Source organism: Strix uralensis, chromosome 16, assembly GCF_047716275.1.
Source record: "Strix uralensis isolate ZFMK-TIS-50842 chromosome 16, bStrUra1, whole genome shotgun sequence".
Taxonomy (NCBI): Eukaryota; Metazoa; Chordata; class Aves; order Strigiformes; family Strigidae; genus Strix; species Strix uralensis.
In genome coordinates, this window is record NC_133987.1 from 5,750,267 (window position 1) to 5,822,355 (window position 72,089).

Here is a 72,089-nt window from a genome sequence, read left to right on the forward strand (position 1 = left end):
AATAATTACTATAATCTGAAAAATTGCGTCTGTCTTCCTGAGAATTAAATATTTAAACTCTCAGACAAATGGACCTTGCTTATTTCTGTTAAAGGTTCATGTTCTCAAATGTCACAGTGAGTTAAACGTATCTTGAAAAATAATCTCATTTCTGGTTACTTTACTTTTCATTCCATTTTACCTCCATATACATTACCCACATTAATTCAATCAGAGGGTTTGACACTGCAGCTCCCTGGGTGGACAGCTGGGAAAACAACTGTCACTTCCGATAGGGAAAGAATGAAAATGGTTTGGTGAGAAAAACTGAAGGGGGTGAACACCTCCCTTTGGGTCACACACCGACCTCGTGAGGCTTCTCAGGCTTCCTCACATCATTGCTGTTTTGTTATGAGCATCTTCTCTGCTGGGGAGTTAACCTCTTGCTGCCAATGGACTTGGGGAAATGTCAGTGCATTACAGTGTTCCAGAAGACAGAATAGTTATGTATATGCTCTTTGGGTTTCGTTTTTAGAATTTAATGAGGAAAATCGAAGGTCACAAGTTGTAACAGCAGTTAGGTTGTGCCCACTGCAGCAGCTTGGTGGGTTTTTGCAGTTGCACGATGATGAGGGCTGGCTGGAAGCTGCCAAGCCCCAGCTGCGAGCTTGCTCAGGGCTGGGAGAAACCTCCGAGTGAGAAAGTCACTGCAGTCACTGCCAGAGGGTGTGACTTCACAGCCCTGAAACAGCTAAAGGGGTACTGGCACAGCCTGAAAGTGTGTGAGGTTTGACTTCTGAATCATTTCATAAAGCACAGTTGGAAAGTCTCTAGTTCAGTGAAAATTGGCACATGGCTAGAATAGAATACAATAGAGTAGAGTAGAATAGAATAGAATAGAATAGAATAGAATAGAATAGAATAGAATAGAATAGAATAGAATAGAATAGAATAGAATAGAATAGAATAGAATAGAATAGAATAGAATAGAATAATTTCAGCTGGAAGAGACCTACAACAATCATCTAGTCCAACAGCCTGACCACTTCAGGGCTGACCTAAAAGTTAAAGCATATTATTAATGGCATTGTCCAAATGCCTCTTAAACTGACAGGCTTGGGGCATTGACCACCTCTCCAGGAAGCCTGTTCCAGTGTTTGGCAACCCCCTTGGTAAAGTCAAGTCTAAAACATAGACTCTGTTACTCTGGATACTTTGAAGACACCTGTCTTGAAGCAGAAAGCGTGCCACTGAGGCCTGCTATGTACATTTAGTGTATCTCAGTGTACAAAGTCTCATTACCAACGGTACCTGCTGGATCTGGCTATTTATTTTGTTTCTGGGAGGAAGGATGCTGCCATTCAGCCTCGGCTCCTGGAAGCTCCTGTGGCTGGATTCAGTGAGGCAGGATTTGACCCATCAGTCACTGGCACTGCCACCTGCAAGAGGTGTCCAGGCTGGTGGTCTGTAGCACATCAGATATCATCATTGATTTGAACATAATTTGCTGGCAAAGAGCCCCTGGGAAATGCTTTCATTGTGCTGCCACACGATGCTCGAGGTTTGCTGATAACAGACATGTCACTGCTTTGATGCTTCGGCTGGTGATGTGCTCTGCTCCAGCTCGAAATGCCACAAAATGGTACAAGAAGCTCAGTTTTTAGTGACAGGGGGAATGGCCCTCAATGGAAATCGCTGAAAAAGCACAGGAATCCTTAAAAAGAGGGTTTTGCAATCCTTACTCCAGCAGACCTGCCAGCTCCAAAGTCCTCCACAGGTTTTTCCCTTCTGGCAGTGCACAGCTTGGCACCTTCAACCTGCCAGTCCTCCAGCTCGGCAGCAGTGGGGAAAACTGATCCCTCCTGCTACCCAGATCAGGCAGGATGACAAATTACCCATCGCTGCATCGCCTGCTTTCCCAGTCCGGCACGGAGCAAGGAGCCGCAGCTAATTTTAGTCTCACCTTCCCCAAACTGCCTGGGGAAAGGGTAAAGAGGATAAAAGTTCATTTCTGCAGGATGAGAAATCAGGTTGCAGGCGGCTCCCCGACTTGAGGGACCTTGGGGATGGGTTTTAAGCAATGACCATGTTGGGTCCCTGCACAAAGCCTCTGGGTCCTCTACGTGGCTCCTGCTCTCCGGCCATGTGACTCCAGGGATTGATGCCCGAGGTAGGAATGGCCCTGAGAAAAATCTTCATAGAAACCCTGTGCTCAGGAGCTGCTCGTGTGTGAACAGGAGTGGAAGAGGAAAGAAACTCTGGTGGGAGTTTGTAGACAGAAAACCTCGTGAGAACCAAAACTTAAGCAAAAAACATCCATGATTAAAAGAGATTTTGAAAGTGGTAACGCTGTGCTATTTCCATCAATTCATTTGACACCCACTCATTTTGAAGTAATTTATCACAATTAAGATAGGCATTGTAACACAGCATTGAAAACTCTGGCAAATTACATATCATTATGACATTCAGGGATGTTTGCAAGCCTACTTTTTTTTCCCCTGTTTTTAATGAAAGCACCACATTTACATAAATCATTATTTTTGAGTGCTGGGAGCCAGAGCTCATCTTCAGTTGGGGACGTGGGCTCTGGGGAGGGGGCAAAGCCCTTCGGCTGCTGCTGGTCCTTCCCACGGCGTGAAACTGGGATCTGAGGTCAGCAACAGGGTGGTGGGGAGTCAACTCCCCACTCTCATCTTCACCCATAACCACTTCATTGCTGCTAAAGCCCTCTGAAAGCCCAAACCCAAGCCCTGAGGGTCCAATCCAGCACTGGAGGATGTGCTCAAACCAATTCCCATCAAGGTCCAGTGACTGACATAATTTGATCCATTCCAGGGCTGCTGCTAGACACAGAAAAGCCAGAGGGGAAACAACCTGATGCATCCCCCAATGTTATTCCTCTACTAATATGCCCAGGAGCCTTTCATTTTAACCAGTGATAAGAAAAACCACTTGTTTCTTGAATGAAATTATATTCTGGGAAGCTGAGATGGGGAAGTTTAATAATTTCTGCTAAATTAAACAAAGCTGCAGTTCCCCTGGCAGCCAGAATTATCTGTGAGTGAGCGATTGCAGAGAAAGAAGTCAGGACATTTCATTCTGGATTTTTCCAGAGGAAATATTTCCTTCTTGAAAATTACCAAGAGTTATTTTTTAAGTGGGGGGGAAGGGGGGGTGGTCAAAAAGTGTCAGGGTCAGTAAACAAACCAAGCCATTTCAGTGCAGTTCACACAATATGTTTCACTTGACTTGTAAAACTGCTCTTCTCCCCCCAACTTTCATTTCACTAAGGCAAACGTGTGAAAAAAAAAAATCTCATCAGAGGATGACAAATGTGCTTTGATGTTTGGTTTGTTTTTTTTTTTTTTTTTCCCCAGTCTATTTTTCCATCTTCCTTCACTTACTATTAATTAAAGGCAGTGGTTTCCAGCTTCCACACACTGGTGGCTGGAGGCATGGGCAGCACCGACACTGCTGATTGCAGCCACCAGAGAGGTGGGACAAATTCTCGTGCAATGTTTTCCCTGTCCTACCCACAACAGTTTGGAAAATCTTTGTAGAAAAAACAAGTGAACGTGCCCTGGAGTCTTCAAACTGTGAATTTGCTCCTTTCTTTAAGTATAAAAAGTACGCAGGAGGGAAAAACATAGCTGGACTTACAAGTTGTTTCAGTTCTTGGGTTCGTTTGGCTTTAATTTAATTCCTCTTCATCCACTACGATTGTAAGCAATGAGAGCAGATAAACCAGGACAGCAGGATCTCAGTTGCTCCATTTCTCTTAAGTGCTCCTCGGCTCAGCACTCAGTTCATGATGAGCTGTCAGGGAGAAAAATGTAACTCTTGTTCAGCATCATAACCAGACAAACAATTTGTAAAAAATAATCTTTTTGACAGATCATGTTCCTTTTCCTGCATGAAAACAGCTTGTGGGCTTTTCTTTCCCCTTCATCAATTTTTTTTTTTTTTTTTTCCTGAACGCTGTAGGTGAGTGGATTTCGGTGCAGTGATTCAGAGATTAAAGTAGCAAACTGGAGCTGTTTCGACAGGACACGTTGATGGGTGCTGGTGTCTCTGTTCCCAACCACACCAGTGCTTGGCCATTGCTAAACACAGCGGTGGTCAGATCTGAGCACAAACCTCCCCTTCCCCAAATACCATCCAGCACTGCCCAGCCCTGCACCGTTGCTGTGAAGGCACCATCGGGAGAGTGTAATTAAGGAAAGCTGATACAGGAGCAGTTTTGGCCCAGGCAGGCTAAACATGCTGCATCTCTGAGCTCTCCCATTGCGGCTGGAGATGGGCACACGGTGGTGGCCCTCCTGCATCCCCTGGGGATGGGCAGAGGGACCAGGGGGCCAGGACATCACTGGGGTTTGACTGTGAACAGTGCAGGTTGTAGGTTTGTGCTTTATATATGGTGTTTTGCCCCGGGGAGGGTTTGAGAGCACTTTCTTTGAGGGCAAACAGAGTAAAGAGCCTCCTCCATGCTAGCTGGGGTCCATGCAAGGCTGGGGAGCAGGGCTGAGTGTGCATGGGGTGCATCCCCCCTTGCTGGGCCCAGCCCTGCAGGAAACACTGGTGAGGCTGAAGGTGGAGAGATGCCTCTGATCCTGGTAATAAAAGATGAGCGGAGTTGAAAGGAAGAGGCTGAGGAGACAACTCTGGCTTTAAACAGAATAACCAATAAGTTGTTTCAGCACACCTCCAGCTGCCTCTGGAACAGCAGGTTAGAAAGCAGGGGGAAAGGCTTTGCACACTGAGAGTTTGCTCATTAATAACTCAGAAATGGGCATGTTGGTCAAGCTGGGTGCTCCCTGTTGCTGTACAGAGCTGCAGCCCTCCACCAAAGTCCAGGGAAAATGCCCACGACTTGCTCTGCTGGCTGCTTCTCTGCAAAGCTCTGAAAAGCAAAACTTGGGGTCTGTCCCCGATGCGCCACGAGGCTCCTGCCAGGGCTGGGGGCAAGCACTGGCTGTGGGGAACCAAAAACCAGAATCACACAACAGACATCTTGCTCCCAGAGGAATAGTTTTAGGCCAATCTCAGCACAGAAGTGGGAATAAGAGAGAGATTTTTGTGATCTTTTGTTTACCTCTTGTCTACACAGAAGTGTCAGCTGGAGCTGATGGTGCCCAAAAGTCCCAGAGCAGGCCCAGGCAGCCTCAAACCTCAGAAATACTCTCAAAAATCTTCTGCCAGAGACCACAAATACAGAGCAGCGTCCTGTGGTACCTGTGTACTGAAAGGTGTTTGGTGGGAAGGCAAAGTGACAGGGAAAAGGCCACATCTCTGCTACTGCTGGAGGATGACAGAGGCAGCGCTGGGTGCCCTCACCCAGTGCCAGGTGCCTCAGGGGAACTGCCACTCTCCCTGATTTAAGAAAGCTTTTATTTTTCAGTTACAAGTGGAGCTGAGCATTCATCAGCATGAAAAATAATAGCTGAATCGATCATTTGAGCCAGCCTTTAGGCACAGGGTAATGAGCCGGGGTCAAGCACTTAGGGAAGCGTTGCATCCATTTTGGTGTAATGCTGCTTAAACTTCTCAGAGCAAGAGGAATGATTTCGTTCAAACTTAGGACAAAACTCCAGCTCCATCTTTCTTCCTTTCCCTTGAAGTCATTTGCCAAAGAAAAATATTGTTTATCTAAACCCCACTTTCATTTGCAAGATGATTTTTAGCTTTTTGCAGTTACCACATCAGTCTATGAAAAGCGTTAGCAGCAAATTTCACTTAAAGAAATATTTCTTTTTCCTGCCAAATGGAGTGTTTTGAACCTGAAAGAAAAAAATGGCTGTGAGCACTCAGAAGTCTCCCTCCCCTACAATAAAACCTGAAGAGCAGTGCAGAGGGATGGAAAGATAGCTGGTAAATCAGAACGGGTAAGTAATGAGGATTTCAAGACAGTCTCTACAAAACTCCTATTGTGGACAATCCCAAAGCTGACATTTATTTACATAAAACATATAATTGAAGTGTCAGAAGAGAACAATTAAAGGCATCCACTGACATGAATGTCAATGGAAGCAGTACCGTGACTCTCTGCTTTCTGTGGAAAGGGAAAGATGGGTTTGGGCTGGTTTTCCCTTTTCATTCATTTCCTTAATCTCTTTTCAATGCACGGAACATCGGGATCTAGTAAATACAACGTGTGGCAGAAGAAAAAAGGTTTTAGCCTCCAACACCTCAATAGATCTTCCTCCAGCAGCGTAGCTAAGATCTCATACTTATTAGGCAGTGATGGCTTTTTTAGAGTGTAAATGACATTTTCCTACGTGTGTGCAGAGGACAGGAGGCATCGGGGTGATGGTCCACAGGACACCCCATCCTCTGCAGCCCCATGGATGTCCAGGGCAGGGTCTTGCTCAGCAGCAGTAGTTAACCATTCATTAAAAAATATTTGCAAAGCGTTAATGCCAGAGCTGGGACCCTCTGGGCAGGATTTCTGCAGCCAGTGCAAGGGCAGCTCCAGCCCAGCCTGGGGCTGCTCACGCAGAGGAGGTCTGAGGGGTGTCAGACAAGCAGAAAGGGCTGCAAGCAGCGGGGCTGCACATTCCCTGCAGGATTTTAACCTGGTAGAGGTGTTTTCTGGTCTCTCCTTGATTTTTGTGGTTCACCCTCAACTTATTCCATCCTCTGTAGCTGGAAGATCCCCAGCTGGTCTCACAGCAGCTGGTCAGACACGGTCATGTGAAATAATTGCAGCCTGTACGCAGTCCCGGTCTCCAACCTGTTTTGTTGCTGTAGAACATCCTTTTATTGTACCTGACCTTCAGGCCGCAGTTGCAATTCCATGGCAATGATAACAATATTCAAGAGATGAACCTTTTGGCATTTCTGGCTGATTTTTCACACATATCAGGAGAAAAAAAAAGAAGCCATTCTTACAACCAGCATCCCATTTTTTCCAGAGAGAGACCTAATGAGACCATTAGCACAAGTGGTCTGTTTGTTTGCTCTGTCACGTAACTCCGCACCAGAGCCCTCCCGTTGTTATTCTGGTTTCCCTTATTGTCACACGGAGATTTGCACCAGGCTGATCATCAGAGGGCTGTAAATAGGGCCAAAAGTGGATGTTTCCCACAAAACTCTTAGTTCATCGCAGCGTGCGATGAGCAGCAAGGAGAACATGACAGTAATCAGAGCTGGCAGCAAGCAGTGGAAAATGTATTTGTAAGAGCTTTGATTAAACTGTCAGCTGGAATTTTGGAGCAGATGCAAAGCATTTAAACATAGGCTGTTTAGTGGTGGGAGGCCTAATTCTTTTAATTTAAATGTTGGTTTAGGGGAGAAGCTATGGAATGTATTTACCCCTCAGTGCGTACACACATCTTGTGCTGTGACACAAACTGGGAATTAGGAGGCTGTGTGTATAATCACAAAGGCTTGATGCTCGTGTTTCTGAAGGATGCTCTCTTACATGCATTGAAGTTTCCCTTTCTCCAGCACCGGAGCACAGCCATGGAGAAGCGTTAGGGTAACAGGAGGAGGTGACATTTGTGACAAACCCAGGCGGTGGCTCAGCCCAGGCTCACCCCCATCCTATGGACCAGCCTGGTTCAGGGTTGGAGCAAGGTGTGAACTAAGCTCTGGAGAAACTTGCACCAAGCAAGTAGGAAGGTAATTAGAAATCATAAATGATTTTAGAAGAGTTTAGCCAGGTGTTGTCCCAGGAAAAAGCCAAAATTAGAGATGATGCTTCCAAACACCGGTGCTTGCAATAGGAGTGAGGCTGGGGTCTCTGCAGGGCGGTCTCTGGGCTGCACGTGGCCAGCGTGGCTGGGTATCCCCAGGGCCTTTTTGCACCCAAAAAAGAATGTTTGGGTGTCAATTTAAAGAGTTATACTAACGGCAATGAACAGTAATGATTACCAACATGTCGGCACATAAGGCTGTAAATAACTGTCCTGTTTCAATCACCCTTGGAACAAAAATCCTCCCCTCCTCCCCCTGCACAGATGTGCCCCATGCACCCCGGGCTGGGCACACATACAGTCTGGCCACTTCTTTATAAATAAAAAGAGAAATGGGAAAAGTAATCTCCCTGCTAAACAAGGTTACTTCCAAACTTTTCTGCTTTCTCAGTGCACGTGGGTTTTTGTCGCAGGTTTCACCTTGCAGGGAAGTCATTCGAAGAAAGACACTGAAATCATCCCGCGCTGCTGCAGCACGTGACAGGAGGTGCCGTGCTGCTGCCAGTCCTCCTGCTCTCCTCCCTCGGCTGAGCACCTCGGCTGGGCTGTGCCTCCCGTGCATCCCACTGGATGGGATATTCAAAATTCAGGAAAGCACTTAATTCCCAGCGATTTCAGTGTGACAGTGCATAGTAAGAACTAAGCCCATGTTAAAGGACACTCCAGATAAGGCCACGTAATGCAGTAAATTAGAGGGATCCAGCCTAGAAGGGGATGCTGATGCGGGTGGGAGACGTTTGCTGGGTGAAGGTGAGGAGGCAGCGGCGCGACGCACACGGGAGATCGGGATATGGCACTGGCAGAGTCCATTTGAGCTGCATTTGCCCGGTGCCTGCCTGCTCTGTCATAGGCTTCAGCTTGGAAACGTATCAGACTTGCCTGCCTTTAATTCTTTATTATATTGAAAGAGACAGCTGGATACAGTTTTGCATCATCAGCTCCAGAGACACAGAGACCTTGTAAAAACCATTCTTGCCTGTAAAGCAAACTGAGCGTGTAATAACTACAGTGACCAACTAGTATTGTCACAGCTGGGAGGAGGACAGAGAAAGGGGTGCGGGAGGAGGGTGGGTTTGATCCATCTCAGGGCAGGGAGCACAGACCCTGGGGAAGTTTCTGACCCATGAGGTAGGAAGCAATAATCTGAAGTTAATTAAAGATAAGAGCTTGCTTGCTCAGCTTTACCACCTCTCAGAGCTGAGCTGCACAGGGAAATCTCTGCCCTCCTCTTCTTTGGAAGCCAGTAGAGACTTAACACAAGTTTTTATAGCTCCTCACTTGTTTTTATATGAAGCTTTCCACATTTGTTTGGCCAGGGGCGTTGAATGAGGCTGGTCTCCTGGGAGGACAAGGCCTGTTTGTGTTATGTGAGCAATGAGGGAGTTTGTTTTCTCCCCCGCATGCTGCCTGCAGATCATTCCCGAGCAGAGCTGCCACTGAGCTGCTCCGTAGCGATGGCCCACGGAAGGCAAAATTGCCCCTCCTGTGCTTTGGGCAGCTCTTGTTAAGTTGCTCTGAGAATATCTTCAGCCTCGGTGCCTCGGTCCATCTTCTGCTGTGAAGCCTCCGCAGCTCTGTAAACTCCACTGTAACTCAGCACTGTTCCCCGTGCCAGAAACGGCGTGAGGATGCTGTCCTGCGACTGAGAAATCCTCTGCTGAAAGTGTAAAAAAGCTGTTTGCTGTGTTCGTCGGTTGTGTAGACACTACAGCAAACCTGCCAGCTCTCTGATTTTTGGCAATAGACTTTGGTCGGCTTTTCATGGTAACCTACCGCCGGGTTTCCAGACAAGTGACCACTGTGCATGGGCAGAGAGAGTCTCCCAGACTTCCACAGAAAGCACGGAGCAGTTTTACAACCAAAGTGGCCTTCACAAAAATAAATTGTAATTTACAGACTGAGATAGATAAATGCAACCCCGCATTAATCTCTTGCATGCTTGAACCCATTCGGATTTTAAAAGCCTCTCCTATGAAGAGCTCATACACTGCAGCAATCATAAAAATGATCTTCTATTTACAAGGCCTGAAGGCAATCCTTAATCATGAGCCCACATCTGAACAAGGCACTCCATCATTATGGGATAAGTGTATGAAATGGAAATACAGCCAAGAACTTTGGTGGATTCCAATTTATTCGAGGCGTAATCCCGCTCCGCAGTTCTCAGCGCAGGGAATGCTTCCACACCTACACACCAAGAGCTGCAACAGGCAGCTCGGTGCATTGCCCACAGCCAGGACCGTGTGTGCCAGCACCCAGGGTGGGCTGTCCCCAGGGCTCAGGGACCACTGCTGGGTGCTCCACCACCGCCAGACATGCCCCACTGGGGACCGAGGACACCCAGTCACTTGTAAGTGGGTGAAAAAGGACTTGGAGCTGCTTTGGTGGGCTCATGCTGCAGCAGGTAATTTCACTGCCTGGCAGAAGAAACGGTCCCAACATGAACAGATCGCTCCATATTCCTGTGTCACCAATGTCTCTGACCAGCTTTCTCCTTTGGGAAGAGCAGCTACAGATTAAATTTGCAACCTCCCCCTTTTGCTCTCCGCATCTCACCTCCCCTGAGCCTTGGCTCAGTTCTGGCTGATTTAATTCCCTCCAGTAATGATTCACCCAGTTAATAGGTTCTCAAAAGGATCTGGTTAAGGAAGGAGAAACTGCAAACATTTGCAAATAAAGAAAAACTTTTACATTTAATCTCAGTGGTTTTGTCACTTTCTTCTGTCATTCCATGTCTGGGACAAACCCTGTGTTTTTGCTCAATCTGTGAACACAGTTCAAATGAGCTATGTGATATCTGGAAAAAAACCAAAACCATCCTGTTGTCCCCCTTTCCATTTTCTCTCCTAAACAAACATAAAATGAAAAACTTGAGTGGTAATTCATGGTCTAGACACTGTGTTGCCACAACACACGGCTAATGCTGAGCCCCACAAGAGTCCTGCTGGCTCAAAGCTTGATTGTGCTGTTTCCTCTGTGACTCCTAACGGGTTTTGGAAAATGTCTACACAATGAGAAGAGCTCAGCTAAGTGCAGCTTCAGCTAAGTAAGAGCTGATTACAGCCCCACGATGGTCAGGGTCCATGTCTTTTTTCCTGGGATGCCAGTAAGCCCTCCGTCCTGGCAGTACGGATGGGCAGGAGTGATCACAGTCCCTCCTGGAGGAAAGTCCCTGCCTTGGAGGAAACTTCTTCCAAATATCCTGGAAACTCAAAAAGAAAGATGGGAAGTTTGTTAAGCCTGCGGGAGGAGAAAGCTCAGCATCTCAGCAGGCATCCACCTGGTGTGCAAGGGGAAATGGGGAGGTTTGAAAGAAAGGTTGAGAGAGAGACCAAGAGGCCACAATCCTGGCTCCTCGCAGCTCCATTTTGCCTCACACCATCCAAGAAGCAAATTCTGCACCTCACAGCTGGGGAGTGTCTGCAGATGCCCCTCCTGGGAAGGACGTGTTGGCCAAGTCCTCCTCAGAGTCCTTTGGGTGCCCAAGGGGCACGGTGGTGGTTCCCCACCTCCTCGTCCCAAACTGAACACAGTACTCTGCTTGGCCTTCACTCCCTCTGCCAGTCTGTCCTCTCCCCAACAGCAACTGGTGGATCAGGAGTTTTCACCATGTGCATTGATGCCTTCCAGCCCTCTGGAGAGGGCCTGGCTTTGATCCAGAAAGCTTTACGGTAACAATTTTACAGCTCTTGGCTGCTCTCTGCTCCATCCACCTCCTGCCTGTCCTTTGGCGGTGAAGCCAAAAACATATGCGATATGCAGGTTGGGTTTATTTTGCTGGTACAATGTGTTTTGTTTACAGCTCTTGAAATACATATACAGAGACCTAAGAGCTCTTTCATGATTGCAGCCTGTGATGGATTCATATGGATGGGAGTTACAAGGCTTCACGATCCCTCCCTCAGTTTTACAATTTACCCTTGCGCAAAAGCTGGTGTCATAAAATGCCAGGAATCTTGGCTCAGGAGAGCCCGCGTCCTGTACCCTCTTCTCATCCTGCAATTACTGGGCAGATAATGTTCTCAGCCAGGGAACGTCCATGGGAGTGCAACGTGGCTTGACTAAATGCCAGCAGAGCTGATGTAATCGTTCACATGCTGGGGCTGCGCGAGTAAAATGTGCTACAGTCTTGTGCACGTTGTATCTATAAAATCCCAAACCAAGGGGCAGGAGGGAATGACAGCTGACATGTCTCCTGGAGTCTGGCGACCCATCTCCTGGCTCTCTGTGTTTCCTCATATGTCGGCTGGTGGAAAAAATGTGAAATATTGAAGAGATAAGAGTGAAAGGATTGTTAAAGCTTGTGGAGAGGAAAGCTCCCTGTGCTGGGAAGGACAGCAGCATCAGCGCTGATTTCAGCCTGCAAAACCCAGACATCTTCTGTCTGTGGGGTGCTCAGAAGTGATGGTCTTGCTTCGCTTTGTGTTGTTGGCGTGAGGCGAGCTGAGCTGGGAAGGTGATGGATTCCCACAGCCCCGGCTTCTCAGGGCCTCAAGTCTGAATCCGAGCTGTTTGCTGCCGTCTGTGCTCCTCCGGCTGTCCGTGAGGCACCAGAGGCAGCTGCCAGCTCCTGCCCGTGCCCGCAAGAAAGCCACGAGGAATTAGCAGGAACTGGGGATATTTAATAATTAGTAAAATTGTGGTTGTCTTTTTCTAGTAGCAAGTATTGTTCCCTTCCAGGCTACCTCAGTTTCAGCCTTCGCTATTCTGCAGTTTCCTGTTTCCCTGACCACTGAGCAACAGCAACGGGGTGACATATCTCAGACGGTTTGGTGCTGCTTTGGTTTAAAGAAATTAAAAGCCATTGATCTGAAAGACAGCCCTGTTCCTTTGCATGGAAGGTCACTGGCAACATTATAAATTTTTAAAGCATGAAACAAGCAATATTTTAAAGAAATAAGTGAAATTTCTCTGAGTCTTCAGAGTTATTTCCTTTCTGGAAGCTTCTTTTAAAATCTCCCAAATTACCCTATGATTGACATTTTATTCTTCATTAGCTGTGCATGACTGTGTGAAGAGGTCATTCAATTTTTCTTCCCTGTCATTACATTTATATAAATGCTCTAAAAATCAGCAATAAAATACTTCATCTTCTTATTTCTTTTAAAAATAAATCTTTTTTTTTTACCCTCCATGGCCCTTTCCCTGAAGATTTCACACTTTCCTACTGCTGTTTTACTTTCAGAGTGGCCAGGCCTGTTGAAACTGCAGTCACACTTGAAGCAGATCCTAGTGCTGCATTTGAGAGGAGCATCGATGTTTTTCCACAGTGGCTTCTTTTTTTCATTCTCCAAATAAAAAATAAAAGGCATTTAAAGAGAAAAGATAAAGTTTCTCCCCATAGATGAAGCAGCATTACAAGCAGAGTCATGGCATGTTCGATATGACTGAATTGCCAGACATAAGGGAAAAGGAGCAAATGGGGGAAATGGAGTAATTCTCCATCGAATTGCCATGCTTCTGCATTTCCAAACAACAGGCTACGTGTGAACATGCTAACTCCTGCAACTGTGTCCAAAACAAAGTGTCTCCCAGCATGGGCTGCACGTCAGGCAAACTGAGGCACCCTTCCATAACCCCAGCTTGGAGCTGTCACCATTTTAAGTGGGGGGTAAAACTCATCTCTGCAGGAGAGGGTATTACTGCAGCAGCTGATTCTGCTCACAGCACAACAGTACTATGGATGATGCAAAAGTATAATTTTCCTAATTCCTATCCAAATCCATGGGATTGAAATATTATTTTAGGAGCCAGGTGTCTAAAAATGTTTGTCAACATGGGCTTCCTTCAAACAGGAATTTGCTTACTGTCTAGGCCTCCTAAATGCTCAACTTGCTTACTCTTCCCTTTAATCTTTATTTTTTTAATCTTTATTTTTCCTTCTAAGGAAAGCTTAAGAGGAACTTGTAGGACTAAAGTGCATGTGCCTGGCACATGTAACAAGTCGTAGTAATCAGAATATCCCCCTATACGCATGACTTTTTGAAATAAGGATGCGGTAGTGAGGTTGTCATAGAAACAACTGCATTCCTCACCCACAGAGTGGTAAGAACAGGCTGTTGTTCCTCATTCAGAGAGGAACGGAGCCGGGATGTGATCCTGGGGGACTGGTCATTCCTCCTGAGACAAAAGGCAGCAGTGGGAAGTAAAGGCACTCAGCATCTCCAAGGATGAGCTCTCATTCCGGTGCTTCGTGAGTGTCTCAGTCTTGATAAAGATATTTGAGGAGTGATGCCCGTTCCTCTGAGCAGACTAAATGTAGGAGTCCCACTGGAGCCTTTCTTCAGGCAAACTCTCTTTGAAGGAACTGGATGCAAAACACTTTTGATGAAATAAACTAGTTCTCACCCATTTGGTGATGGGCATGTTCCCAGGGAAGGGAAATCACAAAGCCTCTAGTAACAAGGAGCTTGGAGTGAGCAGATATACTGTAAGGTGGTGTGCTGACCGTCCTTGCAGGCTTTCATAACCCCTTTGGTTAATTGTGGTTTAATGGCTTGAACAACAACAGATCAAAGTACAGTTTGATCACAGCGTGGATTGGTCAGAGTCTGCTTGGGTACCTGGGCACATGAAATATTTTGTATCTATTAACTTCACGTATATAAACTCTGAACAGGAGGGCAAATGACAAATAGCCAATAGTTATTTTTAAAACAAACTTTAAGAAATTTTCAAGATGAATACGTTTATCAAATGCTATTTAGTTACTAAATAATATCCAGTGATATTATTAATGGCAAGCCCAGCTCGGGTTGTTTGCTCATGGACATTTTAGTCACATTGATCTTTCACTATTCAGCCAGTTCTCCTCGTTCCTGTTTGGCTGGGATTTGTTTCTCAATGCTATGAAGACCATCGTGCCACTTTGGACAAGGAAAGGGGGATCTAATATACAGAAACAAGCCTTGCAAACAACCTTGCAATGGCCCTGCAAACAACCCTTGTATGAGGAATTTTTGGATCTCATTTAAAGGGTCTTCACTGCTCCTGTTCTTAGCCTGCCGTGGAGCCAATGTTCGACCTAGCTACCAGAGGAATATCTTAGGAATAAAACAGGCCACTAATGAGCACTGTACATGGCCATAAAGTTGTTACTGTGACTTTTATTACTGCTAAGACTGATGTTGGGATGCAATTTACTTAGAGAGGCCAGCAGAACTTAGACACTACCCAGAAATTACTTGGAAAAATTGCTCAGGAAAAGATTTTAAAATAATTTCCACTTCTCTGCGGGTTATTTTGTAATTACACTGCAAATTACCCCAAACAGAATCTTGAAAAACAATAGAAAATACTGCCCATGTTCTTTAAGATACAGTTGGTGTTACTGGCTGTCCTTGTGGCTATTGACCATGTAGATTTAATTAAAGATCAATATTTTAAGCAGGTATTGTTTGTAGCATGTGTCAGGGGTCCAAAAGCAGAGACAGAGTCTTCTGAAAAATCTCACCTGGGCACCTCGGTGCTGGTGTCTGCCACTTTGGTACTAAATTTTTTAGTGACCTGTGACACTGTACAAAGCTGAAATTATTAGACAGTTGTTCTAAGCTTCAGTCTTAGAGAAAATCAATTATTCATGATAAAAAAACTACACAAATATTATCTCCCAATTCTCCGTAACCTTCTTTGCTCCCCTTGCAGAATGTCATCTGCTCTTAAGTAACAAGTTTTTAATGGGTCTTCACTCCTGTTTTTTCCTGAAGTCCCTGTACCTGACACTATAGGTATCATTTATCACACCATTATTTCCTTCCTCTACCTGTAATCATATGAGAAAACTCTCAGACTTTCCAGAAATTAAACCTTGTCTTCATAACCAGAAATCTCTCAGGATAATAAACAAAAAAATCCTAATGAAGTCAAAAAAGTCCACACTTTTCATACAGCTTAGCAAGTAGTAGAGTTCAAGAAATTGGAAGCTATTGCTCACCTGTGACCTTAGCTCACATGAGAGCCAGCTAAAACATCTTTTAAATATTTCCTGGTAAATCCTCAGCTTAAGAATGAATTATGAAAAAAAAATATTTACATGTTAGAGTAGTGGCTTTAATTACTATTTTTTAAAAATCAATAATTAAAGAAAAAAGAATTACTGAAACTTGAAGCTATTTCACCTGATTCTCACTCTTTCCACTTGCTCTTATTCATCTATTACCATGTGAATAGGGCAGTGATTACTCTCCTGCCAATGTATGAGGTTTACCAGAGCAGGATTTTCCTTGATTGGCCTAAAGCAAGGGCAGACTAATTTAGTTCACAAAGTTAAATTAAACTGATAGGCTTTAATTAGGGAAAGCTCCATTTACAACCCAATATGGGGCATAAGGTTATTTGTGCTCAGCGCAGTCTCAGAGAAGATGACAGCACTTTTTTCCTCTCTCTGATGCAAAACTGTTGAATCAAAATAATAGTTTTGGGTTCTGGACTGCATATTCTCTTCATCCCATCTGCCATAATCATAACCCAAATTCCACTTTGATTCCACTTTTTGTCTTCTTCAGTGGGTGAGTAAGGTCGATTCGAACATATTGCTCCTTTCTGTACTTTCTGAAAGTTTTCTGTGAATATTCCCATTAGTCTAAAGCCTGGTTCACTGTCTTATTTTTCCCTCTATTTTACATGTACACCTAGAGATGTTCATGCAACCAAAGAAGCAGCACTGTCTAGAGAATGGGACTAAATGACCAAAAATCTTTTAACACCACAGCTCTGAATACTGGAACATCTTCTAAAGTGTTTTATTCTTCCGGTGCAGCTAAAGTCAGTTTTATACACAACTGTGCAGTGATACAGCTGCATACAAGGTGTGTGGTCCACCAGGCTGTAAGATTTGAGCATGAAGAATAGGCTAGACCATGAAGAAAGGTGCTGAAGGTGTTTTAAGAAAGGCAGAATGAAGGAGAATGTTTTCAGTCTACAACAATCATCTTTAGGAACCTTTTTAAGTTCTGTGTGTAGAAAAGCATAGTAGAGCCACATTTATTTTTTTTAATCTACATGCTGTTTCTTTCTAATAAGGAGTCAACATCTGGACTATAAAAATATAATAATGAAGAGGAAATCTGTTAAAAAAGCTAAACAAAACTCTTGAACACAAAGCCTGTAAAATAGAGGCTTGGGTCAAAAACCCTCACTGACGCAGCTGGTTTTCAAAGAAACGGTAGTAGCTTTTAGCAGGAGGGCAATTGCTGAATAGTGCTCTGCACATCCTGAGTTAAGATAATACAAATAGCTGTCTGGGAGAAAAACAGATAGGCTAATGGCCTCTCCTCTCTGGTTAACAGAGCAGGGCTGTTCACAAATGGATGCTGGCTAGGGGGTTTTTTGTGTGTTTTGCTTTTTGAGTTTTGGGGGGTTTTTTTCTCTCTCTTTGATCTGCTGCTTTTAAAAGTAAAAAACTGTAATAGAGGAAACCATAATGGAATTGTTCTGTGTCTTCTTTTCCTCTTTTTTGCCACATGTCACATATTTAACCAAGTGGCCTGCTAAGCGAATGGATGAATGACATTTGGTACATTGTCTGCTGGAGTAGATGAATCTGATGTGTTCTCCATTACGGGTAATAGCTCAAACACATGCCTTGCTTCCAGGGAATAGCAGGAACAGATCAAAAGCTCAATTCAACACCCAAGTGCTTAAGTTGAAAGTCACGATTGCTATTCACAAGCTGTTTAGGGTTTTTTTTCCCTGAAAAAACCCTAAATTTATTGACTTGAAGGTTAAAAATCCTTGGACTCATTTTCAGATTACATAAGCAGGTGTCACAGACTGGGAGCGGTTTTGCCAATAGGCAGATTGTCATCTAACCTGTGCAAACTTGTTTTTTTTACTAATAATGTTTGAGCAGCTTAAAAGTCTATCATCTGTTTCCTTGCTGCTCATGTGATCGTCTGTCAGGCAGGCAGTTTTATTGCTGTCATTTCAGGCTGCCTGACAATGCTAGCAAGCTATAAATGTTATATCTACATCTGTGTATATTATTATTATTCACAATAAATATTCACTCAACATATTCACTTACTAGGGTGAAAACCCCAAATATCACATACTGTGCAAATTATGCATATGTGATATAGATTATGCATATATGATATAGATATGTTCTAGATGTAATGAAACTATCTTTTAAACTCACTATACTTTTACAGGCAAGGTTTTATAGAACTTTTAAAGGCAAGACTCAAAGCCCACCAAGATACTATACTAACGCATTTTAACCCAAATAGAAGAAAATACAGTGAATACACTATAGTATAGTATTATCCGTATATTTTATACGAAAGAGTCTAGACCACCTTTTTCTTCCAGACTTTGCATACTTAGTACAGAGATTACTACTGGTAACCTTCTAATTTAAGAATAACGGGGTAGTGTATGCGGTGGGCCATGCACTTTTGCCTATCAATAAAAATACTGTTTGTTTTCACAGCTATTTCTTTTTCTAAATTCATCCGTGTGTCTTCCAGGTTTGCCAGAGACTGTTCAGATTCCAGCAGTTTTTTCTTCAGGGATTCAATGGGCTCTGTTAGTGCTTCAACTTCACTGGTCAACCTAAACAGAATTACATTAAGTAATAAAATAAAAAGCAGAAGCCAGCTGGTGTTCAAAAAGACATATGAACTGTAATGGGAATAAAGATCAACAGCTATAGAATCATAATACTCAACAACAAAGGAACTCAGAGAGGTCCCACATACTTGGTCAAAAGCAGAGTTTACTTTCACAGCTTCTGTACAGAGTCTCCCATGTTTTAGATACTACCAAGAATGTCCTTTGCCACTAAGCACAGTGGAACTATCCATCCTCATCTTCTCACACTTGTACTAAGAATTATAGGACAAAAATTGTTAGGTAAGTCACCTGGTTTGACTGGATCAGCATTTCGTTCAGCCTGGTTTTTGGTATCTGTTCACTGGTATAAAACTCAATTATTAAAGATGGTACTTGCACCAGAGATCAGAAAACAATCTTTACTTTAAAAGCATAAAGCTTTTAAAGAAGCAGCAGCAAACCATTTTTAAAGCAGCACATCATTTCCACTGAAAGTCAGTGGGGGTTAGGCACTTTACTGCAATCTGCCTACAGAGAAGACACATATTTACTTCCTGGGAAAACAAGATCCCTGGGTGCTATGCAAACTGAATAACTACAAACAGTGTAAGCGTGGCAATTAAACACATGCCCATTCAGCAAAGGACTTGTAGGTGTCCTTAAATCCTGTTAAAGGCAATGTACATACTGAAAAGCTTGCACACAGATTGGTTGCTGACTCGGGACCTTAAACGAGCATGCCTGAGATGGTATAAAGCACCTGGATTAACTGTAACTTCTTCCTCACTGTGCAAAGAACAGCATATTGGCTTTGAATGGTACCTTTGCTACGAGGATATTGTAACCCTGCAAAAGCTGATTCCCCACTTTTCCTAAGCGTAGGAAAATATGAAGGAGGAGAATCAATTACAAAGCTTATAATGAGATCAAAACTGACAAAGGTGACATTCAGACCTTTAATTTGAAAGGATTTGTTGACCTCTAGTTTTAAAACAGATTATTACTGAAAATCAAATGCCACCAGCCTGATGTTTCGTAGTACTGAGGGCTTGTCGCAGACTATGAGTATGTGCAGCCCATTTACATTCTCAGCACTGGAAGCACAGAAATTCATTCGGCACATAGTCCACCTTGTGGTGAGCTTTTGCTAACAGCAAAAGGGCTGCAAGTGATCCACATGCTGTCAGATTTTTTTGGAAACCACACAGTTCAGAGAAGAAAGCGTAGAGACAAAAGGCAGAGTGGAGTCTACAGATTTTCTATTTGTCAATACATTATGTTAAAATATTTTCCCTAGTGATTTCAGCCAGTTGAATTATTTCTGATTTATATGAGAATCAAACCTAGTAAAAAAAGCTAAAGGCTATGTGTTGCCAATAAAAAGCGCAAAAACTGTCTAACATCACTTCTGGACAGAATGGACACCTTGAAGGACTTGTTTAATAGAGTTTACCTAAATTGTGCTTCATCTCTGCAGAGCTCTACATTGGGCCTGAAAGACCTGTCATACAGCCTTGTTTGAGCAACTTTCATCGGGGCTTCTTTGTCTTTGATAGCTTGTTTGAGAGCAGCAATGTTAGCTTCTTGATCTCCAATCTCCTTAAGGATCTAAAGAGGATACCCAAGAAAAAGAAGTGTTTAAAAAAAGATACACATTGTCTCTGTGCATGCTATACATCTGTTCATGGTCCTAGTGAATCAGGTATAGTTTTGACCTCCTATGTGGCCAGAATGTAGAAGAAATAGAAGTATGAAGGTGGTTTTGACCTGTTTATTTCTACTACTGCACTGAGAATCTGATCTTCAGTCTAAAAAGAAGCAGAAAATATTCTGCAGCCTGTTCAAAAACTCTTCCATGTCTCCTGACAACACATCCCACCTCCATGAATTGCTTTTAATTGTAAATTTTTAACTGTAAATTTTCCAAGAAAAATTCAAGTTATTTTGAGAACAGCTGATCAGCTTGGAAATGCATAGATTTCTGGCATTAGTGAAGAAAATGGAACAGACAGGAAATTCTAAATCACTTCTCCCTGATAACCACTGACACACATGCAAAAAATAAAGTCTACCCAGCTGTCACGACTCAACAGGTGCTAAGGAATGAATGTTTTTTCCACACTTGCAGGTGGTCTAACACAGAAGTAGGAGCTGCTCCACGCTGGAGAAGGGGCAGAGGCTGAAGACACCCCTTGTCGCTTGCCAGGAACTGCTGCTGCTGCTACTACTGCAGCCCAGCACATCTTTCATTCCATAAAAGTGATAACCAGGCTAGCCTGGGAATCCTGGCCCAAAGATCAGCTCCTTGATCACACAGTTTTAGGTTTTAGTCCAGCAAGACATGGAAGAAAGTGTTTAATTTTCTTCATATTTAAGTCCATCTCTTGTTTAGAGAAGCACAACAGATAGAAGAAAAAGCTGAACTGGAGCCACAATCCAGCTCTGAAGACCCTGATTAGATACTAAGCTGACACAAAATAGTGTTTGATACCTGACATGGACTAAGACTTTTTTTCTAGAGGATAAATCTACTGTGATCTTCTCCAAAGAGATTATCATGCCCGTAGACAGAATTCAAAAAAATAACACTTACATTTTTCAAATGATACTCTAGTTTGTGTTTTGTATCATCCAGCTCCTCACAGTGTTTGGCAAAAGCCTCATTAACAGCATCACACTGTGCCCTCAGGTCCCGAGATACGTCATGAAGAATATTGTCAATCAAGACACGAAGATTGATGGAAGCCAGTTTTTCTTGTTCTGCCCTATAGATGTTGTCATGACTGAACTTGGCCCACGTCTCCGGTGTTGAGGCACTGTAAGAAGAGGTGAATAGTATACACATAGAAACCTTGCTCTTTTGTTCAAGTTGCACCTAAGAAGACAATCTGAAGCTGGTCCTCTCCCTGCAAAAGTGTTGTCAACCTCTATTTGTTTTTGCTGTTGCATGCAGTCTAGGCTTACCATGAAGGGAAACTAATCCTTTATAAAATTAATAAACTCTTGTTCATTTTGTGGTTTCTGAGGGAAGTAATACATGACACAACATCACCCAAAGTTCTTCCATCTTTAGCTAATACTACTAAGGCAGAAAAAGTACACACGTACTTTTTTGTGCAAGCACAAGCAGTTAAGTCACCAGCAAATAAACACATGGATATATTCAAGCTTTACAGTCTGTGTCTACTTTGAAACAAAAAGAAACAAGATCTCTAGTTATACTTTGCTACATTGAGCAGCAGAAGGAACTACATAGCACTTGGGACACTGCATCATATGAACACTGTCAGAAAGGGGCAGGGGGGGAAGCAGCAAGGTTTATTGTAATAGTAATCCTGTCTGTGTACAGGAAGCAGCACTTGCCTTTCCCAAAAGAATAGCCTGCCTGCCGATGTCAAATGGTAAATCTCAATAGGATTTAGATCAGTCCTTAAAAGTATAAAGCCAATTATTTCCAAGAAAAACTGCTACAAGCTCAGTTTGCATACAGCGAACCAACTTTGCCATCAGCGCTGCGCCATGCTGCCATGCTGAGATGGTAGCACTGCCTTCACTAGCCATGCAGCTATCTTAAAGCTGTGACATTATATGTCCAAAGCAGCAGCAATCACACCTTTAATTCCGAGCAGCATTACAGCTTTCACTGACACAAAGGATGTGTTGTATCTTATCAGGGTTATTTTTGGAGGATGATGACAGTGACTACTCACCTCTCTTCAAACTTCACTGAACTAGGATGGAACTGGATGTTGGTGCTCTGGTTACTGTATCTTCCACATTTATCATCAATATTGTACGTTTCAACTTTGTCTGACCAGTCCCTTTCACAAACCTCTTTGTGATCCCGATTTAATCTGAAAAGTCATTATTATCACACATTGTTAGTGGAAAACAATACAATTAACAAAACTATCACTGACATTTGTGAAGCTCTGAGCCTTTGTCTTTCAAAGAGCAATGAGAACATAAACTTTCCTTTTTGTCATGAAAATTCTAACCAAGCTCTCTCTCCCACAACTATCTGCTAGAAGGACAGTAACCCTCATGTGTTAACCCCTACCCCAGACCTTCAGTACTGTTCTGTGCCTACTGAAGGCTTTGAGCTCTTATAACCTGAGGCAAAGGAGTTGTTGGACTTTGGATTTTACACAATAATCCTAAAACACAGAGGATTTTTTCAATAGTGGCGACAGCTGCAGTTATTATGGGGAGAACAGGTAGGAGGTTTGCCCAACAGAACACTCTTCCCGTGATAAGACATCAGGCAGTGCTAGTAGAAGATCCATCCTCCTCTTTCGCTAGTATATTGAGTGTGACTCAAATTTAAGACCTCCATGGAGTGACCCTATTCCTGGAGCCCTCCTATGTAGCCTTTCAAAGACTGTAACATGCAGACAGTGTAATTTGCCTTTGGAAGATACAAGTACCATGATATTCAGAGATAAAACTGCTGCTTTGTTGTCAATTCAATGAGTCACACGTCACCCAATTAATTAGAATGACTTCATATTACAAAAGACAGTGGGTCGTTATCAACTGTTAACACCAGATGTCAGTCTCACCTAAGGAATTAAAAATACTGCTGGCAAATGATAAACGATGGTACTATTTAAACGATCTTAAATCAATCATAAAAAGCGAAGCCTAAACTCAGTAGATTCCTGTCATGCTCTAATTGATGTAACAGAACTACTTTAAATTATTTTGCATTTATAGACATGCTTTCTAAAAACAATATTTTGTTTTATCTGGTAGAATAGCACAAATTGGAGCAGATTAAAAAAAATTAAAAACTAAAATATCCAGGTTTCCAGCAGTTAACTCCTTCATACTGATGCACCTTAGGATTCTGGTAACATCTTTCCAAAGGGCTTGTTATAAATTAAAAGCAAATATTCCTTTTGAAATCCAATGAACTTCCAGGTTATACAGAGGGTAGAATGAAGTTTCACATTTTAAGTTCATACTGACATCTGGTAGCAAAAAAACTCATCTTGAAAAGGTCCTTTGATCAGATAGATTATTTTAAAAGAGGCTATATTACAAATATATCACAAGGTGCAACAAGATAGAGTGATATCCAGATAATACTTTTCTTGCACTTAAGTTTAGTGTTGGAAAATGAGAGAACTGAATACACATATGGGAAACCAGGAATGAAAATCCAAAGCATGGCTTTAGGGCATGGCTCTACTTGCAAGTCCTGAAGTTTCATCACTGAGTACCTCTTTTCAGGTTGAAATGGAATTCACATGGCTCATAAGCCTGGCATTGGTAAGATCTTTGTCCACTGGGCATTGTGGCCCTATATGCCAGGAATTATTTGGCTATGTAAATTAGCTACTAAGGTATCATGAAAAATGTCTTACCGCATCTGATTAACAGCTTGTAACAAAGTTCTTCTCAAAAGCTCCTGGATATCTCTGATAAGTTCAGCTTCCTAGATAAAAACATGGAGACTTCTGTGATATCCAGAGCAGCTCACACTATCCTGCAGAGCAATTTGATTTCAGTGGTTGTGGATAAATACTTAAATCTTCCACTCATTACCCACTCTTACCCTATTATTGTAAGACATGACTTTCCAAGGAGTTAGCAGATTCTGAGGTAACTCAGCTGTAAGTCTTAAGGCGGCAGCAATGCTTGGAATACTTATAAAGCCTGGGGATTCATTATTTTCATATTGCATGTGTATCCTATGAAAAAATCTGTGTTCTATCAGATTAAACAGAATATCTGAATTACTTGCACAGCCTTGAAGTAGGGAAAAATAAGGCAAAAGCGTCATGCTCAGCAGGAGACCAGAGTCACTGCCTTGCACAAAAGGTGACATTTTAAAACCGAGCAGGACACTGTCTGCCCTGCAAGCACAAACTCAGACGTCAGAGGCTGCTGCCTTGCCCAGGGATGCAATAGAGCAGCTCAGCTTCCCTGGCAAGGACTGGCTGCCAGAGCCTGCTGAGTCCCTGCAGATCCCTTCAGAGCCCGCTGCCTCGCTCTGTAGTAAGCGTTTTATCTGTATGCAAGTGAGAGGCTTCCCATCAGATTCCTGCAGAGCTCCAGAACCACAGCTTGTCTGACATATGGTGATAAGGTGCTATTTAACATAAAGGAGTGGCAGTATCATAATCTTCTGCTGGCCTGCCTCCTTTGACTGCTTTGTATTAACTAAAAATAGAAGTTACTACTCTATGATTTAAATAGCTATTGTCTGCTTCAGCAGGTATAGGGAAGCTGTTGTAATAAAAACCCAATGACTCAGCTTTACTTTTTTCATTAGACCTATTTATTCCAGAACTCGTTTTGCCTCTGGGGATGGACAGGATGGAGGACTGCAGAATTATCTCAGATATGCAATGTTGTTTGAGGGGTTAATTTCCTCTGAGTTGCAAGACAGTGACTGCTCAAAGTCATGAAGCTTTACCTCACCTTGATAATGGATCCGATGTCTGAAGTTTCAGCTCAAGCTCGTTTTAGGAGGAATGTTCATTTCAACACAAATATGATCAAACCAGAAAAGACCGTGCTTTCTAATAATCTCTTGTTGAATAAAAAGTACCTGGTGCTCATTTTTGACTTCAGTAATGCTGCTTTAGGGATTAGCTATCAACGCTCTATGAAGTGACTTTACTGACCTGGTGATTACATATTATTATATAAAAGCTAGTCCAGCAAGCATTTTTTCTTTTTTATTATTTAAAGGAATTTAATATTTGAGGCTCAGATATTAAAAAGAGCTTTTGTATATGAAAAATTCCTAATTAATTTTGCTGTTTTACATCAATGACAGTCATCCAATGACAGCTAAGGGAGTATATACTTACTAATAAACTTTATTCCCAGAACACTGCTGGCACTCGTTGATCCTTGTACTGTTTTTGACAAATAAATGAGTGTGTATGTCCCTGCAGTGTCAGTTTCTCCATCATAAGAAACCAACAGGGACCATAAAAAAGATCTTTTTATTCTAAATGGAAAAGGACAATCATGATTGGAAAGAAAATATTATTTTTAAGGCTCTAAAAGAGCACAGCGAAAATAAATACATAGCTGAAGGTATCATTTTACAAACTGTGAGAACACTAAAACTCACTTTCTGCAGGGAGGAAGTATTACAATGGTTGAGCTGTCAAAGTAAAAATTCAAAAAGATTTTAGAGGGTTAGAAAGATCCAGCACTCGAAATTACATTTATAGTAATTGATATTATTTTGTGTTGGGTAGTCAGTCTCCATGTAAATAAAGAGACAACCAGTTTCCTATGAGTAATGTGCACAATTTTCAATGAGAAAAGCCTTCCTTTAGCAAGTAAGGTCTCTCATATGGAAGGAGTGAAATAATGAAAAAATAAAGAATTCCCTTGTTGAATGACCTAAAATAAAATTTAAAAATTGATTCCCTGTTGAGGAGAGATATATTCAAATATAACATTTAAAACTGAAGATACAGTTCTCTACTACAAAGAAGATGGAGACTCCCTTTTTACAAGGAATCACATGGAAAAGAGGAGGGGTAAATGGGTACAAGTTACTCCTGGGGAGATTCTGACTGGACACAAGAGGAAAATTTTTCACAATGAGAACAATCAACCATTGGAATAATCTCCCCATGGAAGTGGACACTTTTAAGATTCAGCTGGACACAGTGCTGGGCCATCTTGTCTAGACCGTGCTTTTGCCAAGAAAGGTTGGACTAGATGATGCTTGAGGTCCCTTCCAACCTCATATTCTATGATTCTATGATTCATAACTAATGGTTGTCTAAGACTAGTTAGAGTGAGTAAGGAGGCATAAATGACAGTGATTTTTCAACATTTATCTACTAAATTTTTCTTAACTTTTATAACAGTTAAAAAGCCAGATTGCATGGCTGGGAGGAGCTGTGGTACTAGGTTGAAGATGAAGATCCTTTGATTGAGGTCCCTCAGTCCTGGCTGTACTGTTAGACACCACGGTACAAAGCCAGCCTGCTGCCCACCCATAGCTGTGGCTGGCTCGTGGGATCGACATAGGAGAAGGTCCACACTGCCAGGTAGCACTGCCTGCCAAGCAGCAGGAGCTGGGCATCTCATACACCATGTGGAGGACTTATAAAATGCCATGTCTGCTCCTTCACATTTTCTTTGCGGAGTAAATTCCATCCACAATCATGGCAGAGCGAGCTGCAGCTAGGAGCACAGCTCTCCCGGACTTTGTGATTTCAGCCATAAAAATGTGGCTGATTCCACATGAAAATCCTGGGGGCAGATCTGGGTTTTAGCATGTGGCAGAATAGGTGATCTTTATGTAGTGTGTGCACAGAATTGTGCTGGCAATTTATCTGAAGGCCCAGTCTGGGTTAAGAGAGGAAAAGCGTGTGAAAGGGTTTTAGTAGCAAGCAGCATCTCTGATTCAGAGGACAACATTAACTGAGATTTGCATTTCTTCAGTTCATGAGAGGACTTGGTAGATGAAATGTCTTTTTTTTTCTCCTTATTTTTCCCATTTATGTCTTTATGTGCTGTCTATTAAAATGAAATACTGTCAAATCTGAAGTGATCTTGGCTTCTTTTCAGCTGTCTTCACAGTTAATACTACTAATAAACCTCTGTTATTATAAATGGTTGTCAATTAACAGAGAGAGAGCATTTTATAGTTTAGCGTGCCATTTATTTTATTACAGTATTTAATGTTTATGATGCAAAAGTTGGATATTCCTCAAATCTAGTGATAAAACCATCCCAGTTCATGACTTTGTAAGTGTCTAATTAATGGTGCAAAGAAAACGTTTAAGAGCAGATGTTTGTGCCTTCCATGAATTTACAAATTCAGGTTTTTTGCAGCCTGTCTTTTTACATAGTGACTTGCAGATGTCAGCAATGTCTAAATACAGCACCCAGGGCCAGAATGACACAGTGTGAGAGCAGCTAAGAGGAACTGGTAGAACCCCGTGAGAGAGGCTGTGCAGTCACCCTTGATTACAAATCCAGCTGCATCCATCCATCAGTAACAACATGACACCAGATGTCCCACACATCAGCACAGCAAATAAAAGCAAGCTAGCTTACAGATCTCACTAGACTTAGGCCCCCAAACAGCATGTAACAGGAAGACTGTTATTCACTACAGCTGGGAGTGAAAGCAGGTAACAGTCCTCGAAATCTCAGCTCTGTGTCTGGCCTTTTTCCTGCTGGTCTCCAAGAGTCATTTCAAAATCCACGATCTGCAGATGTTGAGAATAAGCACTGCACTCTTAACTGAGCTGTCTATGTACAGGACTGTCCTATTGTGCACTGGTTCACTTGGCAAAAGCTACAGATCAAAGTGTTCGGAAATGGCATTCTGTTGTTTCCCTTGCCCCATTATTGCAGTTAGCAGGAATACATACATATGTATCCTTTCTCTGCTTTTTAAAACTTTAATTTTGCACAGTTGACAGGATTTTGGCTAATGCCTTTGTCTTCAGCATCAGGGAATAGCTGGGGCTGACTTCATTGTTGATGCAAATACACAACAAATCAACACTCTGAGTCTAGGGTAAAAAAATGGCATAAATGAAAGTACATCCGCTTATTCCACAGTCATATCTGGCACTCAGTTAATGAGTCTGGACACTGGACATGTGGAAATAACCTTGAAATGCAGTATATATGCAGCTGAAACATGATTTATTGACAGTATACCACCACATGGCAAGTCCTTTGCTAGGGTTTACATTTTCAATATTAAATACATGCACATAAACATAGCAAACTGTCATTAAATTGATGCAAAGGGGATTCAGAAAAGATGTTGTATGGGTTATGAAAGTCAAAAACCTCATACAAAACAGATGCAGGTACTGCTTTTTATGAATTCAGCTATTCCCAATGCAGCAGCACAAAGAAATAAAACTATTCTTTTTGAGAGATTTTATCTTCTTTTTAGTCATCAAAGATCCTTCTTTATTGGAAAAACAATTGTGTCTTTCCATTTCTTTTTCTTAACCAGAACTTCATTAAGAAAAGATGAATATGCTGTTAAGTGAAGTCAATGAACTTCTGAGTAACAGCTGACTTGACTATGCATGTGAGGAGATTTCACTTAAAAATCCTCATCCCTCGTTCCAGCAGTGGCTATTTAGTGGTGGTATATATCACAATAGGTGATCTAGATGTGAGTCCATGCTGCAAAGCAAATAGGACAGATGAGTCGGAGCTAAAACTCCCTAAAAGAAATAGATGGTGTGCCAAAAAAATAGGAAAACCCCAATTATTATCTGGATGCATAAAAGCTTCATCAGAGATACTTCTGTTTTCTTTGTGAGTCATCTGAAGCGATTCCTACTGAACAGATAACAAAAGTGCAATTACATGCGGAGATTCAAAACTACTTGTGTATGTGTATTTGATGTTGTCTCTCTAAATGTCATCTGCCAAGGGGCTGTTGAAAGGTGGTTATCTCAGCAGGATGCTCTGGGAACTGGGAAATGTTCTTTGTAGCTGCAGAAAGCTGAAAGCAGGAACGAAACTTACGTCCTATGAAAAGCTTTTCCGTGAGTGTGTGAAAGGCAGCGCCTTGTCCAGACATGCTCTTCCCCTAGTTGCAGATTCCCCCATGCATCCATCCATGGGAGCTGGCAGGAACACGGCAAAGATACCCAAGAATGAGCCAACACAAGCCTGGGCTGCTAGTAGGAGAGGAAGAATTTCAAAGGAAGGAAAATGCCCTAGAATATCAATTAACTGTGTAATTAAAACTGCAAGGAAAAGAATGTCTGTTTCCTAACATAGCTGACTTTTGGAAACTGTTTCTTCTTTTTCTCAGTTTTAGCATGTGAAGAGAAGAAATCACTCCTGATCTCCCTTGCATTACCATTCTAAAGAGAGTTAAGATTAGAAAGTAACTGGACAAGTAAACAACATTCAGAAAAAGTATGCCAGTACTTCAGTGATAAAATTTGCATAACTCCTCCAAATAAGCAAACTTGTAACACAGAGCTACCAGTGAACTGGGCCATTAACTTGGAAATCTGTGCAGTGAACAGTTAGAATTCATGGAACAGCAGCTCTAAGTGTCAAGAATTATTAGTCAGTTTTGGAGAGAATAAGAAATACAAGGTACTATCTGATTCCTTGCAGTGAAAGAGGTGTAGAGTATAGCTGCAGCTTAAAAATCTGGCCAAGCTACGGAGGGTACATTTTAACATCTATTTGCAAACATTTGTGCCATAAAATCTATTCCTCTGTGAAAATGGGAAGGATTTCCTCTAATATTATGTACTCCTCTTCCTTCTGCACTGCAAAGGTCATTGGCATGGCAACAAAATCTTCATTTCTCAAGAGTCCATCTGCTGCTGGTATACACGCCTCATCTGAACTCACATCATTCTTTTTTGATGACATCCTACTTGGCTGTTGACGGTCTGTCGTCACAAGCACACAATCACAATTTCAGGTGAAAAATTAGCAGCAGCAGCAGATGGACTTCTGAGCAATGAACGGACTATTCTCTGAGATCAGGAGGAAAGAAATACAGCAGAGAAATCCTGCCAGAATTTTTTTTTTTTTTCCAAATCTTACATTTCACAATTTCTCTAAAACATCAGCAGCTGATGAAAATAATTTCTTTTCTGTAATCTGAATTTTGTAACAATTCACACACTGAAATATCCTCTACACTGTCTCCCACATTTATATTTTTGACTGGAACAACCTCTTAAATATCGATTACAATTCAGCAATTGTACACAATTCCTATTCAAAATATTGCTAAATCCTGTCATGTTAATTCTATCATGCCATCAGCTATGTAAGTCTCTTCAATATTTTTCTAATAACAAATATTAATATCTGGTTTAATAAGTAACTCATCATGAATCAACTTTCACAGCATATTGGAGGCTGCAGGCAAATAATCATTGATTTATTTGTGGGACAGTAGAATATGTATCATTCCAAAATGAAAATGAACCAGAATCTATGCTCTGTAACGTGCAGCCATAATAATTACATCAGCCTTGAAGGCAATCCACAGGCAGTGTCGGATCTCAGTGACAGATAACAAAGTGCCATCTGGAGTAGAGAGTCCTCTATGGGAGGAAAAGGATCAAGCAAATTTCAGGAGAATCTCAGGTTTGTTGAAGTCACACTGTCACAAATGCCATCTCTCTGTGCCCCCCCCCCCCCGCTTGCCAGGAGATAGCATCTCATGCAGGTGTCACACGACTACATTGTACCGTTCATCGTGCTGTCCTGCAAGACACTTAAAATGATGGTTTGTGTTGAGACACTGTAGTACAGCGTTGGATCACCATCTTGTCATGAACCTTGGCAAGACTACAGCATCAGACTCAGTAGTAAAAGGTAGAGGCAGAGACTGCCAGATTTGGACAGCTCGAGCGTGGAAACTGGCAAGGAGCATGGTCCTCAATAGTCTGCTTGTTGGGCACTGCATTTTTAAAGTGTAACCTGCAGAGGTGAGGGGACTTTAAGCCAAGCAGAGGCTGGAAGAAGTTTAATGCCAGAATAGGATGCCCATCTTGCTTGAGGAAACCTGTTTTTATTTTGTTTAGATCTCGTCTGAGAGGGGGGATCTGGTCTCCTCTAGTCATGCTCCTGTGATTTTAAACACTTTTTTTTAAACAGAGGAAGGATTTTAAACGATCCTTCTTAAACCTAGGAGTGACAGAGACCAGGCTGCCAGGAAGGGGCACTAGGCCCCTGTGCACTGCCAGAAGATACCTTCATGAGCTGTGGTTATCACCTGCTGACCAAACTGTTCACCATTTTAGAGAGCAGAGCAGCACTGAGAGGGCTGCCAACAACCCTTAACATCCTAACGTCCTGCTCACCTTCAGCAACTCTTTCTCCACCTCATCACAGACCAGGTCCGGGGATTGCCTCCTCTCTCGACACTGCAGGTTATCGGTGGCGATGGCATAGGGCAAGGTGGTGACATCGAGCGCCCTTTCCAGCCGCAGCTTCTGGGCTGCCAGCAGGCCGGTCTCGGCATCAAGGTCCTCAATTTCCTTTTGGAGCTCGGCCTTCCAGAAGTGTACATCCTGCAGGCGCTGGCCTAGGGCGGCCGTGGAGCCCTGCTGGGCGCGCTGGGCAGTGGCAGCGGCATGTTCGGCCAGCTCCTTGGCCTCGGCCCGGGCGCACTCGGCTTGCTCGCAGCCGGCGAAGGCCTTGTGGTACAGGGCAGCGTGGCTCTGGTGCCACTCGGGGGGCAGAGACTTGGCAGTGTGGAATCCGGCCGCGGCCAGGCCGCTGGAGGAGTCGGGCCCCGTGTTCAGCGCCACCTCGCACACCTCCAAGGGTAGGTCGGAGACGGGCACCGTCTGCGGCGCCGGCTCCTTGGCCAGCCGGCCTCTGGCCTGCGCCATGGCGGCGGGGCCTCCCGCGGGGCAAGCCGGGGCTAGGCCGCGCCGCGTCCTCCCGTCGCCGGGGCAACGGCAGCAGCCAATGAGGAGGCGGGTCCCCCCATCGCGAAGGGAAACCCGAGGGGGAACAGCCCGCCCCTCGATAGACGAAAACCAATCAGAGCGCGGGCCCGCCCCGAGGACGCGTTGGATAGGGGAACGCCGGCTGCCCGCCACCCGCCTCCAAGCCGCTTGTTGCTATGGCGACGGGGACACCCGATTGGGCAGGAGCCCGGGGGCTCTGGCGGTGTCATGGCGGCGCCGGGCGGCCTCAGGGCGGGAATCGCTGCCGCCCGCGGGGCTTCGGGCGGGGGGGGGTTTCCCGACACGGGCCTAGGTGCACGTTGTAGCGTTTGTAGTTCGCGTGTGGTTGAGAACAAAGATACGCTGAAGTCCCTACACTGCGTCCTGACTCTTTGTGCTGAGGAACTTCTCACTCCCAACTGCCACGTGGGCACAGTGACACTTTTTCGTGTTTGTTTTCTAAATAAAAGAAGATCCTGACAGGACTTCATCCCGATTCCTGCCCAGCAAGCAGTGGAGGCAAGAGAGAGGCTCAGCGTGCTCCTACATGCTTGCCCAGAGAGCCCCTCAGGCCGTGGGGAAGGCCCTGGGCAGGCCCCCGGGCCCTGTACGGAGCCTGCGGCATCCGCTGCTTTTAAGCCATTCGATTTAATACATTTTTGCACCTCACTCCATTCTTATACCCAGATGATCATAATCAAAACAATTTGTGTGACTCTGGCCTTGTCACGGATCAGGTGCTTGTGAAATCCAGCTGCTGCAGCATCCCCTGTTTAGTTTTCACTTGGAGAGATACAGACAGCTTATGCTTGAACTATATTAAATTCTTTGGGTTTGCCACCACCATGCAACAAGGAAAGGAAATTAAAGGAGAGGCTGTGAGGCAAGAGGCATCTCTTCAGAGCACTTGGAGGAAGGAGGGAAGGTGCTGGAGACCACGGTGACAATAGAGGGCACCCTCGCCCTTGCACGGCGACAGATCCTCTGTCTTCGATGTCATTTTGATATGGAAAATAAAAAAGAAGAAAAAAGCCATGTGCACTGCAGCCCGCCCAGTGTCATCCAGGCTAATCGGCTCCTTGGGTGTTGAGGAGAGCGATGCCCAAACCGCTTTGAGGTGTGCATGGCCGATAACATGCACACACTGCAAGCGTGGAGTAACAACTCTGTTTGCACCACACAAACTTCTGCAGAAGACACTTTACTTTATGAGAGTTTGCTCTAAGTCCACAGAAAGTTAATGGTCGTTTTTCCTGCAGGGCCTTGCACTCTTTAGAAAGATCGAGTGTTTGTCCCTGATACAGTGCCTGCATTCGAAAGATGCATCGTGCATCGGCTGCAAGCTGCTGCCCACCAGCCCTGTGCAATGGCTGGCAGCACATGCCAGCAAAGGCTCCCTTCCACAGAGACTGTTGAAAAAGGAGATTCAGTCCCAGCAGAGATAAGAAATCCTTCACCTTCCCTTTTGCAAATATTATACTATAATTGGCCTCCAATTAAACAGCAGTGGTGGATGATATCTTTGCACTGCTGAAGTCACTGGAATGACAGACACCCTTTGCTTTCCCTTTGCACTTCATTTCTGTTTCTCTCCTTTTTCATGCATCTTTCCTCCAACTCCAACTGTCCTATCTGTTCCTTTCCTTACATTACCCCCAGCCTGTACCTTTCTTTCTCTTTCCTCTGCTTGTGGCCTTCTCTGCATGATGATCTATGCAAATTTTGCATTTTTAAAGTACAATAAGTCTGCAGGAAAAGCCCTGCTGAGCTATTCAGAGTGAAAGTCCTTGGTATGGAAAATACATTTTTTGAAAATAAGGGCAGTAACAATTTGCTATTAAGTAGCATTTTTCTCTGAAGTTTTCAAAAGAGATTTTATTAGTGGCATCTTATTGCAGCTCATTCAGTGTCACCCAGGCAGTTTTGAAGGTGGGTCAGTTAGGGCCGTGATGGGATGTGGCTGAGGTTGCAAACTTAGCAGCTGAGTTCTAGGCCCTAAATGGGACTAGTAAATTATAATCTTCTCCAACAGGGAAACGCACAAAAAATATGTGGAGTCTTCCTGATCCAGTGCAAGTGTTACTTCAGTGAACAGTTTTAGGGTTGTTAACCCAAGTGGTCAAGATTTCCAAGGACCAGATAGATTCTGGAGAGTATTTTCATCAGGCTGTGTTTTTTTGCCAGTCTAAGCCTGCTTTCAAGTGCTCACAGATGCATCATGTCCTGACAGGCTGCATATCATTGTTGCGTATCATCGTTGCAAGAAATAAAAGCAAAACCTATTGGTACCTGGCAGATTCAGGAGTTCCCTTCATTATCCAGGGCAGACCCAGGGACCCTGTGTTTCAAAGCCATGCTGACAGTCAAGTGATTTCATATGCCACTGTAACATATAAATTATTAACAGCTATTCAAGATGTTCCCAGAGCACAAGATGACAAAACATACCAGAAGAAAAGAACAGAGATGTTTTCCAGCACAAATCTTTTGACATGCAATAGAGTAAGATTTCTCCTGGCTAGAATCCTTTTTACAGGAAACTGGTTCCCCTTCCCACTGCAAATGCTCCTGTTTATGTCAGGTGCCCTTTGAGCTTTTTGGCTTGCTGCTGCTGCTTCTTTTTGCCTTCTTTTCTTTTGTTTGATTTTTTAAATTAGCACGAGTGGCCAGAGCAATGTTGTCACCTGGATCCAGTCTTCATGTTTGCACCTAATTCCTTCCACGCTGCCGTCTGTAGGACAGACTGCAGACTGCTCAGTGGAGTAGTGTGGGTCTTGTGCATGGAGAAGGGAAAGGTTTTCTCTCACCAGGTTCGTGCCTTCTCCACAGCACAGAAGTACTGGAAGCACTTTCTCCAGAGAAGATCTGGGTCCTTTAACGTATTCCTTCTTGTAAAGGCAATCAAAAACTTGAAAATGTGACCCACTTCTATCCAAATATCCCTCCAAGCAGAGGCCAACACATGATATACTATTCTGAAAATTTGCTTTTCAAGCTGTGTTGATGCTTTGGGGGCTGCCCACGGGGACCTGCTGAAGGAAGGAACCCGACTTTGTTGTTCTAAGCTTAACAAAATCTCAGCACAGAGCAGCTATATCATGGCAGCGTTCTTGGAATTGATAAGCATAGCTACTAATTAAATGATGTCCCATCAGCAGAGAAATCAGAAACAAGACCACCAGCCATGTATTTTCTTGAAAGAAGGAGCTTTGTTCTCATGTTTAAGGTAGGGAAACCTTGCTAAGAATGGAGGCCACATCATAAATCTCCTTTAGTTGACCAGGTATAAAGAGATAAACTGCAAACAGGCTACAGATGGATCACCTGGCATAAATATAGTTTACTCCCCCTCACAACTTTGTCCCAATTTCCACAAAGAAAATATCTGGATGTGCTGGCTGGCAGGGAGACATGGTGCCTCTGCATCAAAAGCAGTGCAGTCACTTTTCATATCTCTGTTGTGAAGTGCCAAAAGCTGTTTCCTCTCTCTCAACTAACGTGGGGTGGGCAAAGAGAGCTGAACTACTTTCCTGGGCAGCTGGACTGGCTGCTAGGCTTTGAAGTGCTCACTGCTAACAAATAACCAGCCATGCACAGAGGCAAGCAATCAGTCACACAGTCAGGAAATACCATCTAGCATTTAACTGTAATTCAGCATTTTGCAATGAGGGGAAAAAAACATAGCTGAAATGGAGTGGTAGTACATTAAAGTTTATACGGTACATTAGAGGGGCATTGGCCTGAGCTGCCCATTCTCAGGGCAGACTTGCTTAAAAAATGGATCTCCCTTTTTCTGTTCACTATGGACATTCTTATGATGAATTGTCTGTGAAGCAGCCAGGGGGTTGCTTTCACTGCGTTTCGGATCTCAGACCCCAGTCCTGCAGTTTGGACTACTCCCATCCTGTAAAAATTCACACCCTAACTGGTGCACTACTTTACATCCATTTGCATCTGAGGATCCTGAGTTGCTTTTCTTACCTCTATGAATATCTATTCACAAAACCTCTTCAATATATGTATTTTTGTCATATTTACTGCTGTTTGCATGATCCAGCTTCTTGAGTCATCTAATAACCCTCAAAGCTGTGGGTCTGCCCCTCTGAAATGCAGCTTCTAACCCAGACTCTGACCAAGGAGAACTTGCTGGCAAATGCTGGCCAGGTCTGAGCCATTCAAGGCACAGAAACTAGATGCCAGGCTCTTAAATCTCATGGCTTTCAAGTCTTCTTTTGGCTCACCTGAGTGCAGCACCTAGTTCTCCATGCCCACACTGATGGGGACAAGAAGTCCTGGGCTCAGCCTCAGCATCAGCAGGGAGGGCTGCGTGAGCCCCAGTGGGGAGGGCTGGGGCAGAGAGCGGACAGGAGATGAACCCTGGTTTTCCCAGGCCGTACAGCACTGCAAGGAAAGGCCTATGAATACCACAGGCTGGGAGAGCTGCTTCAGAAGAGCCGTCTGCTTGAAACAGAGGGCCAAATTCTCCTCGCGGCGACCCACTTGTTAGAATTTGGCTCAGTTTTACTGAAAGTGGAACATCGATTTTCTTTATTTAATATAGCATCATTATACTTTTTATCTGCTGGCTACATAACCCAGTGATGAGTACCTTAGCAGGGTGACAGATAGAAAACACAGTGCATTCATCTACATGATAGATAGGGAGAAAATGTGGTGAATTAGTTCAGAGGAGAAAAAATACAGTCAATTATTTTATATAAGGCAGTGTCTGGTACTCACAATCCCTGTCTGAGAGCGACAGAACACATGAATAAAAATATTAAAGAGTTCGGAAGTGAAATTTTTGTTTTAATATCAACATATGGGCAAAGTGTTACATTTCAGCTTAAGAAATAAACATACGCTAGCCTTGGGAGCACTGATGTTCAGCAAAAGGCTGAGAGCAAAGGTTATCTAAGAACATAGGCATTGTTTTTATACTGTCTCATATCACTGAGATTAGAAATGTCTCTGCTGTTTTGAATCTAATCACCCCCTCCTAGAATTTGATAGAGTCAGATAACATTAATTATTTGTAGCAGTATTAGCATTTCTTTTTAAAAAGCAGCTATTTCACAAACAAAACAAAGCATAAATTGAGCCATTCCAGCATGCATGAAAACACCATTTAAAGCTTTATTTCCCAGCCTTGTATCTCGGAGGCAGACCGTGTTTGATTAGATCCTTCCAGCAGGTGAGATCAGTCTGAGTGACAGCTATCTGTGCCAGACTGACGCTCCGTTTATTTGCATTTTCCACCAGCTCTGGGAGTTTGCACTTTCTCCTTCCTGAAATCCATCTTGATGGGGCAGCATTAGACAAATCATTTTAATTACAGTGCAGGGACTGGAGACTTTTCAGAAGGTCAGGGTCTCTGTGCCGACAGGTTTGATTAAAACCAGACACAGGTAAAGAGACCAGACTTAAACGGAGAGCAGCAAGCCTGGGCCAAAAGGGAGGGGACAGCAAGTAGAGATTGTCTTCCCTCCATCACCCCCTGTGTCCGTCTTCTCGTCGGTGGCGAGCCAGGACCATGTGGCAATGGGAAATTTCTGCTTACACCACAGCAGGGATGTCCAACTGACAGTGTGCATCGTAGGGACACTTGGAGGTTGAGAATAATTAGCTAAAATCCCTGCCTTCTCCTCTCCCACCCCAGCCAGAGCTGCCATATCCTCTACGGCAGTAGGCAGCTGGTTTGCAACGGTTGGGATCTGCTGCCCTCCCGTTACGCCAGGCTGGTTAATAAGGAAATTCAGTGGCAGTGTTGGTCCAAAGCCGCACCGTGGTAGGACTCGTTTTGGCAAGGAGCTGCCTGCCATGTGCTGCCAGGCAGAAGGACTGGAAGCGGGAACTGGCGAGTGCCTTGTCGGAGTCTGACTTGGCAACATGGGCACCGAGATGCTGAAACAAAACCAATACTGTCCTTACCCAGTACTGCCAGGCCCCTTCCCGCTGCTGGCAGGTCTTTGTACAGGCATGGACGGAGATAGTTCTTGCATAATTTAAAAAGAGAAAGCAGTCTGGTTGTTCAGACCTTCACTGGAATAAACTGGTTTAGTTCCAGTAGGTAAATGAAATTACACTGACATTTACCAGCAGAAAATCTCATCTCATGCTTATAGCAAGACAAGATACTCTCTCTTTAAAGACTTTTCAGCTTTTGACTTTCAAATTCCACTTAGCTATTTTCTTTTGATATACTTTTGTCTTATTAGATTCCCTTATGCTCATCCAGACATCATCTTGGTGTCTATTTTGGGAGCGTGTCTTCCTTCCAAATCAAACACCTGGCACGTGAGCGTGGGTCCCACTGTAAGTGTGTGGGAGCACAGCACTGAATCATGATTAAGTCTTTTCAGTTTGTTGAGTCTCCTTCACCAAATTGCCTTCCCACGTGAAGGATATGGTGCTCTGTCCCCTAGACCTGCGTGAACGATGAGTCACATGCGTTTATTTTTGCTTTCCAACAATTGCTATCAGTCAGGGAAGTGTGTCCTGTGATTCTTCAAAATTGAAATCCATGTGTGGTTGCACCAAGCTCTTCTGCAGAAAGCAAGTCTTGGGCTGTCTTTTTGGTGTTTTTTTTTTTTTTTCCCTTTTCCTAATTTATTCTTCTTAAAGGAGCCACGTGGTGATAATCAGACAGTGTACTGCTGACCTTACGGAGTTCAGCAGCCATCTGTTTAAAACAGAGATGTAAAGAATTTCCAGAGAAGCCTTTTATTATTCTCTTGGTTCAAGAGAATAACAGGAGGAGTCCTCAGCATGGACAGCAGTTTTACAGCACTAACAAATTCCACAGCTAACAGGAAAACAATCAATTTATCACCCAAGGCCGCTGCTTTCTCTGCATGGAGCCCGGAGGTTTGCTGCGGTTTGGAACGATAGGCCATCAGTTTTCGTTAGCTTCATTTTCCCAGCTTTTTCCAACTTTGTAGTTGAAAACAAAGTCTCCCCTTCAGCTTCTCTTTCTGCAGCCAAAATGTACATCTGCAGGCCGAGCAGAAAGCGGGGATTTTGTCTGAACAAGCTCAGGCCTGTTTCGGATTTTGTCTGGTACAAACCAGGGCCTTGATCCTGCGCTGAGACGTCCTGGGAAGATCCTTGTTCTGGCACAGAGCCCCATCAGAACGACCCACCCTCCTTATGGGCTCCGTGCAGCCAGCCAGTGCCTGAGATTTATGATGGATGGCTAGAGTCTATCAACTTCATGGGGTACATTAGCATAAATTGTGCATAAATATTTGCATAAATTAGCTGAGGACTTTGTATTTTAGCTAAATAATTTCCCTCTTGGGCCTGTCTGTATTTCCTTCAGAGGCCCCTCAAAGGTGAGCGTGGTCATCTCGACCACAGTCTGACCCTGGCAGGCTCCAATAGCAAAACCATGCCAGATAAAACAGTCAGCAAAATGACTCTAAAGGTTTATTTGGTTTTCTCAGCATGTCATATTAATAACTCGTTAGTAAATAGGAAGTGTTCCTCATCCACTGCATCAGTATTTAAGAGAAATTCACTGAAGCCCCAGTGACTGTGTTAAGTTCTGCCCCATAAAGGAGGGATATTTAAGAAGTAATATTTAAGAAGGATATTTAAGAAGCTGCTTTTTTTTTGGCAAGATATAAAATGTGCAGGTATGTAAAACATATAAAGCCTGAGCCTGAAGGTCTTCGCAAGTGGAAGTAGAAAAATGTTTCATCTCCATTTTAAACTGAGCTCAGGTGTAATCCATGCTGTTCACATTGTCTTCAAACTGGGGAAAAAAGAACAAAAATCTTCGAAAGCAGTTACTTGGGTAGGTGGGAATTTCAGCACATGATAATCTTGGAAAGTATTTTCCTTTGCAGAGCTGAGCATTTCTCCTGAAAAACACTCCTAAAGCAGTCCCTGCTCCCACCAGGGCAAACCAGTCCATGTCCTGGGCAAACCAGTCCATGTCCTGGGCTGTCTGAGCCCCCCCAGCTCCTGCCTGGACAGCGAGGCCGCACGCTGCTGCGTTAAGCCATGGGAAGGTCATCTGAAGGAGGTGGCGAAAGCTTCAGTTTGGGTTTATGACATTTGTTTTTCTAAGTCCTGAGGTTAGAGAGTGCACATGTTGGGACAGGGCTGCCCCTGGACAGGGGGGCTCAAGCTGAATTGCATTACCGGAGGCAGAACCACTCTTGCTGGTGGTAGTGTCTATGGGTTTGTGTCTTTGCGATCTGCTGCCAGCGTCTGGACATGTTGCTGCTTTCCCTATCTCTGGCAGCGCTAATCAAAAGCACAATATGGTCTGAGAATTTCACTTCATACCGGGGAATTAGTCAGCAGGAGAGAAAGCTGATAATCTGCGCCGTGCAAGTTCTCACCTCCTGGAGCACCTTGCAGCGAGTCACTTGGAAATGGCTTTTGCTGAGCTGCCACATTTTGCCGAGATATTATTTCCTATCAGAAAGGTTCAGTGCTCGAAGCCTGTGTGAACAGGTGGCTTTGAGCAGAGGGGAGCTGAGCTGGGTGACAGCAAGCGAGCACTCGGGGTCACATGAGAGCGTAGCTCAGGCCATGGTGGCAAGGCCGCGGTGGGGAAAACAGCATTAAATATTTGCACAAATAATCTCAGTTTCAGGTTATGGTCAGTGCTTTTTCCAGAATTCAAGATTCAGACTAACCAAAACAGCAACTCTGCGCAGTTCAACCCTTCTAGCTCTTTACTTTTATTCTCCTTTTCTGAAAAAAAATTGAAACCCCATAAATTTCCAAGTATGGAGGATGAATCCCTCAAACGTTCTCAGGAAAACCAAGCCCAGGCAGAGCGATGAGTGATGGCGAATTAGAAATTAAAAGCCTGAGTGTGAATATGAAGAGGGATCTGAAAGTAATTTTCTTAAGTATATAGAAAAATCTGCAAACCAGGTTTCCTTTTAGGAAGCTGAGAACTGCTGAGTCTATTACTTCAGTATGCATTTCACTTGCTAGGAGGTATTTAGTCTGAAAATTCACAGGGATATGGCAGGACTTTCATAGTCACTAAGTGGAAGAGCTTTAACGAAATGACATTTATATCAGGTTTTTGCTGATCAGCACTAAAAACCTTTTTTTTTTTCCTGTCTTTTGTGGGTGGCTGATTATATTTGGGTGGCCAGGCTGCAGCTCCATCAGACCACTGTCTGGGAGGTGAGAAGGGGTGGGGCTCAATGTAAACTTAAAATTGATGTGTGTTTTGGGTTTAACGACAACAACTTAAGATTTATGGAGTGTGTTTCTTTTCTAAGATTCTTCTTATCTCGGCCATTGAGTTTATCTTCATAAACTGCAAGGAAAATGGAAAAGTGATGTCCTTGTCTTAGGAAGGAACTTATTCAAATTTGTAATTTTGAGTAATATTCATTATATGTATTACTCTATTCTTATTATTAGCAAATCTGACATTAACAGATCTTCTGCAAAGCTATTAGTCGCTGGTAAATATTTACTTAGCAGCATCAGGACATTTCAGCTTATTTCTTTTCTCAGGAATCATTTGTTCATAATATCTTTCTATTACTGTTCTTGATGCCCGATCAGTCCCCTGAATTGCCAACACTGTCTCTGCTCCCTGTTTCCTGGCTGACACCAGCATTTGACTTTCTGGCACATTGTTTTGGGTGATAAAACTTTGGTTCTAGAAGCCCTGAATGCAGGAGATGGTGAACATTTTCCACAACTTCCAGATACTTATGACAAAACATTAATAATATAAAGTTCCCTTAGGAAAGAGCAAACAAAAAGTGGTGTGTTTCCAGATCGGCTTATTCTCTCAGATGCTCTAAAGCAGGGGCAATGAGAAGTGAAGTTATTCAACAAATGCCTGGACTAAACTAACTGTAATTCTTTGGAGAAATGTGGGTGTATATCTGCTGGGAAAGTGAAAATTAAAGATGAGTACATCGGGTTCAGCAAAGCTCAAGGTCTCTTTTCAAACAACGAGTCATGCGTATATGAGCTAACCCCCAATGAGGCGATTTGCCTCCCTCTGTCTGCTAACGCCACCCAGTCTGCTCTGTCTTGAGTTGGCTCAGTAGCCTGCAAAGCTGCTGTGGATGGCAGAGGAGAAGGACCTGGGTCTTGGATGCTCTGGGGAGGCCAATGTGCTCCTTCAGGATTTACAAAACCATCTGGATCGCACTGGGCTGCATTCCCAGTGGAAATGGTGAGAGGCAAGACAGCCCTGATACCAAGCCTGCCTCTGTAACTCACTGGCCCCACATATTCCCCAGAATATATCTTATTTATCATACCTGGCTCGTTTCCTAGGACTGAGTCCAAAACTGCTTCTGATCTTGACTGCTGGAGTATCAGTGTAAATACAGCATGCTGTACGCCCTCCAAGAGCAGTCCCCAGCGAGTCGACTGTGGTTATCCCAGACAACAGCCTGATATTAAGATCCCCCATTATCAATGGTTTGACTTTTAGAAAGCCGTCTACATAAACAAAGCCTATTTAGCTTGTGATTGTGCCCTGGAGAGTGTCCTACAATCACTTTCATTTCCCCTTTTGCCTTCAAGGGAAGAGTCTGTCCTAGCGATGAGAGCAGAGACCGAGCACCACGGCTTGGATCCACTCCCAGCTGAGTTACTGCATTACTGTGTGGCCCTGGCCATGGCGGGGTGTTTTTGTTTTTCAGTCCATTCAACTAAATAATGAATATTCTGTCTGGAAATGGTTGAGAGAGACTCTTGTCCCTACAGAAAACTGCACAAGAACAACTCGATAAATGGTAATAACAGAGAAATGAAATTTTAATGGAAATTAATTGAAAACAAAACAAAAAACAAACTGAAATTCTTAAGGAAATGTTGTACATGATTTTGAGATCTTTGCTTATTAGTAATGGGCACTGATGTTTTTAGCTAACCATCCATAAGATAAATTCTGCTTTTTTTCTCTTTGTTCTTCTATGAAAATTACATTTGGTCAGCACTTTCCGTGTGGATTTTTGCTTCCAGACTGTGCAACAGCAGAGATTTACGTGAAAAAACATTCTGATAGAAAAGTTTTCTCTCTTCTTGAGTATATCAGTCACTCCTATCCTTAACAAAGGATCAGTGCCTTTTGCAGTACATAGGTGATATCTTAAAATGTTTGTATCCTTTGCTTATTTGCTGAAGACACTAAAGATTCTTTCTCTGGATGACACGTGCTGGTGAAGAGCATCCTCAGCCCTGCCAGGTCCGTGTCCCAGAGTCTGCTCAGCTGCTGTTCTGACAGCAGCTCTCCGAGACATCTTCACTCTTCTAGCAGAGATGAGCTTCTCTGAGTGATACCCATGACTGCTGGCCAGAATTTCATTATATAAAATTTTCTCAAATGAGCGGACATGTGCCAAATTAACACTTTTCCCAGGGCCGTGACTATACGTGGGGACCTATTTTGTAGCGAGAGGCTTTGGCATTTTTTTCCCCTCATTAGCACTGATAGTGAATTTGCTGTTCCCCTTTAGTCACTGCTGCTGTTGGGTTCGTCTCATCCTGTAATGGACTGAGCCCCACAAGGAATGTGCTGTCTCACACGTGCCCCCTCCATTTCCCAACCTGGGACATGATGCTGCCCACCTCCCGACAAGCAGGCTGCTGTGCCTCTGTCCTCACACCTCTGTGAGTGCGCCTTGTACAGTCCATTTATTCACCTCCTATGGCAAGAGGACGATTTCAGAGCTGTAAGTTTGTTTGTAGGGCTCCCGCAGAGGAAGGGCATTTCCTACTTCACTCCTGGTACACGTCTCCTTCGATCACATGCAGTTATCATCTCCAGACAGTGCTGCTCTCCCACGTCTGCTCTAACACTCATGTTTTCCGGCACCTGAAGTCGCAGGAAGGTTTCTGCATGACAGACCTGCCAACCTTGCCTCTGTTCTTGGCTTTGAGCTGCTCTGAAGCAGGTGAAGTAGAAGTGAGAGGCTGGCTGTGCCATTGACAGAGCAGGCAGAGCCTTGAAACACTCCCCGTGCGTACCCCATTCTGTAAAAGGCAACGTGGGACGCAGCCTCCCAGATCTGCAGATCTCAAAGCTGAGAATATCATTGTTGTAACTGAACTGGGGTTTGTTTCTTCTTTTTTTAAAATTTTTTAACTTAGGGCTTGTTTACATGGGAAAATTAACCTGGATTAACTGAAGGCTGGAATTTAAAGTGGATCTATTCAGCTGCATTCACTTCTCTGTGGACAGAATTAGAGACCTTTATTGGGTTTGTTGTGATGTGTCGCCAAAATGCATTAAGAGAAACTAAATTAAGTCCCTTTGTGTTCCAAAGAAATATTTTATATATACTCATTCATTTTAAAAGTTCTTAGATTAATTTTTCAGAAAATGTCCCTCTGTAGACATATCAACATTCCTAATAATTTTTGGCTAAAATGCAAGATAATAGCCAAGTCCAGGCTCAAATAAAAGGGATGAATCATCTCTAAATCACATGTTACGATGTAATAGGATACGGGACAATTGTTCTGCTGGAGAGAAGCTGCCATGCACAGACCAGCTGTACGGTCATTTTAGACTCTGAGACAAGAGCAGGGCGAGTCTGAGGATTGTCCCTGAGTCTGAGGATTGTCCCCCGCATGTCTAGGGAGGGTAACACAGCCTGATTTCCAGGGCACGCATCGGTCACGGCTCTCACCACCACGCTGGATGCTCGCTTGCAGATGCAACGGTGGCAGCATTTGATTCATCAGGATTTGTCTCTTGGGACCCCAAAAATGAGCACAGGATTGAATCAGGCCTGATCCAGGGACATGTGAAGGTGAAGGTGTCATGTCCCCCACCAGCCTGTAAGGTCCCACTGCCAGGCTGCAGTCTGTGTCCTGTATCACACGGTTTTCACACACACACAGACCTCTAAAACCATGAGCACTCTATAAAGCCAAAAAAAGTTGCTTTATATTTGCGTTAGTATATCCCAGAATAGGAGGTGACTCCCTCTGCCAGCAAAAAAATTAAAGACCAAAATGCCTACCCATTGCTTAAGCACACATGGACCCATTTTCACAGCCTTCATCTCCTGTGCCCCTGGAAAAACTATTCCTTGAAAATTACAGTAATTGTTTTATTCTCTTTGATCTCCACAAATAAAGCTATGGACTATCACTCAGCAGGAGATGTTTCTCTTAGTTAGGATCTTTCCAACGATACTTACATTAGGAAGGCTCTGGGGAAATTTCAGTAAATGCACTTGAAAAGAGCTCTGCAAAACTGCTTAGACTTTCTGTAAAAATTATTTCCCCCGCATTTGCTCAGCACACTTCTCAGCTTGTTTGTTTTTCTCTTTATTGCAGTTGTTGTTGGACTGAGGTGAAACCTAGAGAAGAGAGTTGTGACTCCTTGTCAAGAGACCTTACGGCAGCTGGAGAACAGAGAGAAAGATTTCTGAATCCCAGACAAGTCACTGTAGAAATCACGCTTGAGAATAACAGTGTCTTGCTGTTCATATTTTACTTTCCAACCTTAGTGAGGAAGACGGAGGGGTGATGGGTATCCATTGGTCCTCCAGCAGGGACCCCTTCATGTCCAAAGTGTGACCTGAGAGCCCCCAGCATCCCCAATTACATCCCATTATAGGAAATATAATTTCATTCCCAGGAAGGGCAGCGTGGATCAGATTTATAAGTAGCTAAGTACCTCGCTCTCATGGAGATCCCTGTAGATTGGGCCTGCTACATTTAAAAACCCTATTCCCCAGCTTCATGTATGCAGATGATAGGAACTGTTGTCCTTTGGTGTGGTAGCCATGTCATTGCCAAGGACTGGGAGACCTGGTGGGTCGGTCTGTTGAGCACTGGAGCTGCAGAAGTACAGCAGCATCTCAGTTCTCCAGCCCCTTGGACAGCAAGTGGCTTGTTCAGGAGTTTGGGAAGTTGTTAGATTTAGTTTTCAGTCCTCAGGCTTTAAACACCACAGCCAGAGCTGAAGGTCAGCTTGGCAGATCGGGTCAGCCAGCCAAATATCAGCCCACCCCCGGCACACACAGGAGTGACTGGCATGTTGTGCACGGGCGAGTTCTCACACATGGCTCTTGGTGAGCTACAACACGCCCCAGTCGCCTTCTGGAGAGCTGACAGATGTATGGGTGGTTGTACGGAGGTGCAAAGAGAAAGCCAAATGTCAGAGCCGCTGATGGAGGAAATCTGACCCTTTAAAAGTAATTCAGCATTCCAAATGAGCAATCAATGAGTCCCCCAACCTGTGACATCTTTTGGCCACTTCTTGCTATTGCAAGATGAAGGTGGCAGCGGCCTTCACACCAAATAGGAAGGGTCTAAAGTGTATCCATGTACCTGCCTGTTGCATAACTGGCAATTGAAAACGAGTAATTGCACCAGCTGGTCTCTTTTTTCCTTTTTTCCCCTCCAGCTAGAAACTGTAAAAGCTCAAAAGACCAACTGCACAACCTTAAAGTCATATTTACTGTGTCTGGCATCCTGCCACAGGCGATGGGAATACAGTTCTGTAGATGTTGCTCGCTGACTGCTGCTTTATACTTAATGGATGTGCAAAGTGGAGAAATATAATCCCCAGTGAAGACAGGGGGCAGGGTTGGTAAGGAATAAAAAGCCTCTTCGTCTAAACTGGTTTTGATCTTTCTATGGGCTGGAAATGAAGAACAGTAATTAAAGCTTAACTGGAAGAGATCAGAAAGCTTTTAAAATTAATAAAAGTTGTAACAGGCATCAAGGATGATCATATTTAAAGACTCTGTGGGCTGCAGGGTCAGTCAGCACTCCATGAGCTCTCTCCATATAGGTCTGCCAGCCCTGGGAGTGCTGGCATGCACATGGGAGCTGGGGCTGTGTTCACAGCTGTGTTGTGGGTGGCACCTTCCTCATCTCCTGCTGGGTTTTCCCTGCTGTAATTCCTTGGATCACATCAGGATTATTCCAGATTCACTCTGGTTTGTCAGGCCCTACCTGCAGGGATGCCCGTAGGTAATGCACAGGAGCCTTATTCCCAGCTCAGTCCCCCACCTGGAGCTTGCATTTTATTTTTCACCACTCAAGTTATTTTTTAATGACGAGACCGTCACCACATCACATGCCACCAGTAGCTGATGCTTGATCTGAAGAACCTCAAGCTGTGTGAATTGACAACACTGAAGAAAATAAAATAAAGACATACACATCATTCTCTCCTGATCTTTTAAAGGCAAGGACATTCTGTGTATTATCTGTAAAGATAATAGCCTAATTGTTGAGGCTGGCATTTTGATTTAGCCATTGTCCTTTTAAACACAAATATGCTTTATATCAGGAAAGAGGCAGACAGACTGACCACTGCCTCAGAGACTTTGAAAGCAGTCATTTTACAACAGTTCTTCTCCGTGCTGGTGATATTTTCCCACAGAAGATAAATGTTCTTGGTCTGGTGGTGGGGACGATGCAATGCTCACACCAGAACAGCCGGGCAACAGCTCAGAGCAGGGGACAAGAGACCTTCACGGCTGCAAACATCTCTAAGGTCTGTGCCAAATGTCTGTGTTTTACATTTTCTTTATCCCACAGTGTGAAGGACTGTGGAACACATAAATAGCTAATGCATGTGGGCACCAAGAGTGGGTCTCCTGAAGGGAGTGAGCCAAAAGTTCACCACAGACAACAGAGAACTTGCCCAGGAAGAAAACATCTTTCTGCAGTGCTCCAACATCTGCTTAGGGCCTGTCATGTGTGGAGCAAAGCTCTAGGTTGGCATTTTTTTGCAATTTAAAGAGGTCCTGGACAGAATCAATGCACTTTTCTCAGCTCTGGAGCTGACCTTTGGAAGAGGGAAGTGAGGGAAATGTTCCACCTCTTCCCTTTTACCACCTGGATGCCAATGAGATCTTCAACTTCATCTGGATGAAAGTGATGTACAAGGAAAGGGCAGGGAGCAGCTGCTATCTCTGGCGATGCTCCACTGAGAGAGGAGGATGGAAAAGGATGTTTCAGCCCTTAACTGCCATTTATTCCAGCTCTAAAAGAAAATTAATTTTTAAATCCTAATGCTGAAACACCTATTAAAAAGAGTACTAAATGATGGCAGAAGAGTGTGTGGGACGTAAGGCTTTTTGGATTAACCCAGCTGATTTTTTTTATTTATTTTTTACTGCAAATGAACTCTCACTGGCTTTCTGTAAAGGTCACCTTTTTTTTAAACTACTGTGCTGGGAAAATGCTTTTAAGTTTCATCTGCTTTGTGTGTGTGCATTTTCTAAGCCCTAGGTTTATTTCTTATTGGAAAATGGTCTTGGATGATCTCTGCACTGGAAATTTTATTTTATTTATCAGGTGCATGTGAGAAAGAGGTGTTTTTAACTCTTTAGACTCTTTTATATTGGATGCTCAGCACCATGTCTTTGGATCTCAAACTGTGACCCAAATCCTACCTGCTCCACTTTTTCTTCCCCCTACCACCCATCCTCTGCCAGCATCTCATCAGGGGCCCTGAACCTCCGAGTCTCATCTCCTTGTGTCTCTGCCTTGACACACAGAAGGGGTTAAATGAGTTCTCTCAATTCTCCTTGATTGCTTACGAGCTGTTATTTCCTCCTCCGGGCACTGTCACCACCAACAGCTCCAGAAGGAGAGGCTGTTTTTCCTGCAACACCCCCCATGGTTGGTGGAGAGGTCTGGAGGTGCCTGAGAGACGCAGACATTTTCACGTCTTGTGCTCCTGACTATAATCAGTCCACAGCCTATGGATGTTCATGGACAAAGTAAAGCTTAAAAAAATTTTATAGCAAATCTAAAATGTTATTACATCCCTCTACACCTCAGTATCTCTCTCAAGAAAAAACTCTGTGCTGACAAATAACACTGAGAGGAGAACAGTCATGTAGGGATGTACCAACTCAGTTTGCAACCTTAAATCCTTATTAGGGATTAGTTCTCTGGCCAACCTGTTACCTGAGGATTACTAATAGACAAATAGATTTTCAAAGGGTGCCCAAGTCAGCTCATATTATCCAGATTTTATCCATGCTCAGCCAAACCCTAAAGCACCAATTCTCATGAGTTTTAGACGGCTCAGGAAGAAGCACAGCAGGACAACAACCCACACAAAATACATCAGTTACTTTTTCTCCCAGGAGATCACCAGTTGCTCCAAACCCATTTGCTTTGCCAGAGCCTTAGGCTAGGCTGAGCGTTGCTCCCCTCCGCGGGACGTTTCTTATGCTCTTGTGCAGAATTTCCTTAAAAAAAGCCGTAACAAGTGGCTTCCCTGAACATATTACACAAATTATGTTTTTATTGATTACAAAACAGCACCAGCTCAAAAGGACACTCCTGTGATGCTCCGTATACAAGTATGTCACGTAACTCTCATATTTATCAACTTCCATCTTCAAACTAGTTAGATTTTTACTTCATTAATCACATTAAAAGGCTGTTCCTGAACCTCATGCCTCTGATGGTTAGAATTACACTTCTGATTTCCATCTTAATTTATTTATAGCCAGTTGATTCACATTGCCACATAAGTAATACTAGAAACATAAAAATAAAACATGATATTTAACAATCTGTCTAGACTGAGGACAGAGAATGAGTCAAAAATCCCTATTTTTATTGTTAAATAAGCATATGATGGTATATTTTACTAATAGGAATTTGCATTTCAAGAGCAGATGAGCAGACAGTATAGACGTTAATTTACTGAAACCAAAACACTTCTCAGTCAGTGAGGTTATGTATAACTTGTAGCCCAATGGAAACTGAAAATGTTGCCGTTAAACCCTGCTCTTGCAAAAGGCCTGGCTCTCCTCTGAAGGCTCGGCTCGCTGTGCTAGCTGCTGAGCACTCGGGCTCTGGGACTGCCTGGCCGAGCTGAGCCAGCCCTTCTCCCATCTCTGCCTCTTCGGACACTTGCCTCTCCAAGGCATCCAATTTCCATCATCTCAGTATTCTTCACAGCGTGAGTGGGAATCAGAAAGCCACTGATTTCATCCAGAGGTATCTGGATCTTCACCTGCAGAGTGTTTTGCCTTCAAGAGGCCAGAAGTTGCCATAGGTGGGGCTTCTTTATTCATGTGCTTATAAGATCAGCTCTTATGCTCTGGATTGTACAGCAATAAAATCCATCTTCCTTGCAGAATAAAGTTCATGTTAAAGCCAAATTCCAGATGCACAGAAACTCCTTCTATTGTCTCTAAGGCATATTGTCCACCCCAGCAACTTGAAAGCCAAAAGGCTACATGTGAAACTATTTCATCTTCAAAAAAATCTGCCTTCCACAAGAATATGCCTCTTTGCAGCTATGAGAAGACAGTAATTTGTTAGTGTTTCCTAGCAATGGCATGAGTTAGAAATGTTGAAGAGTTTTATTCCACAAAGACATTTGAAAGGGTATCTTACCCCTCTCCTCTAAAGGAGGAAATGCAGTGTAGAACAACATAGCTTTCTTGCTTTGCCAGCACTAATCAGTTGTAATCAAGCTATCGTCATCCATGTGATTCAAAGGGTTTCTTGTTACTTGAACTTCCCCAGGGAATGGTTTATTCCTTGCACTGTTCTGCCATGTCACGGTCCCACTCTGCAGCTCTGTTTATTGATCAACCACAAACCACCACAGCTCTGGACGGCTCCTTAAACCCAGGTTGGACCTGGTGCAGCTTGTTGTGCTGGAGCAGGTTAAAAGCTGGTGATGCCCAGCTGGTGACGGCCAGGCACTGCTTCATCTGGCTGTGGAAGAAAACATCACTGCGTTCATGTTCCCTTCGTTGAGATGATGTACCAGCAAAGACTTCCTCTGTGCATGATTTCTGAGGCGTATGATTTTCGGGGGGAAATGCTGGCCCTTTGCGTGGTTGGGAGGAACCGTCTTTGCTGCTTGGCCGTGTCTCCTTGCGGAGCTCGGTGAGGTGGCTCAGCTGCAGCCTGGAACACACGCCTGCTTCTGGGCTGTTTCAGAGTCCTGGGCAGCACACAAGGGCTGAAGGTGGCGGCTGTGCTACATGGCCATGCTGCAGGTTGCAGGGCCTTAGAAAACCCATTTTTTTCCAAGCCAGCACAGCCAGGCTTGTCCTTCCGCTTGGATTGCCTTAGCACCATCACTGTTGCTTAAAACCTTTAATGCTTTGCCCCCTGTGCCAAGCCAGCTGGCTTCCCACCTACCCAATGTGCTGTCATCGTGTTTATCACGGTCACAGGCTCTGCACCTCCCTTTTGGCTTGTCACCCTTGCATGGGAGGAGGCAGGGAACGGCTGCCAGGGGCAAGTGCGCAGCCAGCAGCCAGGGTGCCACCTGCCTTCCCATGGGCCCCTGGGTGGGAGTGCTGCCTCGCAGGGTGTCACACACAGCCAAGGCCAATGCCATGGTCCCCTGGCCCGCGGGCATGAGTCTCAGAGCTGGCACCCTGCTGCTGGGAAGGCTGGAGCATCTCACACATGCTGCATTTTTTCCCTTGGCACGTGTATGTATCTATAATACAGCATATGTTTCTTTTTCATTTGATAACAAGAGACATCAAAAGATGTATCTTGATTTATTGCCTACAGAAATGCACGCTGCATTTGGTAATATGGCTGCAAGATCCCAATGAATCTGCTAAGTCAATAGCTCCAGCCCCTACTCAATGAGCAAATGGAGAAGGCTGTGAATTAATAACTTCCCTGACCTCCAGCCTCCGTGCAGCCAAACAGCCAGTGGAGGAGTTAATCCTGTAATCCATTTCAGCATCTGGAAGGCAGCACACTCCCCGCCTGAGCCTGGACCTACAAAAAAGTGAAGAGAAGGGAAAGCAAACAAATTGTAGGGCTGGGGAGGGGAGGACTGAAATAAGGGAGGAGAGGGAAGGATTGCAACCCGACAAAGAAAGCAGCAGGCTCATTTGCAGTCCCTGGCTGCACGATGCCTTCATCTTGCAAAAGAGGTCTGAGGCTTTATTTGTTCCACCAGGATCAGCTGGGCGTTGTGAGCACTCACTGCTGGCTTTTTGCATTGCTCAGTGCTCAGGGGAAACTAAAGCTTCTTGCAGTGACCTCAACCTGAATTGCTTCTCGCCTCCGCAGCGAAGTCCCTGACCTTTTCCTGCCAGCTCAGCCAAGGGCACTGCGAAGCTCCCGCCCATCCTGGGACCTCGGAGCGCTTCGGCAGCCCCACAACTGCAGCTGATTTGGGAATTCTGCTTTCATACACAATTCTCAGGCACTTTATTACTTTACCAGACTCTAACTAATCAGCTTGAAATTTCCTCTGTAACATTTAAATTACAAAAAAAAAAAAAAAAAAGAAACTGGCTAAAATATTCCAGCTCTTCAAAAAAGAGAAGTTAAAAAATACATTATATTCCTCATTTAAAAGCAAGGCAATGGTTTGTTTTGCTGTGAACATTAGCAGTCCAGCTTTCAAATCCCAGCGTGAGGTTCAGAGGGGGTCAAGGATTTGCTATTGTCCCCCTGTAAAATTTGCCCATGTCAGCACAGAGCATGAACTGAGGGCAGACAGATCAGCGCCGGGCTGGAGCTCTCCCGATGGGCCGCAGTCGGTTTTGCTCTTCTACGTTGCCCCCTTTAGACAAACCATTGCTGGGATGTGAACAGACACCGCTCCCCCTGCACTAAAGCACTTAAGGATGGGGGGAAACCACCTTTTTGGGGTGACTTCCAACGGGATGCTTGGGAATTGTGGAATAGCTGCTATGACCTCTTCATAAAGCCATCTGCTGAGCGTACACAAATGTGAGCTGGTGAATTCAATATCACAGATTTTATTAAAAATCCAGTCAGTATATGGAGTTGGACAGAAGCTGTTAACAGCATGAATGGACATTTGGTAGCAGACAGAGCCCAGCTGCTTTTAGGAAGACCCACTCCATGTGCTGGGCATCAGCTTGTATTATTTTGATTTTGGATTACAGTACTCTTTTAATTAAAGGTCCTGACTTTATAATCCAATCGATCTAGATAAATAACAACTCTCTTTTGCAGATAAAGTTGTAGGCTTATCACTGCCCGACAGCCATATTTTAAAGAAGATCCATAAAATTACACAGCAAATCAGCTTACGTAGCATCTGGTCGCCGCAGCTGTGTGCAGGCAGAGCTCTGCGCTTGTGCTGACAACTGCATTTCAGCGACACCGTGACACCCGGGGCGTGTGTCCTACCCAGCCCTTCTCCTGGCACCACCGTAACAGAGTTACTGCTTCCTCAGCAGCATTATACTCTGTACTACTCGTCCCGTTCAACCCACGAAACCTCTAGCTCAGGGTTATAGTAATTATAAGGGGGAGGTTACAGTGCTGGAGGATGAAATGTAATGCAATTAGTAGAGTGTTTTACCCATTCTTCACCTTTTCCTGCCAAATACCTTTGTTCTAATGAAGGGTATCAAACAACCATTTAATTGCAATTTAATTGAGCAGTTACTTGTGCCACACAGACATCAAGAAATGGTTACAGGATGCTTTTCAGGGATCAGTGGAAAATGCAGCATGCTGGTTTAGCATACTTATTTGTAAGGGATGAATCGTGCCAGTCCTGCCTTTAACACCTGCTTGTTTGCATGAGCCTTGCTAGACTCAGCCTCCCTCCAGTCTGTGTAAAAGTTTAAAGCCCACTACAAAAGCAGCACAGGAGGGTGCAACACCCTTTCCTTGGTTGGGGCTGATGGGTGCAGGGGAGCGGTCAGGATAGGAGCCACGGTGCTGGGAGAGACTCTGAAGCAATTTGCCCAATATAATGCAAAGAGCTTAGGACTGATCCCAGACCTTGTTTCCACTCTTGCACGTGAGCAGCTCGTCTCCCACAGCTTGCAAAACTGCATTTTCTTAATACAGCTTTGCAGTGAATTTGGCAGACATGAAAGCAAGGGCAAGTCAGGCAGCTGTGGCAGGGCTGAGTATGAAACTCCAGAGGGTTTCCGTAGAGCTGAGACAAAAAGCCTGTGCAGACCTATCTAAGCTAAACTTGCCCCCAGATAGCACCACTGTCTCATTTCCTGGAATATATTACCTAGACATAGCTGACAAAAATAAACAGACAAAAAAAGACCATTCTGTAATGCAATCAAACCTCAATTGCCCATTTGTTTTTGTCCTTTAGAAGAGCTAATAACATGGTAATTGGTGGAGATATCTCCAGGGCTCCATAAGTGAAAGCAAGAGAGAGGTTTTCCCACCATGAAATAAAGACATGTATTTTTCTAAAGAAGAGAGGGAGGCATTACCAAATTTAAAGGAATCCGTATAGATTTCTACCTGATGTCCAAACCAGTGAAATCTTGTTCCTTTGAGTATTGGCTTTTAATGGCTCAGATTTTTGATGTGATTGTGGTAGAAAAGCATCCCTGGAATTCTCTTCTTGGCAAGGAAGGATCCAAGCCCACTGGAGCATATTGAGCGTCAAAAATACACGGGAAAAACTTATCCACTATCGCTATTATTGCTTACACGGTATCCAGCGTTGCCCCATGACACACCAAAGTGGCAAGCACTGTTTTTATGTCCCAAACCCTGTAAAGTGAAGAGCCAACCAAGTGGAGAATATTCAGCTAAAGCACATTTTATCTTTTAAAATAATGTCCCTGAGCAACCTTGTCCCTCTACTCCTGCCATCAAATTTGCATTCAAACTCATCTGCTTTAACAGCCAGCCACTGTCACCCAAAAGACACACAAAATTTTGGGACACAAACAGCAGAATTTCTTTCATCTTTCACAGAATGCCCAAAGCAGACACTGATTTTTTGAAATATCTGTTCATTTATTGAGCCTTAATTTATTTTTTTAATGGTCACATCTCTAACTGGGGTCCAAAAAATATAGAAACATCCTGAAAACAGGTCCTAAAGTTTAGTTCTTGAACTGGTTGGAGACTGACTTGGAGCTTCTTTTGGCTCTCCCAGACTGAAGGAATCCAAGGGGAGAGATGACACACCGTAGGTGCACAGGGCAGCAATCCCGAGAGTTGAGGTTAGGTGCCCAAATTCCGGTGAGTGTCTCTGAGTTTTAACCTTAAAATCACTTCACAAAATCACAGCCTAAAATTGTGGAGGGCTTGAATAATCCACACCACCCCCCATCAAACGTGTCTGTGAAGCACCTCTGGGTCTCACTTTGCCCCGTTGTGGGTGTCCTTGCTCGGCTCCGCAGGGAGATCCAGCGGGCAGTGCTGTACCGGCCCGTCAGGCACACCGCTGGGTGCTGGCCTCCACAGCACCCACGTCCACGCCCTGAGCCAAGGAGGATGGTCTGATCTTTCACAGAGAAAAGCGTGAGTCCAAAGAGTCAACCTCCCAGGCTCTGCCTGAGCTCTCCTCCACTTTATCATCTTGCAGAGCTCATGCCATGAAGATCCCGAGGTACATGGGAAGCATGAACTTTTATCCGTTATCTTGCCCATTAATTAATATTATTTAGAGCCTGATCTGTTCTGCTTTTATCCTTTGCAAAGTACTTACAGTTTCTTCAGGATCCAGGAGCTATAGAACAGTAAATTATCATTTTATTGAAGTGATTGGCTTTATCCTAGAGGAGGTTCTTAAGGAACAGGCTTTAAAGGTTAAACTCTGTGCCAGGGTAATATGTACATCACATTCCCGGGTGTCTTTTGTGTTTAAAAATCGACAGTTTCCATCTGTGAAAAGAGGAATTTAGACATGCTGATACTCTGACATTTAAATGTGAGCAGTGGAAGATAAACACAGTCTGACATAAAGTAAATGGGGTGATATTAGGGAAAGTTAAATTTCAAATATTCATGCTCCTGCTTCTACCTGCTGGGGTACTGTGTACCAGAAGGAGCATTACCATGCATTAACACTGTCACGTCTCTGGAGTTTGTTACAGCAGGTCGCCACAACACACCCGTGAAGGTGATCTTTTCAAAGCAAAGGCCGCAAGCTTGTTCAAAGCCCTTCCTGGTTAGTGATGAGTCCTACAGTCCGACTTTGCAGCTGGCAAAGCTAGGCTCAGGAGAGATTTAGGATGCAGGTCTCCGCCGTGATCTCAGCTGCAAATCATTTTACAGTAGTTCTGGATGTGCAAGGAGCAACAAAAGAGCAACTTTTAGCACTAAGCTTCCCCCCTCCAGCCTGTGCCTGTACCTGCAACCCAAGGAGGTCACTGTCTAGACACGGACACCCACTGTGCCGTTCTCCAGCCAAGCGAAAGTGCAGGTCTGAGTGGTGGTGAATGCCTTAGTGGGCTGGCTGTGGGGGGCTGTGGGCATAAGCAAAGTCTGTATGGAGACGTAGTATCTTTTCTCCTTAAAAAAGAGGGGTTTCCTTCACTTGCTATAGTAGTTTCTGTAGTAAATAGTATTATTAGAAGTGAAATACAAGCACAGAAAGATGTAAAATGTGCTAAAAGGCAAGCTAGTGAAAGCAAACAGTAAAGCGCTGAGGGGCTAGCTAGATCTAACATCCCTTTGGAGTAGTCCCAGTCTGGTCTGATTTTGGTGTTGACACAGTCTTGTACCCAGGCGACCTTGAACTAACCCAGGAAAACTTGCATTTGTGAATATTTTTTACATTTCTGGCCCCTTCAGTAACCTGATCCCACACACAACTGTGTGTGACAAAACAGCTCTTTGGGATCTTGTCTGACTTTCTCTCTTCAAAGCCCCAAGGGTGTGTAGGCAGGTTAAATAATGCAAAAGCAGCTGTAATTACGCTGTGCGGTTTCTCTGGAAACATTTGAAAAATATTAGCACATTGTTCTTTTTTTGTTCTTTTTTTTTTTCTGGCCTCTTTTTTCAGGGGTCTAGAACAAATCTAATGGTTTAATGAGATATATGGCAACATACGACATAAAAGAGATTTTTAGTGACATTACCCAAACTCAATTAGAGGAGAGTAATCAGCAAGTCCCCTGCTGTGAGAAGTGTAGAATGAAACCTTGGCATGATGGAGCAGATGCAGGAAGAGAGACTTATTGCAAAAGGAGCACAGAGATACTCACTGTACCCCCCAAAGCACCCAATAAATGCCGAAACATAGAGATTGCAGCATTAGCAACATCTCTCTGCTGGTTTCTTGCTCTAAGATGGATAATTAAGCATAAATAGTCTCTCAATTTATTCTTTTAAAAACCATTAATTTAATGTTAGATAAAGGCTTTTGTTTGCTTGTTTCTTGGGAGGGAAGGAAGGGAAATAAAACCTTGTTCAGCTTTTGTTTTCTTTCTTTTGGTCCCACTGTAAGTTATTCTTGGATTTTGCTGTGTGTTGTTATATCAGTGTCTGGGACTAACGTAGTGCTGTTTGGTGCTTGGCACAGGAATTTCATGAAATCTATGAAAATCTAGGTCTGCTGTGGCTGGTTCACACACGTAGTACTGGTCCCCAGGTTAATGCTTGGAGGAGAGGCAGCACGTCGGGTTGTTGCATACTCCTCCATTTCTGATCTTGACAGTGTTATCACTGCAAGCTGTTAAAACTGAAACACATGTTCATTTACCCAACTGAGGCCCAGAGCCCACATGTTGCGGTAACTGAGGGCACAGAAAAACCCCACAGATTTGCAGAAAGTGGTGCCACAAGCATTTCTACGGCAGGTCTAGGAACTCACAGCTCAAGAGAGGGAGCAAAGGTAGCTTTAAACCATGTCTGCTCCTCTTTCTCCTCTCTTCACGTGTCTTTTGTGCCTATTTGTGTAACACATGCTGAAAAATAACAGGTGGGCAAACCATGTATCTAAGGCTCAGATGATCTCAAAGACAACCTCCTCCAGCAATTCTGCGGCTCCAGCTGGTTGGCCCGTCGTGCGCACCCACGCTGACCCTCCAGTGCCTCGTCTCAAAGGGCTTCTCACATCAAATCGCCTTCAAGAGGCTCTCAGCAGCTGGTTTCCTCCCTCCTTCCTCTCCTCTCCCCCCGGTGGCTGTGCCCAGCCCGCGGGATGATGCTCTCCTGGCCTCCTGCTCAGATGCACGGCTTCTTTCGACTCTTCTCCATTAGGCAAGGCAGGGATGGAGGCCCTGTGTTCCCCTCTTTCCAGTCCCATCCCGCCGGTGCAGGAGAGCTGCCTGCCAGCTCCCGTGCTCCAGTTCCATCTCTGCTCTCACAGATGTACCGCAGCCTCTTGGACAGTGCAGGCTTTGCCACTGCTTTGTTTGGCTAGTGGGTGGCTGGAGCTGTGCCTGCTCAGCTGCGCGCCGGCCTCCGATCCAAGGCTCTGTCATAGCAGACAGCCCGCCTGGCCTGGCCTGTTTAAACCATTGTGTCCTCTCCATCTTTCCTCTGCTGGATTTCAGCAGACAGTCCCCCCCTGGAGAAGCAGCCAGCACCCGGCTTTCCCGCTCATCAATCCTTCTAGCAGACTCCTGTCTTGTGCTGTGGAGGATGCATTGTGACGATCCCACGATACAAGAAGGATTCCCCGTTAGTCTTTACATCTTTACTCAGCCGTACCCATTCCTTGTGAGCACCTGGGGAAGGCAGCAAACCCTCACCTCCTCCAGACCCTTTCCAATGCTGCTGCAGCCCATTGCTCACTCTGGAGCACTTCCAAAACCAGGGCTGCCCAGGGCTCCTAGGGTTCCGGGAACACTGGTGTCGGGCTGTATGAGAGGGGCAGGGCTGAGGGTTATTAGAGGGGTTGTGCCAGTGCATCGGCTCACAGGACAGCCAGAGCCCCCCGCGCACCCCCTGGCATGGCAGGCAAGAGCCCACGTCATTACCAGGCTGCCGGACCTGCCAGGCAGCCCCTTGTCCTGCAGTCTCTGCTCCACCAGACACCGGCCACCGAGAGCTCTGCAAGAGCAAGGGAGAGGCACCACGACAGGGAATGGCGCCAGGGGACATCCCCTCCTCTGCCTGTGAACCCCCAGAGCTGAGTTTTGTTAGGCTGTTTGCATTCATGAGACACTCTGAACTATTTTCCTGTCTGATGATGGGTGGACACTGATGCCTGGCCAGACAGTACAGTCTCCAATTTGTCTCTGGCACACCTCTCTCATAAATCTAATTCTCTTTGCAAATGAAGAGCAGTACACTACTGCTAACAGAGGTAACCAGGTAAAGTGCTTTGAAGAGGCATATGATGAGTGAATTTCCCCAAACAGCTCAGTCGGTGGTGGCCATACACACCAGCCCACACTCAGATATACTACAATTTTACTTATGTTCAAGGATAATCTCCATTAGCAAAATGCATTCATGTCTACAGCATAAATTCTTTTAGTGGGAACATGTCAGTCCACAGTCAGACGGCTCTGCTGGCTTCTGCAGGATTGGCTCAAGCACTTTCCCAAATGGGAGTGAACGGAGATTAATTTAAACGTGTCCTTGCGTTATTGCAGGAGGGCAACAACACAGCATCGTGTTGTTCGCCACCACTTCCAAGGAGCAGAGTGTAATCCCTACTGCAAATCACCGCATGTCACTGGGGTGGAGGAGAAAGAACTGTCAGCTGCTGGGAAATAAATGGCTATTACTTTCTGATCCATTTACATCTGGAGATTCCTTAAATAGTGTAGATTTAATTCTGCCCAAATGAGGAAAGCACATGCAGGTTACAGGAGAGACATAACTATTCACTTAAAATTCCAGGCAAGACTTTTGCTTTTATCACCCTCATTATATTTTAAAGACATAACCAACAGCATATGCAAATTCACACCTTAGATTATTAGCAGGGAAAACTCTACTGCATATATAAGTGCACAAATGTGCCTTAGCAGCAAGCACACTAAGGATATTGTACATGGTCACTGACATCTGTTCAAAGGCTTCTGGATCACTGAATTATTTTGATGGGGCTGACTGTAACTGGAGTTTGGCTAAGTTGTACTGTCAAAGCAATCGCAGGGCTCACTGTTGTTGAAAGGGACAATCCTGCTGACCCCTCTGTCCCCATTCTCTTCCCCCAGGGCTGCCTACAGGCTCCTGCCTCCACTACAGATCAGACCCTTCACTGGAAAAGCCAGTGAAGTTTTCTGCTGGTTTAGTGAGCTGAACCAGCTCAGTGAAAGGTCTCAGGAGCATCCGGGCAGGCATGGGAGGAAGGTGCTAGAGCTTGGCAGCAATGAGATATTAGATCAGCTCAGTTGTGATATCAAATGAAGTCTTTCTGTCTCAGTTCTGAGGTTTCATCACCTGTGCAAACATACAGCCCTCCTGTGCCTCTAGCCTGCTCCTTGCAATGCCGCTGCCCACGGGGCACGTGGACTTGTTGGACAGTGCAAACTGAAAGCACAGACACACATACAAGGAGTTTTAGCCCTGCAGAAGGGCACAAAGCACCCTGCATTCCCTATGAAGTGACTTCAACTTTATCCCATAATGTGCCCCGACAAGATAATTTAGTCATCTTAGCGAGCATGACATTCATCCCAGCACTCACCCGGCATCCTGGGTTCATCTGACACAGCAGTCTTCCTTCAGGATGTCTAATTCAATAAGTAACAACACAAAAGAGTGGATGCTACAGAAGAAGATGGTATACTCAGCAATGCTGACAGATACAGCAAGACAAAGAGGAGTCTTTTGATGGAAAAGCTGAATATCAGCTGTGCTATGCAGGTTTTTCAGTAAAGAAAAATTATTATTATTCAGAGATTTTACTATAGAACAAATAATACTAGAACAATCCATTTCCATTAAATTCAGTAATAGCTTCCCTGGCTTTTGGACTTTTGAAAATTGTTCTAGTGGATTTACATTAATTAATGCACAAAGAACAATGTACAGAAATAATAGGCATGATATTCCTCAAGAAGTATCATATCTTTAAAGCACTGTGGTAGAATGGTCTGCACAATATTGTGACTGAGATGCCAGAGCTTAAAACCTGCAAATGCTGGTCCCAAGTGCAGGATGTTGGGTAAGCTATCTTGGGACAGAAAGGAGATGGATTGGGTGCTTAACTCTTTTGCTAGCACGAGGTGGTTTTGGGGTAATATAAATAGAGTGTATTCCTATGACATCTAGCATTCATCTATCTACAGGAAATAAGGGGATAAAACTGATGAAATAAAAATCTCTCTGCAAGATATCATTCCAACACAGTGAATTTCATTAGTTTTTCTGGGATTAAACAGAGAGCAGCTCCCAAGACCCTCTCCCTCCAGACCTAGCAGGGACCGCGCAGGTTGACTACAAGGCGGGCTGCTCCCACAGAGAGTCTAAGCCAAGGGCAGCCCCTGTGCAGCAGAATATCAGCAGGTAAAATACCCAGTGAATGTCCTTCAGCTCAGCTCCGAGCAAGTGCTGCTCATGAAGGAACTGCTCGTGGAGATGGTGGTTTAGCAGCACACACCCAGCATCTGTTCGGTGGCACTGATTGCCGCATGACGACGTCTATCCCGAGAGGCGGCAGGAAATTTATCTCCCAGCACCTCATCAAATCAAGTGTAATTCCTGACCATTTGCCAAATGGGAGCGATAACTGTGCTAAGTGCCTTGCAGAAGAGTCTTCTCTGAATCACATGTGTGGATCATGAGCTCCTGTCGGCCACAGTTATATACGACTTGATTAAGCCCTTGCATAGAGGAGTTCTGCTGACCTGCTGAGAAAGGTCAGCACTGTCTCTGTTACACTACAGACATTTTCTGCACATGGCACTTTTAACTTCCTGGATATTAAGTAGCTGTATCATGCCTTCAGGTTGCCAAACACAGGCCACTTGGTTCCCGTTAGATAATTTCCCCTGGGCTTTGTGATCTAGAAGAATTTGGTACTTTTCAGCCACTCAAAACCATCTCTCTTCTATTGTACAGGGCTTTTCCCAGAAGGTTTAAGGTGGGAGAATCTCAATAATAACCTCTTTCTAATACTCCTCAGACCAATCTGTAAGTTCTCCGCTCCTCATCCTTTATCCCTGAAAGGGCCTAAAGACAGTTGGTCCACCCCAGCCGATGCATTCAGGGACTGCAAAGGACTTTGCAAGGCCACTCTGGATAATGGGGGAGGAAAAAAACTTCATCTACCAAGACAGCTGTGCTTTAGCTGCAATGAAACACCTACTTTAGAAATGCTCATCTGGCCATGCAGTTTGCCCACTGCTTTGCGATTAATCACAGGACTTCAAGCCAAGGTGATTACTTACAATACAGTGTAATATGGTTGACCCTTCGCAAAGCCAGTGTGCAATGCTTGGAAATTTTCCAAAAGAGGTGAATCCTTTTAAAATGAATGCTGTGTATCTATAGGGGGGCATGTAAAATACTCATATATATATACACTTACAAGAACTAGTTAGTGCATTGCCCTGAGCTCAGCTTTCCATTGGTGCCCTTAAGCTCTTGCCAGAGACTTGCTAAATAGCACTGAATTAATATTCGACATCCTCTAGCTATTCCCTTTAGCAGCTAAAGGGATGTAAAGACAGTATTGCAAGGTAATCCCAACTAGTTGGTTAATGCATACCTGGCAAGCTCTCAAAACTAGTCAAGATGTAATGAACAGGTGGAAAACATTGGCAGGCTATTGTGTATTTTCTTCTTCTGCAGGAGTACAATGGCAGCATTATCCTTGCAAGGTCTGGTACAATTCCCTTCCGCATGCCTAGGAATCCTTCCCATGATTGCAAAAGGAGCTGGAATGGAGCCTTTGTAGCAAACCCCAAGGACTAAACACGAGCCCTCATTTTGGGCTTAATGGGATGGTGGAGCATATGGAGTCCCATTAAGAATGTCATATTCTAGCTTCAGTGTTGCCAAGAAATCCAGGTGATATTTGTTTGCACCGTGGCTTTTGGCTTTTGGATGGGAAGAGCAAATCCAGTCCTTTGAAAACAGATGACATTTTTATCTGTCACCTCTACAAGCAGATCTAGCATTTGGCAAAAATATGTAACGAAATACCTATTACAAATGTCAGGTAAAGTAAGCTTTTCCTTGTTGATACGGATGTTGACTTAAATATCTGAGGGAACGGAGGAGTTGTGGTTTTGAATACGGTTTAGTTTCTGGTTCTGCTAATTCACTGTCCCTTTGGAACATGTTTTCTATGTTTCCTTCTTTATCTTTTCTATTTAGACTATAAAATCTTCAGGGAAAGGGTTGCTTGAAAGGATACCTTGCACGTACTCAATACCCAGCACTCACCCAGCACTCACCTGAACCTCTTCGTGATTACTGTGGATCAAATATGCAGTATTGTGTCTGCAACAAACTGCTAGGGGTTGTACAGCACTGAGCACAAGGGTCCTGCTTCTTGATGAGGTACCCAGGAACCGTAATTGCGCAAGAAATAAGACTGGTTTTAAATCTGGATTTTAAGAGGTCTGGATTTGACAATGCTTTGCTATATATCCACAGTAATGAAACAACAAACACTAGTGAAATATTTCAGAGTCCTCGTTTGCATAAAATTACATGCTTCCCCTTCCCTCTGTGTCAAGACTTCAGTGAAGAGGGGAATATCTGTGCCCTAGGAAGCTTAGCTGTGAATACTTTGAGCTATTCCAGAACTTGTGTTACAGCTTGGTGCCTACAGTCACAATTAATTAATATGTATATGCATTATCTCCTACCAGGCTGGCTGGAAAAACACTTTCTAGCTTGGTATGTATTTCTGCTTCATTTGCAGTGGCTTCCAGCCTCACGGTCCTTCTCTAAATACTACATATATTGATCTAATTTATTTACAGTTAGTTCGTATGCCAAACTGGTGGAAGCTGATGGTGTGGCCTGGTAAAACCAGTAAAGAAGCTATTCCTCCTGGCATGCAATTAGTTATCCGTGCCAGACCAGCATTGAAACATGGGTATCAGTTTTCTGCAGATGTGGCAATTGGACCTTAAAATAATAGTTACCTTTATAAAGGCAGTGAATTAAGCTAGATGATTGATTGGATCAGACTGATAAATGATAGATGGTGGTACACAGATTTGGCGGAGCATCCCTATTTCTCTTTCACAGCTCTAAGTGTCACTGTAAATTGTTTTTAACATAATTTTGAACCTCCAAATCTGGCAAGGGGTTATAAATCAGCTTGAATCTATCAACAACTGGCCTTATGTGTGCATTCTGGCAACCTTTTTTGTGCCCCTCTGGTTTGAATATAGCTACCATTCTGTGAAATCCAGAAGGAAATTTAGACATGACAGAGAAAGGGAAGCATTTATATGACTCAAATACGAATAGGAGAAAAAACTCTAAGTAGCAAGAAATAGGCATTAAAAGCTGCCACGAAGATACAGTCAACAAAGATATATTAGGATATTGCTGATTTAGAAAGACCGAAGTTTGGAAACTCCTTTGACTCCAAGTTTTTGGTCCCTCCTCTTGCCCACAACATTTTTTTCCTTATCCTGTGCCTCAGAATCACAGAATCATCTAGGTTGGAAAAGACCTCGAAGATCATCCTGTCCAACCATTAACCTAACACTGACAGTTCCCAACTCCACCAGATCCCTCAGCGCTATGTCGACCTGACTCTTAAACCCCTCCAGGGATGGGGACTCCACCACCTCCCTGGGCAGCCCATTCCAATGCCTAACAACCTGTTCTGAAAAGAAATGCTTCCTAATATCTAGTCTAAACCTTCCCTGGCACAACTTGAGGCCATTACCTCTTGTCTTATTGCTTGTTACTTTCAGGGAGTTGTAGAGGGTGATGAGGTCTCCCCTCAGCCTCCTCTTCTCCAGACTAAACCCCCCCAGTTCCCTCAGCCGCTCCCCATCAGACCTGTGCTCCAGACCCTGCACCAGCTCCGTTGCCCTTCTCTGGCCACGCTTGAGTCATTCAATGGCCTTTTTGGAGTGAGGGGCCCAAAACTGAACCCAGTCATCGAGGTGCGGCCTCACCAGTGCCGAGTCCAGGAGTAAGATCATTTCCCTGTCCCTGCTGGCCACGCTGTTGCTGATACAAGCCAGGATACCATTGGCCTTCTTGGCCACCTGGGCACACTGCTGGCTCATGTTCAGCCGGCTATCAATTCCCACGCAGTAAGGGCAGGTGCTGTACAGTGTGAACCTCTAAGTCCCTCACTCCCAGTCCCACACTTCTGGCCACATCCCAGAGTCAGAAGCATGGCACGTGTCTCTGAATATCAGCCATGTCCTACTGCAATCCACCTTCACAGCTTCCTGCTATGGACAAGCATCCTCCAGTGCAGGTGGAAAGCCGTGTCCCAGGAGGTAGGAGCTGTGATCACTAGGACTTGTCTAGCAGAGCCGTGATACCCTGGATGAGTTCACCTTACAGCTGTAGGTGTCTAGTTAAAGCCTATCCAGAGTGTTTGCAGAGAGAAATACGTCCATGGAGTAATTAATTTGGCCCTAGAAGGTGTCCAAGACTGGTGCGTGGGGTCTCCTTCAGGAGATGTTGATTTTTATTAGCTTCTGTGGAAGCTTCTAGCTAGCTGGCTTAGATGAGCTGCTTGAGTTACAGATGGCAGAAGTTAGGCAAGAAACTGCTGGGTGCACTAAGGTAGGTATGTGGGCAGGATTTTTGAACTACACAGGCACTGACGGATTCAAATACTCTGTGAATTTTAAAAGAACCTCCCTATTCAGCAGCCATTCCTGAGATTTAGTCTCGTCTGGCAGAGATTGCTTTGGAGGATTACTCATGCTTTTGAAAAACCCTAGATCATACAGAAAAAGGATCCTTAGGTCTTCAGAGATAACTGTTGCTCAGACTCATACTTGCTGTCTGCCACAGCTTGTTCCAGTGCCTCTGAGTTTTAGGGTAACGCCACAGAAAGGATTACAGATATCCCTTCTCATTACAACAGTGCTAGTAGAATTTCCATCATCAATCATGCTTGCTCCAGAATTTCTTTATGCTCTGAAGCTGATTAGCTGTTGAAATAACCCAGCTTTGATGGCAAGCAATGCTTTATTAATACCGCAACTGACTGCTCTTCTCCCATCATTTGCTTTTAATGGATCCCGTGCTTCTTTGTTCCTCCTTCTGCCTGTGGAGCTCTCAGAAAGGTTTGGTGACTAACCATATGCTTGGATGCACGTTCTTTGCATCAGAACAAAGCCTAAAATGCAAATGCTGCTGGTTGTGTTCTCGTTTTAGGATCTCTTCAAAGTGTAAACATGATCTGACAGTCTTTCGTCTGCAACTAGGAGCTACGCAGGGATTTACTGTCCTCATCTGTGTAGGGATGTGCTGGGTCCTAGGCAGACTGTCATTCCTTCACATGGTCCCCATCTGTTCCATCTTGTGTGAAGAGGGACTGTCCCCAGAGCTGGTACCCCTCTCTCATGTGGACCCAGGCAGGTTCTGTGCCCACGACTCATGACCTCAAGAAGAGAGAAGAGGATCAGCAATAACCCTGCTTCAACTAGAGGGGATTGACTTCAGAAATAGTAATGAGCACACCAGAGAGCCGGAGACACAGCTAATAAAGATGCACCAAATTAGCAGCACTAACACGTATCCCCTCACCGAGCCTTGTCCCTGCCCATGCCCCTAGCAACAAGCAACAGGTAAATGAGGGGGATAATATGAAAGGATTAGATCTGCAGCCATTAAAAAAATCCTTTGTCCTACATAAGTTTTTTCATCCAAGTAAGTTACCTCAAAGATTTCCTTTAGATGTAGCAAAATTAGGTGTTTTTTTCCTATGTTAGCTAAGTAGCACCTAAATGGCAAAATTTGTTGCTGAACACTAAGCAATAGATGTTTAATGAAATTTAAATTTAAATTAACCTAAACCACTGCTGCAGCTGACAAATTTGCCTTCTCCTGGGCCTGCCTGGTGCTGGACACGATTTGTTGCAGACCCCAGGTTTCATCTGATGGGGGCAGAACTGGGCCTGGGGATGGGTTCCCCTGGAAACTTCAGAGGACCCGACAATGGTTTTGCCTTCCATTTGTGACACTCAACAGCACTTCTGTACAGGTTACTGGATCACAGAGGAGGCTCTGCTGTCACCGCCTTATATTTGGGGAAGCTGTGGGAAAAGGTGACTGCTTCTTTCTCAAGCAACCCAGTAGCCACAGTGGGAACCTCCTGGGCTTTAGCTCTGCTGTGCTGCCTGCCCTCAAAGCACTCACCATATCTTTAAATCAGCTCCTCTTAAACTGAATGACGAATTATGTGTTTAGTGGAAATATTTAATTTAAGAGCCTCAAACCTTTGTCAACATACTTGACAGTGTTTTGGAGAAATAAATCTCCCCAGTAATACGATGTCTTGTCTATATGTAAATTGTGAAGAAATTAGGGAAAGCAGAGGACTGCCATTACAAACATTACATAGATAATAAATATTTTGCATATTTGCTTACCTAAAACTTTTTGACATGTTTCAGCTGGGTTTATAAAAATAAACAAGTGTTTTGGGTGAGTAACTTGCTAGCCTAATTCTCAGAGCTCAGCATGGCTTCAAAATCAGGTTCCTTTCATGTGCCTCAAAGCTGGGCAGCAGGAATCATCAGTCTTTTTTTTAAATATAAGCCTTTCATATTAAATATGTATTCAGACCTCCCACTGACACCAAGAAGAGCTACATGCACATATTTCAAGGTAAAAGAAAGCTCTCAGCTACAGCATGCCCAGTTGTTCTGGTTCTGAAATGAGACATTTTTGCAATGTTAAAAAAAAAAAAAAAAAGAGGATGGGGATTGAGCGATCAAAACAGATCAACGCTTCATTTTTGGTGGAATTGGAAGGTGCATTTGCCGAGGTGAGAGGGTGGTGTGTTCTACCCCAGACAGACAACCTGTACAAGTCATGAGGCATGAGTTGCAGGGCTCAGAATAGCTCCTGATGGAGACCAGTGAAATCTGTAGACACAGATAACATGTGAAAGCACTACCTGAGGGGAATAATACCAGAGAAAAAACAGCCATAGAAAACATGTTGGGTTTGTCAACTGTCACCATCAGTAGCTTTCCAGGGTTGTCTGTCTGAGCAAAACAAACATTTCCAGATTGCAGGAGTGGAAAACTCGTAATAGATTCAGGTTATTGTGCAGGGCAATGCCAGGCTGGGCTATATTCATTTTCATCTTCAGATGAAATAGAGTAGGGAACAAGTCTCTGCCAATTTAACTTCATCATAATCCCATTCAGTTACTCCTAGTACATCTGGGAGGTTGAAGATCGCAGCCGTCAGTGACGTGATCTGTTGCCAAGAGCAATTGTCTCTTCATATCTGGTTCCAAAGGCCAGAAAGGCTAGCAAGTCCGTTAAATGATCACTGCAGCATGATGGCTCTGGAGTTAATTTCAGAGATTATAATCACACAAGGCAAATACTCAAAAACTGGGCAGGCCTGTAACCTTGCTATGCTATTCTGGCATTGCCTCAAAATATGGCTTGTTATGGCAGGAGTTTGGTACGGAGCACACAGATGAGCAGTCCTGCTCTGGGTATAAGAAAGAACCCATTATCTCTTAAAAAAAAGACAAACAGCCTAAACTTGAATTGATCGGCCGAGCGACTACCATCTCACCGATTAACTGTGTGCTGGTACCAATCAACCTTTGGCAGAAAGCTGCCAGTTTATTTCAAGTGTTGCTAACACAGAGAGCCATTTCAGAAAGGTGGTGACACAAATGCACCATCAGAAGTCACTGATTTTTGTTGTGACTGGAATGTGAAACAAGAAAGGCGATATGCATTCTTAGTTCTGTTCTGAAGAGAGCAGGAGCAAGAGGAAATACAAGTCAGACCAGGACTTATTTATAAACTGTTAATAAATGGAAAGAGATATTTTACTAAACGGTAAATAAATAGTATAAATAAAATTCAACATATTCCTACTTAGTCCTGGAGATGACAAACCATACTGTAAAGATGCAGTAAACATCAGAAAGGTGAAAAGCGATAGAGACAGTGCTGTAACTTTATAAATGTATACAGATAGCCATCACTGATTAACTATTTATGAAAACATCTCTTCATCTCTGATTAATACATTATAAACTATTTACAAGCACCTTTGCAAACACTAGTGCAATCTGTGATGATTTGCAATTATTTATCCATTTGTTATAAGAGTTATCATCCTTTTTAACCCTGCACGTGCTATCTATAGATGCAATGTTAACAAAGCAGATAACCAAAACAAAAATAAAGATTGTAAGAGCAAGTAACAAACATGCTACAGGTGAAGGACAGGGGGAGAGAAGAGATTTACAGCCTGTCTGGGCAAAGTTACCAGATGCAGGTAATGCAGTTCAAGATGCCCGGTGATGCAAAGCCCCATAAAGCAGTTACAGATTCAAACCCAACCCAAGTCACCCTTGGCCATGATGGTGACTGCAGGACAGACCCAAGACAAAGCCTCAGGGATCTCTCTCTGTGTGAGGAAGAAGATTTCTTACAGATTTGTTACCAGAAACAATAGTCTCAGTGAGTGCATCACATCCTATATGACATAAAACTTTCCCAATCCAAAGAGTAGTCCTTTCACGATGGAGAAAAACATAAAGGATCTAGTATTTGCCTGGGGAACAAAAATACTGCACTCATGTGACCTTGGCCACTAGCCTTCTGCATACATGAGCCTCAGTTTCCCCTGAATGTCAGTAATTTCCTCATGAAATATTGCTATTCCTTTACTGATGTAGAACTTGTCCTGAGAATAAACTGGGGCCACTCTGTACCAAAGCTGCTAGCCTTATGCTTTTCTGAACGTTAGATTTTTATCTCTTTAATTATTTATTAAAATTCATATGTGTGCTGTGTGTTCCAAAAATGAAGAGTCTGTTACTACCTGCTTTTGCCCTATACTCCAGGATTGCATAGGTAGACCCCAACTATCTTTGGAAAGGCAACAGATATTTAACAATCCTACACAGGTATGTGAGTAGCATTTTTCTATTGAGGGATGGTGTTTTTATTAAGAGGACATATTATTAAAAAAAAATACAAGACTGTTTTATTGTGATGTTCTTCAGCACAATAAAATTCTCTGTAGTGCAGAGGATTTATTAATTATGTAACCTGATCTGGAAAAGTATTAAAGTACTAAATAAAGAATCAGGTGAAGACAATCCCCACTGAGATGCTGAGATAATGTCTAAGCATATTAATACTGGATATCTTACTTTTTCTCCCAATATCTTGAGAGAATCCTATTTCACATTTTCTTTACATGGAGATGTAGAGTAGAGGAAGTAACAAAGACTGCAGCATTATCAGCAGGATTCAATTGATCCAACTGGCATGACGAAGAGTCTCTTGTCAAACCAATGCCAGAGAAATCTTTCTGAGCTATTAGAGAATAAAATCCAAATCAATTGGTGACCCATAGTTTTAGGTCTCTGAGAGCAGGTAGGTGATCAAGACAAGTCTGACTTTGGGAGTGTAAGAAACCAAGCAGGTCTCAAGAGGCCTGAGATTTGTCTTGGTCTTTTTGTCATGTCTTTGTAACCATTAAAGTGTTTAAGCATGAAACTGGTCCTGACCACGTTGATGCACAAGTCACTGTGGTCATTGGCCAATGGTCCGTCCTTGGCGTGCTTTGGAGCAAAAGTCATGCACATTTTGGTCACAGCAAGTTACCCCTGTCCAGATGATGAGCAGGGACCCTGGTGTGGTCTTCCATAAGCAGCAGTTAAATCCCTCTGAAGACAACGAAGCAGTTATTCATGTTTCTCAACATAATGAGAATCCCACTTAGGTATCATTTTATCTCAAGTGTTTAAGGGTTTTAGTGAGTCTTTAATAACAGGCAGTCTTTAAACGGGTCTCATAGGGAAGACTCAATTGCATTCCCCAGTACAGAGAGCAAATCCAAAGATCACTATATTGTTTAAAGCATTTGTAAAGCCCTAACACAAGGGTTTAAATGGTGCTCAGGTGATGGAGAGGGCTTTGGACAAAGCTTGAATTTCATCCCCAGGTAATTGTAGCATTGACTCTCCCACGGTGAGGTCTGCCCCTGAGGAGAAGAGCAGCGTGCATGAGGCTGGAGCCCCGCTGTACGAGGTGCAGTAATATGCCTATCTCCCTGCCTGCCTTACTTCTGCTTTCATGGGATAATTTTTTCTCTTTGCACTTTTTTGTTCTTCATTTAATCATATGTATTTTAAGGAAAACAAAACACTAGAGTGAATCTAATTACAAGGAGTTTATTGACTTGAACCTCATTCACAGCAGACTCCTAACCCCCGTCATCTTTCTGACAAGCCAGATGAGGCTGAGAACTGTTTCTCCCTGTTCTGAGACACCCTGACCCCGATTTGATTTAATTGGTCTCTTACAATAATGGAGCACTTGCCAAGATCCAATTTAAAGGTGCTACCATCTGATTTTTTTCCCCAATAGAAGGATTAACCCCATTAGCAATGAACTCTGTGCTGCATGTCCGCAACCTTACAAAGGAACATAATCCTGTCTCTCTACACTGGCTCATTTTTTCTTCTGCAGTAAATACAAATCATTAAGAATCTCCTCATCCCTCACCACAGTTTGGACCTGTCATTTCACTGCGTGTTCAGAAGCAGACAGTGATCCCAAACAGGCATGGGCCAGGATCTGAACTGCTGAAAACACTTGCCAATTCACTTTTGGCTTCCCTTTTTAAAATGGCACAGATATTAATGATTTCATTGCTCCTGGCCAAGCAGCCGCCAAGCAGTCCAGCCTCAGCCCCCTTCTTGCCTGGCCCAAGATGGAGGCCGTCCCCGCTGGGGCGGGGCTGTCAGTGACGCCCATCCCACCTACCCTTGCCCAATCAACGCATTCTGCTGCCTGACAGCCAATCACCTCTTTGCAGGTGTCCCTGCTCCAACCAATCAGGGTGGCACCGCACAGGTGGGGTCCAGCCCCCTCACGCCTCGGGCTCACAGCAGTTCTCTGTTCAGTCCACTTAATCCTTCGTTAGGCCAGGCTCGGCGTCACAGTTCTGGTTTTCTGCTCGCTGGGGAGGGCCATGGCTGTTTTGGGGCAGGGGGCTTCAGGCTGGGGGTTGGTGCTCGGCTCGGAGGAGAGCTGAGAGGCAGCAGAGCGGCCATTTTGCAGGGACTCTGCGGTTTGGGTTATTTCCTTTCCCCCTGGGTTACTGCCGCTTCCTCCCCAGCTTGGCTATGGGACAGCAGAACAAAAGCTTGTTTTCCCTTCAAAGTCTCTCAGAAATTGGCTTTGCGTGTTTTAAGACAGCATTTTTTTTAAGTCCAAAAGGCTCCTTGCGAGCCCCAATGAGGCCTGGGAATCCTTACCTCCCTCTAACAGAAAGCAACATAATACAGCTGTAAGAGGACGTGGCCGCATGCAACGTGAGGGAGCTCAAACTCCCTGGGCTGGGCAGGGTGACAGGGTGGTCAGGGTGTGGAGCAGCAAATCATTCTGCTCCATCAGACCAACCTGAAAAACATCCCCAGCTCCATACATCAGCATGACCCTGCCTCCGTCCTCATCAGCAGCCGTCCTCCTTGGTAATCGCTTCAGAGAGTGCCCCGGGGGACACCTGCATGCAGCCGGGATTTGCTTAGGCAGCTGTTTTCCTGGAGCTTAAAAATAAATATTGAGATTTCAGTTGACAACGGGCTGCAGGTTGTTCTCAGGCTGGGCTGCAGCCGGTCTCACTGCCTAGCACTGCAGTGCCGGTGAAGCTGGAGGGCCATGACAAAGGCACACAGGAGGGACAGAGATGTAGGGGAGGCCTGGCTGTG

The 72,089-nt window shown here is 44.2% G+C and overlaps 1 protein-coding gene across 1 annotated transcript; it reads right to left on the bottom strand.

Annotated features, from left to right (window-relative positions):
* Window positions 1-16,396: 16,396 nt before the first annotated feature.
* Window positions 16,397-31,576, bottom strand: TEKT4 (tektin 4). The gene is made up of 6 exons (XM_074885914.1): window positions 31,040-31,576; window positions 23,600-23,670; window positions 21,941-22,084; window positions 20,824-21,046; window positions 19,684-19,838; window positions 16,397-18,230 (listed from the first exon to the last, which is right to left on the bottom strand). The coding sequence occupies exons 1-6, from the start codon at window positions 31,571-31,573 to the stop codon at window positions 18,014-18,016; spliced, it is 1,344 nt and encodes a 447-aa protein (XP_074742015.1). The 5' UTR covers window positions 31,574-31,576; the 3' UTR covers window positions 16,397-18,013.
* Between the last annotated feature and the right edge of the window lie 40,513 nt (window positions 31,577-72,089).

What these genes read in the sequence shown, in the direction of transcription:
- TEKT4 (XM_074885914.1), bottom strand. Translation starts at nt 31,573, where the DNA reads ATGGCGCAGGCCAGAGGCCGGCTGGCCAAGGAGCCGGCGCCGCAGACG. An exon ending in TGGAGAAAGAGTTGCTGAAG is followed by an intron (nt 23,671 to 31,039) that starts GTGAGCAGGACG and finishes GTTTTTATCTAG; the next exon opens with GAAGCTGAACTTATCAGAGA. An exon ending in TCAGTGAAGTTTGAAGAGAG is followed by an intron (nt 21,047 to 21,940) that starts GTGAGTAGTCAC and finishes CTCTTCTTACAG; the next exon opens with TGCCTCAACACCGGAGACGT.